At 40.5% G+C, this 71,630-nt stretch overlaps 2 protein-coding genes and 1 long non-coding RNA gene across 6 annotated transcripts; 2 read left to right on the forward strand and 1 right to left on the reverse strand.

The window, feature by feature from the left end:
• The first annotated feature begins 9,403 nt into the window (after nt 1–9,403).
• On the forward strand, nt 9,404–37,009 carry CCDC39 (coiled-coil domain 39 molecular ruler complex subunit). 4 transcript variants are annotated; one of them, XM_074590390.1, is made up of 21 exons: nt 9,404–9,627; nt 10,108–10,227; nt 11,422–11,568; nt 12,628–12,786; nt 13,720–13,812; nt 13,898–14,026; nt 15,766–15,957; nt 17,645–17,748; nt 18,086–18,218; nt 21,458–21,652; nt 22,369–22,533; nt 23,843–23,980; nt 24,446–24,654; nt 25,918–26,041; nt 27,247–27,406; nt 28,542–28,648; nt 29,961–30,101; nt 30,247–30,426; nt 30,686–30,774; nt 31,380–31,579; nt 35,706–37,009. In XM_074590390.1, the coding sequence occupies exons 1-20, from the start codon at nt 9,526–9,528 to the stop codon at nt 31,543–31,545; spliced, it is 2,853 nt and encodes a 950-aa protein (XP_074446491.1). In that variant the 5' UTR covers nt 9,404–9,525; the 3' UTR covers nt 31,546–31,579; nt 35,706–37,009. The 4 variants fall into 4 exon arrangements, with proteins under 4 accessions (XP_074446491.1, XP_074446492.1, XP_074446494.1 ...); XM_074590391.1 differs by lacking the exon at nt 35,706–37,009 and adding an exon at nt 32,030–32,164; XM_074590392.1 differs by lacking the exon at nt 13,720–13,812 and having other exon boundaries at nt 9,448–9,627.
• Nucleotides 32,500–41,840, reverse strand: TTC14 (tetratricopeptide repeat domain 14). The gene is made up of 12 exons (XM_074590394.1): nt 41,631–41,840; nt 41,436–41,557; nt 41,113–41,312; nt 40,650–40,734; nt 40,435–40,564; nt 39,676–39,828; nt 38,929–39,000; nt 37,557–37,676; nt 37,354–37,476; nt 36,539–36,656; nt 34,424–34,533; nt 32,500–33,946 (listed from the first exon to the last, which is right to left on the reverse strand). The coding sequence occupies exons 1-12, from the start codon at nt 41,792–41,794 to the stop codon at nt 32,989–32,991; spliced, it is 2,355 nt and encodes a 784-aa protein (XP_074446495.1). The 5' UTR covers nt 41,795–41,840; the 3' UTR covers nt 32,500–32,988.
• A 70-nt stretch (nt 41,841–41,910) lies between these two features.
• On the forward strand, nt 41,911–45,525 carry LOC141744463 (uncharacterized). The gene is made up of 3 exons (XR_012587459.1): nt 41,911–42,011; nt 42,918–43,095; nt 43,978–45,525. It is a non-coding gene; the product is annotated as an uncharacterized LOC141744463 (long non-coding RNA).
• Nucleotides 45,526–71,630: the final 26,105 nt, after the last annotated feature.

The raw sequence follows: 71,630 nt of genomic DNA on the forward strand, positions 1-71,630 counted from the left end.
GGGATTCTATTTATTTTCATCTATAGGCTCAGAACCTCATTCTGCAATGACTGATACTGCAATGAAATGCACTTCAAAGAGCCCAATTTATAGGTAATGTTTTGTATCTTTAGGTGTACCCTACTCGCTCCCCAGTGACATAAATAACTACATGAAATGCGAATAAGTGTTAAAATAGCTCCAAAATCTATGTGAAACTGTGTATGAGTTTGTAAAAGTTTGGAAGTTCCTTTGTAAATCAAAAATCAAACATCATTGTTTTGTTTTGTTTTGTTTTGTCTTAACCAAGGCCAAGAAAACAAAGAAACAAAGTAACAGAAAAATATCTCAACTTAACTGTAAGTGCAAGGTATCAAGGTCACTGACTATAAATATAAATAATGCTTCTGCACATAAATCTTAAACAGCTTACTGCAACTACTAATACAACTTTGCAGTATTTACAAGATTAATCTTTTTAAAGAAAATTACAGGATCGTAATATCAAACAAGATTATGCTGTGTCCTATAGAGTATTTTACTACACATGCAGCAGTAACACGACAGCAAATATGCACTTTAGAGACATCAAGTAACTATTGCACGAAGATGGTACCAAATCCTAAGCACAGCAACAAGTCTTAGCACCATCTGATCTCCCCGTACAAAATATGTTGTTAAACTCTTGATAGCCTCATTGTATGTCTAATGGGAAATGCATCATTTTTCATGCCCCCGTAGAAATATGCATTGAGTATTCCAGCTGTAATATACAGGGGTAAGATTTTCTAACTGTTGGCTGTTGAGGCAGTAGAAATTCCAGAAATACTACAATGCAGAAAGAACTGTTGGATCCTGCCCTCGTGACAGAATGGAGGTACTTTTGCTAGGTTATATGCATTTCTAGCACTCTTGCAATGGTATTTTCCGTGCTGAATTCATGCAGTCCACACTCTGCACCAGATAACGTTTATCACAGCTCTGTTGGTTCAGATCAGCTGTGTGCTTCATACTAGCTAAGGATCTTGTTCACTGTTTTAAAGGTTTATCCAGCATGAGAAGCACATCTCCCAGTGAAGGCAAGCACTATCACCATAAGAATCCAGCTGATAATTTAGACCAACAGACGCCCTTCTTCTGGAGCACCGAATAGTGATAAAAATATTAAGTAGAAGGTTCTGCTTGCTAAAAGTTCTAGGTAGTAAAGAAAAGCTCCCTTTCCCTTACAAAAGGCTAAAAATATTTGATTTATGCCAGTATTTTAACATGGCCATGTAATGAACTTGCACAACAGAACAAATACATGGAAGAGAAGCCCAGTTTGGGCTTGCAGTTACGTATCTGCATATACATTAGCATGGTTTTGTCAGAAGCATAAACTCCATCTCATTATGTCGCACCGTGTGTAACTGTACTTTCACTAACCTGTAAATAGATACCGTTTGCAGCAAAGGGACCACGCACGTGTTTATATGGCATACAACAAAAGACCTCGGTTCTCTGGAGGATGTTCCTGTCACTTTCTCCTCTGCAGCTCCCCAAGCAAAAGCTGTTGCCTTGACAACTCTGGGGCATTCTCTGGCTCCACATATGCCGGTAGGAAGAAGGCCAATTTCCTTCCACAAAAAACAGAACTGCTAAGAAATAAACAATCAACAACTGTTCCGATTCCCTCAGTGCTGCCAAAATGAGGAACAAAATGAAGAATCTTATTACAGACACAGGATTTTATAAGCCAGAATCAGAAGGATGCAGGCACTGAGGATTCATAGACACAAGTGGGGAACAGAAGAAACCGCAGTAACTCAAGACTTCAGCAAAACAGTGGGAACGGCCATGGCTAAGGTCAGGCTAAGGTTCTCCTCTTTGATCAGCTTCCTATAACTGTAAGGCCTTCCATGGCATTGCCCTTGCTTTACCATTATGCTGTTTATAAAGAAAGTGATAAAAAAATAAAAATAAAGTAATATAAAAAAAAAATATATATATATTAAAAGGATCCATTTGCAGTTTCCGCTACTTTAGCATATAACCTTTGATAACATTAAGTAGGACTAACTATCTGGAATTTTGTGCCCTGTTTGAGTGCAACTCTTCTTCAAGTAAGTTTATTTCTGAAGTAAAAAAGAGGACACGGAGAGATCGATGGTCAGGAAAGAGATCCCAGTAGTTGCACTTCACTAGAAAGAACAGCAGAGAGAGAGAGACGCTGTTTATATGTAACGTGGAGGAAACGGTAAGCGTACTGCCTTGAAGCTCTGGTCTTTTCTGTACCCTGTACCTGAGCTGGGGCCTACTCAGCCATGGAATATTCAGCTGTGTGGTCATTCTCCACCAAAAACCCCACTACGTCCATGAGGAAAAACACATTCATTGAAAGTCAAAGCTTGTACGTAGAAACACAGATATGCTGTCGTAATCTTTAAATTCTTCATTACCTTAACCACTATCACGGCTTTTGGCATTTCTCTCTTTTCGAACCTTCCCCTCCTTTAAGGGCTAGTCAAAGCACGAGCTATCTCGACTGCCAGTAGATATCTAATGATAACAGGTTACGTGTGTGCTTTACCAAAGTGAAATTATTTTAGAAAATGTCCATTAGTAATTAGAGCTGGATTTTCAGAGTCAATAGAAGCTCAAAGTACAGGAGAAGCTACTCACAATTTCACAATGCCAGTAAAATCTTGAATAAAATGCAATGTGCTCTGTATTCCAAAGAGACTGCAGGATATCAACAGACACATGTGCCAAAAGCACCTAACACCACTGAAGCTCTAGCATGCATTTTATTTGTTTACTGTATTTTATTCAAGGAAAGGATAGACAAAGGCTGTTGTAATAACACTTCTGCTGGCAGTTAAATTTCACATGCAGCCATGTACCGCCAGGCTTCACGATACACCAACCTGCTAGTCAAACCAACAGCAATTCTATTTTAAGTTAAATGGAAGGGGATTAGGGTAAGAAAACTCCCTCTATTGACCACTGACATTGTTTATTACATAAAAGGTAATTGCTTAGAGAAGATTCCATCTCCTTTTGCTGCAGAAAATGTCTTGGTTTGCTGTTAACCCTTCTCCCATTACAGTGAAGCCACATATGTACCACTGCTCACAGAAGCATAGAGAGCCTTCTGCGTGATTGAGGGCAAGAACTTTGTAATGCACTACCTTTATCTGCCATATTTTGGTCTACAGCAGTAAATTTTGTATGCTTCTACTGACTACTCCCTGGAAATATGGTAAAGATGTGGCCTTTTATACAATGATAAAAGTACACAGAAACGATATCCAGAGAAAATATGGTAACAGAAAAGAACAGGCTCAAACAACAATGAACAGCTCACAGTCAAATCCAAAAGCATTAGAAGATTTCAGGCTGTGTTGGTAGAGTACAAATCCATCTTGGATCAAATTATTCACCCATTTACTGTGGTCTCTCGCTTGGCCTGTCAATTAGTTCAACTCTGGAATGCTACTTAACGGCTACATTCACAATCCCTACATATTCTCTACACCACAAACGGACTTTAGAAAGGAAGAATTGGATACAGGCTACCCTATTTAAACAAAATAGCAATTAATTTCATATAGGTGTTAAAGTTGCGTCTGAAAACAAAATGCAGTTAGAAAATTCTCATCTCCTACTTTGTATTCTGGGCCCTGTGAGGCAAGTCGCTTAACCTCTTTGTGCCTCTGTTTCCTCATCTTTAAAATAAGGATCATGCTACTGCCTTTATGGGACGCACTGCCTATTTTTTGGGTCTGATAGGGTCTTGAATTTTCCTGTTATGTGTAACATACATGTGAAACTTGGTAATTCTGTGCATGTTTGTAAAACAATGCTCTCACGTTAGGCCATCTTAACATCGAAAAAAATGATCTGCCAAGCAAAAATCTATGTTAGCAAAACTCACTTAGGCAAAACAATATCCATGAACAGGGAAAAAACAAATCTGATCTTTAACACATTCTTGAGGCACTCACCTGAGCAGCTGAAGGTAGAAATTAATGTCACTGGATAGGCCTGATCTGCAGATTTTCCCATTCTGTTTAGGGAACAAAGAGAAGGAGAAAGCTATTTTTAGAATTACAACTTGAAATGCCCAAGTTAGAAAAATCTCAAAAAGCAAAAGTATATTTTACCCTCTTTTTCCCTACCAGTTCTGATTCATCATTGCATGACACAATTTTTACAACAACTTAGAGCAAAATATTGCAATTAGTTTAATCCTGTAGGGATGTAAGCTACTTTGTACATGCATAAATAAAACTGCTTTAAGCTAAAGAGTAGGTTCAGGTCTCTTCCCCAAAACTGTTTAAAGTAATTTTGGTTATAATTAGCAACCACTCAGAACGTAATTATTCTATGACTGGCAATTTCGTAGTAAAGACTCCCTTCCCATCAAATGGGTTTTAAACAGAAAAGTAATTTTGGCTAATAATTTCTATGATTTTTTTCTCCCTCTCCCCACGCATTTAAAAGCTCAAGTTAACACATGATGTCTTAAGAGAAAGGACCATGTTTGCTTTTAGGGTTTTAGAAACGTACTATAACCTTGACCTACATGAATAACTTCTGGAGACAAAAGTGCAGTTTGGTTTCTCAGAGTAAGTCCTTGGCTTTACTCCCAAATTCCTCAGAAGGCTGCTAATCATAGCATCAGACAAGAGGGGGATTTTTAACAAGTTTTGTGCTCGAGTCTGTAGGATTTGCTCATCTAAGCACAGTGCTGCTTTTTCTTTTGCATTTGCCTGCCTCCACTCCATGTAAGCAGGTCCTTAGTTACCTTTTAGCTGACTAGTGTCAACGATAATAACAATACATTTTTATTTTTAGAACACTCAAATCTAAAGGCAAGTTAGCTCTGCACACATATGCATGCACACACAAATGTAAGTAATATCTGAACATTTCCAAAGGGCAACAAGTCCTTTTGGAATAGTAATGAATAGAGAAATCATCTTGTGCCCTGCATGAGATAGGTGCATTTCAAGATTTTCCTGTATAGCTTCCATGAAAATTGGCCCCTAAGCAAGGGTGTGAGTCATTGATGAATACAGCTCTAAGGCTTCACGCTGTGCAGCAAGAGCTGTAAAAGGCATTAGAGGAACACAGGGGAGGAGGAGGAGAGAGAGAGGGGGTTAGGAGGTTATTAAATAAAACCTAGTAATGGTTTTACATGAACATTTTCTGAACAGTGTTTTGAAAACGTACATCCCAACCCACTGGGCACCATCCAGGCTGCTGGCTGCAGTGCCCTCTGTTGGCTGCTGCTCAAAGGGGCTGTGCAGACCCTTCGCCACTGACATAAAACAAGCTTTTGTCTATAGTCAAAGGGATGTGTCGTCGCAGCTACCCTAGCAGTCTCAAACTGAAAACTCAGGTTGTACAAGTAAAATAAATTACCCTGTGTATGGCTTATAGTAATTTTTCAAGTGAATATTAAAGAAAAAGGATGGGTTTTTTCTCCTCTGCACACATATCCACCACACGAAAGCCCATGCCCACAGCACTCTACCAGCAAAAGTCACAGCCCCCACCAGCACAACTATGCAAAAAGTACAGAACAGGCCAAAGAGAATCTATTGGTGATAAACTTAAACTTCCTTAAACTTCAGAGGTATTTGATTTTGGCTTATATTTGTCTTTTTTTTTTTTTTTTCATAAAATCAATGTTTTGACACTGGTGTCAATTTATATCATTCACTGGTTAGTAATGGACTATATGTAACTGATAACACATCAGACCTGGATTATGAGCAATTTTCATTTTTATGCAACTATATTTCTCCTATCTGAGTCAGGAGATCCAGGTTTCAATAAATATATCAGATTTTGAGAAACCTGCTCTAGCGGAAGGTGTCCCTGCCCATGGCAGGGGGTTGGACTAGATGATCTTTGAGGTCCCTTCCAACCCAAACCATTCTATGATTCTAAGTCAACACATAAGTCGTTATCATTCCAGATTCTCCAAACTTCAAACTTCCCGCATGTTCTGATCACACACTCACTTGCGCAGTCCCCTCAATCTCTCTTCCCGTTTTTGTGTCTTCCATTGTGTTTGCAGTCTTAGTGCACCCATCTGAAAGAAAAGATATAATGTGTCCCATTACAAAACACCCTGCGACTTCCAGAGGAAGAGGTTCACGTGTGAAATTTATTCTAAATAATGATTAAATAACGCGAACTAGCTACATTGGTTTAGTTATAAATAACCCAATAACCCTTTAAATGAGTCTTTTTTTCAGTAGATGACTCAGATGTATTGTTAGGAAAAAATATTTTCCTCTATTTTAGATAACAAAAGTATCACTTGCTAGAAAGCAAATCAGAATTGAAAGCTATATTTTCACACTGATAACCGTTTAAGGAGCTTGGACATAAACAAACAAACACAAAAAGAATTTTTTAATTTTTTCTATAAGTCTTTTAAAGGCCAGAAACAGCGGTTTTACTTTTATGTAATTTCAACAAATGGGCACAGTGGTCTACATAATTGAAAATTCAATCCAAAAGGAATGTTAACAGGGGAAAATAGTTTATCATGTTACAATTACTTTTGTTTCTCTAACAGCTTTAAAAATAACACACGTAATTTAGAAAAAAATCTTCTGTGTGTATATATATTTAAGAATAGGAATTATATTTTCCCCTTTTAACTGAGCAGTCGTTAACTGTGGTTAAAAAAAGAAAACAACAAAAACACCCCCCTGAAATACACAGACATGCAGCACCATCTGCTGGATTAGCACAGCTCTCAAACATCTATGCACCTAGAGAATATATTACCACAGGCAGAAGGGAAAAGCCACACAAACAAAAGCACATCATGGAGATTTGTTTAGTCAGGATCAGGGAAGAGAAATCAAGGGATGTGGAATTGCCATGAAAATTGTGAAATAACACTCTTTACTCATTACACTTTTTACTTTTTCGACACTATGTACAAATACTGCACTCACAAAAACATATCATCAGATCACTTACGATTACAAAAATTCAAAAGTTCAGTAGATGCTTTAAATAACTGCATCGAGGTTGATTTAATTTGGTTTCTTGCGTGTATGCATGATGCTACATGATTATAAATTCCCATTTTTTGACTGGATGTCTGTCTTAGTAAATAGGACTGACTGTTCACCTAATAACAAACTACTATTCAGTAATTTGCTTCCTTCTTGTAATGCACTGTATGGTCTCCTATGTTATTTAACACACAAGCTCTACTTGGGTAACACAGGATTATCAGGTGCTCATCTCTGCAACTCCACATTGCGTTGCAGATGTTAATTTTAAATCCCTGCAAGGTGAGCTGCATTTATTTTCACATACAGTGAGTAAAAGGAAGTTCTCAGTTTGGGTAGGGAAGGAAGGGGCCCCTAATACGTACATGGTGATGTGCCATTGTAGTCTCTGCTGTATTTCTAGTAGCTTGTAGTGTCTTTGGAATTCAACCTTTTCATTCAGTCAGGTCACCCAACTGCACTCATCAATACCTGGCTCTTGGCACGCCACCCTCCAGCGGGTCAAACAGCTCAGTACTTCGCAGGCAGCCCTTTCACCTGACACCTTCCAAACAGCTGGAGCTCCCGCCGCGTGATCACACCAACGCGTCACCTCTGCACCGATGCCTTTGTGCTCATCCCCATTCCTGACACAGTGCTGAGAGCTGCTGGTCCTCGGGATTCATTGTGAAACGCCAGCTGTCTACACGTGGCAATCTTCTAGAAGGTTCCTCCACATATACGAGAATCAAGAATATCTTAAGAAGCCTGATTTTTCTGCCTATAAAAATTTCCCTTCTTCTTAATGGCCATATATCTCAGCTATCTTATATGCTCCTGCAGATGACCATCTTTGCTTTTTCACACTGGTGATGTAGGTCAAATCATTCCACATGCCTCTGGCAGACACTAACCGTGCTCTGCACATCACTCAGCATCAGACGGACATCACCACTGAGCTGCAGACTATAAAAGCGTACGGCAAGGAGATCAAAACAGGACTTTGGCTGTCACAACTTCACATATCCCAGAGGGCAGGAAGGTGACGGGAGGCTGCTTGCTGCCAATTACTGTCTCAAGTTGTTACATTTTCCTTATGTTTACCAGGACTGCCAAGCTTGCTTCTTCAAAAATATTACTCAGCACATCTTAGAACCATTCATAGCCCGCAATGCCGTGGGAGACAACAAAGGCAAAAAAGAGCTTCCTTGTGACCTCTGTGTTTGTTTCACAGGTAACTTGAGGCACTCAAGCCCACACCATTCCTCTGTTTTTAAGAAACTAGGTTGCCTCCTCACATTTTTCTTCTTTGTTCTTCATTTGTCTTTCAATACTTTTAAGAATAACTAAAGATGTTTCTCAGGGGGATGATCAGTGAAGCGACCAACAATCCAAGATCAGCAATAATGCAAGTTGCCATTTTGGTGCATCCGCCTCAGACCTGACTTTTACTGTTCTTCAGCAATCTTTTCTTCTCTGAAAATATTATTCCATAACATATGCAGGCATCTAGCAAAATCAATGTTGCTACTATGCCAAAGGCCCGTGTTTTGTAACAAAGCTCACTGCAAACTCTTTGCCACCTCCCAGCCATTGTGAGTACCTCTTACTGTTTTGCTCAGGCACTTTTTAATCACGCTTTAATTATTTCCTTTAATGTCTTTTCACCTGTCATTCCTCTGAAGGCAATATACACCCAACCTTTCCAGGATGCCTTTTCCTGACAGTGTGAAGCTATATACTTCTTCATGCTGGAGTCTTCACAGATATTTCTTCCTCACATCCTCCTGTCTCCTTTTTGAGAGCAGACTTTGTGCTGATTCAGAAATTTGGCTGCTCAGAAGTTTCAGGCAGACAATAGGACAGTCAGTCATCAAGAGAGGGTTTCTGCAGCAAGACCGGCGTGCCTTTCTCCATCTATGAACGATAGAACTCAATGGCACAGGATGGTTTGCACCCTGGAAGTATAGATGGGTTCAAAAAGGAACGGCCAAGTTTATAAAGGATATGGTGTCAGTGTTTATGGCCACTTGAATGCCATCTCTGGCTCACGAAACCGACCTGTTTGTTGTTGGGAGACAACCCAGAGGCCTGTTCAGAAACAGGCACCGTGCAGTCTCCCAGGTGAGCTGCCCGGCCCGGCTGAGCCAGAGGCTGGTGCTGTGGCAGGGCGGCCATCGAGCCAGGCCTCTGCGGCCCCGTCAGCCGGAGGCCCGGGGGCTGACCCTTCCACTTCAAGCAGGGCCACAAGGGACCGCAGGCGAGGTCGTCCTCTGGTAACCTCACTAACAGCCCCGCTAATGAGCTGATGTGCTCGCTTCCACTAGACATTTCCAGCTCCAGCTCCAGCTCTTCCCGGTCACACCGGCCGGAGCCCGCGGGGCTGAGGCCGCCAACGGCCGGGGCGGGGCGGGCGGGAGGGAGGCGGCGGCCGCCTCAGCCGCTTCCCGTTTGGTCGGTGAACGCGGGCTCGCCGTTGCCAAGGGGCTCGGCGACGCCAGGCTCGGCCCGCCCCGCCCCGGCCGCCTTCGTCTTCGCCATGGACAGCCGCTCCGCCGCCTCCGTGCTGGCCGAGCTCCGCTGGGATGATGGCTACGCCGTCCCCGTGGCCAACGCAGAGAACAAGGCGCTGGAGGACGAAGTGAGCGCGGAGGAGGGAGGGGAATCGGCCGGCGGCCCCCAAGGGCTCCGCCGCAGGGCAGCCCCCGCCGGCCTGACCCCTCATCCCTGAGGGGCTCTGTCCAGCCTCTCCCCGCCGCCTCATGGCGCCGGCCGGCGCGGAGCCCGCCGCGCTGGGGCTCGGGCAGAGAGGAAGGGAGGGAGAACCCATGGGAGCTGCTGAGGGAAGCGGGGAGCGAGGTCCCCCCCTTAACGCCTGGGGACTGCGGGGCTCCCCGGCCCGTTGGCGGCGGCAGGCACCCCCTCCCCGGCAACATGGCGGGCGCTCGGGGGCTGCTCCTGCGCTTGGCGAGGCGCGGGGGTTTCTTCTGGAACCTCTCGTTTCGCGGCTTTGGAGGCACGTAGTGCACGCCTCTTACGTTTTTTTTGGTATTTTTAAGTAGTCGCAGGTAATCGGCACTCAACGAAAAGCAGTTACCTGACAATTCTAACTCTTCAACAGCTGCAGAAGATGCAAAAAGAAAAAGTCGACCTGCAAAATGAGTTGGCCGACTTTGAAGAGCGTATAGAAGCGATGACATCTCACCTGAAAAACGTAAGGCAGGAGTTCAGCTTCACTCAGGTAAATCGCTGCCCCGAGTCGATCCCCTGATCAGACAGACGTTTCTGCGGCTGGTCTCCTCACATATTTTGCTCGTTTTGTTAGAGATTTGTCAGGACTTTATTCCAGCACTTCCACAGGAAACACAAGTTAAACTGTGTATCTCAGTGATACCATGTGAGGGTTGTTGAAAAGACCATCCCTGATCAAATGAGCGTAGCTAGAAGAAAGCCAAGAAGGATGCATTTTAAAATTCGTTATTAATGGAGACTTTTGTAGATGATAAGAAAAACTTGGTCAAGGAAAATAAAATATCAGTGTAAGGGAAAAACACATTTATAATCTTTAAAAAGTCAAGAGTTAATTGTGAAATCCTAGTGAAGAGTTAATTCATGGACATGAAAAATGAAATTACATGGTTAAGGTGCAAGTCTTCACTTACACTCTGAGTTAATTGGCCAAAATGGGTGCTTTAGATTTCTAGAGAGTCCTGAGTCAAAGCTGCACATCTTTCAAGTAAAGTGCCCTATGTGAAAAAGTCTTAAGAAACTTCCCTACCTTCCCTGCAGAACCTTTTTTAAATTTTTTTTTAAACTTAAAATTTTTTTTTTAGTTTCCCCCTTAAGAAACTTTTTCATTAATTTTGTGCTAGAGTCAAGTTTTAATCTGCACATAAAAAAAGAGACAGTACATACTGGTCTCTATTTGAGAAACGTCTAGTAAGTAATAGATTTGTTATTGTACAAGGAAGAAACCCCCTGATAAATCACTTTTGTCAGACAGATTGGACAATATAAAGATACTGCTATAGGCCAGCCTGGTGTTCCGTCTCTGCACAAAACAATCAAATGATTTCTTTTGCCGTGTCTCCTGAGTCTGACGTAAAGCCACTGGTTATCAAGAGACTAAGGTTTTGATTTTGAAAGATTAAGATTCTGAATCTTGGGTGAAATATCTTTGAATTGAGCTTTCAGGGCTATAAGTGGTTGTTCTGTGGATGTCTGATACAATACAATGTGTGTGTGTGTATATATATAAGAATACATATATTTGAGATACTAAAATCCAAACAATAAAGTTGCTCTGAAAATTCCTATAATTCCATGAAAAAATCATACCATCTCTGATTTGGGATTTCGTTGCATACAAAAAAGGTTTTTTTGTTGATATATGCCTCTTGTTTATTGTAAAATGCTGACCTGTATTATTCTCTAGTCTCTTTACAAAGCCAGAGAGAATGAAATTGAAACTGAACAACACTTTAAAGCGCTTGCTGAGAGAGAACTTGGACATCTCAAAAGTGACATTAAACGACTGGAAGATGAGATTGTTTCCTTAAGAGAAAAGAAAAACAGTCAAGAAGTAAGGTTTAACATTTTTGTAAGAGAACACACATATTGCAATTAGACTTTATGACTTGTCCTCACTTGAATTTACAGAAATAATAGTATAAGTCAAGAATAGCTAATTATAATTAAATCTTATAAACTACAATAAATGATCTGGATGTAGTTTTCCCTGTGTAGGCAAGTAGAGTGACACTGAGGATCTCCTTGCATAGAGTGGTCAAGACTTAGCAAATATCAAGTAGATACTGAAAGATTACAGTTCTTAGTGTTCTTAACACCAGATACACAGCCACACATCCACATCGCCATCTTGTTAATTCTCATAGGTATTTTCTTTATGGTTTAGAAATCAAATTGTTGGTGGCAAATCTTCCAGACAAAATAAACTTGGGGCATGATTTTGAGATCAAAAATTTGCTTTACATTAAACAAAAAAAAGTAAGCTAATGCTATCTAATTACAGATGTTTTTCTGTTTAATGCAACTGCCTTTTTCTTTCTACAAATAATTTAAATTACATTTGTTTTGGTTTTTTTTTTCTCTCCTTCTTCTCATTAAGTCTGTTTGTAATCTCCAGTCCCTCAGAATGGGTGGCATGATGAAGATTATCCTTGCTATTCAGCTGGATACAGATTCTCTTATACTTGTGTCAGGAAATTTCTTCACAGTCATGTGGGACCATTTGTAAACTAATATGCAGGATAAGGATCTAAGAACTGGGCCTTAGTGTGCAAAGGAGACACTTCACCCTATGATGCCTCAGATCGGTTTATTATGTGGAATAAATATGCCACATATAGGTATATCTCGCCAGAGATTGACTTCTCTGTTTAAAATTACTTGCATCTTAAGTTTGTGGTAATTTAGCTGTCTTTTTTTCTTTTTTTAAGACCGTGTATTAGCATTCCTTAAGCATAATACACAATTAACAAAAAAGAAAACTAGCAATTCTGTTGACAACAAGACGTATGTAAACTTGTTACAGTAGTTTGAACTGGTTGTTTCAGTCACTATTCAAAGAACATACTAAACATTTAATATGAACCCTTTAATTTATCTCTAATTTTATTAGAATACTATAAGTAAAACCACTAAGAAGCTGGAAACCTTAAAACAACAGTTGAACTGTGATGAGGAAGTCCTGGAGAGCTGGATAAAGGAATCAAATCGGAAAGATAATGACGCTATGACAATCCAGAAGTATGCACAACAAGATGAAGGGAAACTAGCAGTAAGTAGAAATGACAGCAATTTTCAGAAACAAAACAGAGAACCGTTTTAGCATTTGAAGACTTCGTTATGTTATCAAGTCAGGTAAGATGGAGACAAGATTTTGTACAACAGCGCTTTTAAACTGGTTTCCGCTTAGCACAACAGTGCAATTCCATATGAGGTTCGTTTTAAAATCAGAGAGAACAGGTTTTACAAAAGGTGAAAGGCATAATTAAAGAGATTAATTTGTTTGTTCGTCTGGGTAAAATTTGAGTTTTTCTGAGAAAGTGCCCAAATGGATAAGAAAGTCTAGAAATCAGTGCCACTATGTTAAGACTGGGCAAATAGTGTAGATTTTCCCATTGGAACTGAATTTGTTAATACTACAGAGAACAAAGTACAGCTATTTCATCAAGACTGCCTAGAATAATGAACGATGGTATAATAAACACTCCAGTCACAAGTTCAGACTTTATAAGGGCTAGTTCTCAAGTATAATATTAATTTAGAGATAATCATCTCTGGGTAATATTCTTCTGAGCCTTTAAATACAGGGAGGAGAAAATTGATTTTTACTCATTAAATACTTAACCCAAAAACTTTAGCTTACACAGTCTCACCGGTATCGTTTACGTTAGCAAGTCACACAGCATAGTAGGAAGAGTAAAGTGAAATAGCTGATGCTGGGGACACCACATGCACATTTATCCATGGTGGAGGTTTACTTTGGCCTAGCTCCAGGCTGGTCCCAAGGGCTGGCAAAAGATTATGGCCTCTTGCATGACCAAAAATCTGAGAGGCTAGATTCTCAGGGGTTGGTTTTTTTGTTTTCTATAACACAATAAAATTGATTTCAGTAATTTTACCCCTACTTACAGCAGACCTTTAAGAATTTATAAGACATAATATATTTGTTTTCAAATACATTGTATTTTCGTATCCTTTAATTTAGGCATTAACCCTGCAAGTAGAGAAGTTGACCATGCAAGCAAATCAGAAACGCAGAGCTCTTGATAATGAGCTTACAGAAACCATAACAGCTCAGGTTTGTGCTTAAGGTTCTTGGAGATAGCTAGTTATATATGAAATTTTTAAAATCAGAAATCATGGGGGTGCTTTCTTTTAAACAGATAGAGCTTGACAAGACAGCTGAAGATTTTCGGAGAGTTCATCAGGAAAGGCAAGAAGTCCTCAGGCAGTGGGAGAATGCAATACAACAGATGCAGAAAAGAGATCAACAGATTGATCATTGCGCTTTGGTAAAACTGCTGTAACTGATCCATCTCAGTACATCAGCCTACTTTTGTATATATGATATTGACAGTAATTTTGCCAGTTGCATGTAGAATGATTGAGTCTTCTAGATGTTTAGTGTTCTCTTTGTGTTTACCTCTCCATTTTATTAAGGTATTTCAAAGATCAGGTATTACCGAAAGAGATTCAGAATTTATTTTGAAAGCAGTGTCTCTCAGTGTAGTGGTGCTCTGCTCAATACTATGCAAGGTTTAATTTTCAATCTCAGGTCGTTGGGAAATGCAAAGCATGCCAGTTTCAGTATTTTCTTGTCTGTCATCTAAGAATCTAAGAAGCAACAAGATGGGGCCTTGTTTCTTAGAGTGTAAGGACAGTCAACTGCAAGGGGGGGGATTCTGTGTCTGGGATGAAATATAAAAAAGAAATTTATTATTGAAGGGATTAGCATTGCTACCTCTGTGAACAAACGCATGACTAACATTTATGTCAGAATTCTGATAAATAATCACATTAAAGTTAAAAATATTGGTCCTTAGATACATTCTGCAGATGCAGAGAAGCAACAGCACTCTTCTAATCCAAAAAAGATCCTGTTACGCATTATGAGTTAGTATTAATTTCTAAAAGATACAGTCTTCATTTGTTTTGTTAGTGTCTTATGCACAGATGGTACAATAGTGAGAGGTATAAATAGAGTATATTTTATCCTGACTTTGTCAGGAGAGGGGTGAACTCCTCAGAAAGTTCTGCAGGGCAATAGAACAGATGCACCAGAAAAAGCCTGAAGGATCAGTGTAGAGAAAAACTTTATAAATGGGGATTCGAAAGTTGGGTTTTTTTTTTTTATGAAGGGGGGAAAAAGTGTAATTGCACGTACAAGAGGGCTCTACCTAAATCCTTGGCTCTGCTGAAAGAATATCAGCTTTGTTGTGTTGCCGATATAGGTATTACGTATAGCCTGAGCAGAAACATGCTTTAAACAGGCTTAAGATACAACCCTGAAAAAAAAAAAGTAATAATAGAAAATGACAAGCCAAAAGAAATACTACCAAACAGAAAATATAATGGTCTAATTTAGCTGAAATATTTTGGACTTCATAGATTCCTGCAAAGAACATAGATATTACAAAAACAGCAACAAAAACCCAGCTCTGGTCAACCTTCCATGTATTAATAGTTCATAGAATAGTCCTACTGAGGTAATCTGTTTTGTAAACAGGTTCTTTTTTTTTTTACATTAGAACTACAGTATAATTTTCCCTGTAGCTGATCTTTAACTTTCAAAATACACAATTTTCACTGAATGGCTATAAATCTGTCAGCTAAAGCAAGCATCTTTACCAATTACTGTAGGTAATTTTCCTCTTATATTTCCTCTGTTTCAGTTCTATCTGAAGTTTTGTTCACATAGCTCTTCTGTTTTTTCTTTCCTAGTCAATCAATCAAAAATGATTTTTGTTTCATATAAATTTATAGTGTCATAAGTTTATAGTGTCATTTCATTTAAGTTTATAAGTGTTTGTTTTTTGAAATTGTTGGAATATTTTGGAATTTTGCAATCCAGTTTTAGTATTTGGTGTTGTGATGTATTAGTGGAATTGAAGTAATGTAAGAATTATGTGATAACTGGGCTGTCTCATGCAAAGAGTAGTCTTAACAGCAAATATCTTCTGGTTTGTACCCTTTATTAATCTAACACATCTTAATTAATGCAAGCAAAGCTAAAATGTTTTTATCCTGATAGCTAATAGCAGAGATAAAACAGGAGATCAGAAAGAAAGAAATTGTGCTGAAAGAGAAGACTTCCTTTTTGGTAAATGAAACTGTTAATAATATGGAATATAAAAAGAAAATTTCTTCTGCTGAACGGGAAGCTACCAGCCTCCGGAACGAGTACCAAGCTCAGGATATTTACAGGGGTCAGCTGCAGGATGAGGTAAGGATGACCAAACAGTTCAGGAAAACAGACTAAAACTACAACTTTTGACTAGATGGTGGAAAAACAGGAATAACATTTACTTCTCTCTGGTTATGGACTAGACTCTTAATAATTCAACAAAACGTCTGCTCTCCTCAATCTGCTCGTGATTATTGGGATCCGAACCCTCAGCTTAATCCTTTCATTGATAGTGGTGAAGAGATTAGCTTGTATTCCCTGTTGTGTTGGTATAAAATGAATTTTCTCTTAAATGGTGTAACGCTATTGGATGCTTCGGAAGGAGATGTTTCTTGCCTTTAGCATATGTAGACATCAGTATTGTATAAAGATAAGAGAAATGTCTTCTGGATTCCAAACAATTCCTATCCTGCGCTCTCAGAAGTGAGCGGTGATGACCCTTGTAGTCAGGTTAACATTCTTGGAAAAATCCCCAGATGCTTTCACACGGCTTTCTAATCAAGAGGCAGTAGGCTAGGGCTGCCCAGTGATCAAACACCGCTTGATGTTGTCTGTACTTAACTCTGTTACTTATACTTCATCTGCACTTAAAGCTAGGAACGAGCTGTACTGCTTAATTACTTAAATGCTTGTAGAAGTATTTCTAAGAGATAATTGAAGTCTCATGGTTCTGTTGAGAAGGGATACACTTGTATTACCTGAGTAAGTTTTCTCTTAACAAGAAAATGGTAACTCAATGCTACTCAGAAAACTTGATGATTTAAAAAAAACCACCTGCGTGTGCTGTTGCCTCAGATTTGCATAGCTTTTCTGTAGCAGTTGGTTCATAAACTGATATTCTAATTAAACTGTAGGTAGCTCAAACAAGGCGTAGGCTGTTAGATTACCCTATAATTCATGCAAACTTGAGGGTTCACGGAATTGCTAGGTTTTAATCTCTAAGACGTGAGATTCTTGCTTGACATTTTTCACAATTAATTCTACATAATGTGATAATGAGAAAAGTCTCCCATTATTAGGTGTTAGAACATCTGCAGCATACAAGTGAGAAACAAGGAAAAAACCATACTTCACAGTTCAACTGACAACTTGTGACCTCCCAGTTTCTCATTCTGGTACCAAGGGAGACCTGCTATATATACACTTGATCAGGTTTCTTCGATTGGGGAAGTGAAGACAATTACACTCACACTGTTAAGTGATACTGTGAAAACTAATGAGGAACCAATTGTAAAATATTCCTATCCTGTTTAATGAGTATATGCTGTCATGCATTTTTTACCAAATTAAATGTCCATGTATTTTTGTCACAGTGTTCCCTTAATCAAAATAATTTTAGGTACCCAATAAAGTTTGAATTAGAAAGATTCAGTAGATACATAAGGGTATCCATGTTCACAAAGAACCTCAGCAAAGTCAGCTGTGCTCTGTAAAACTGTTGTTGGACTTTTAGGGGTGCTGTTAGACAAGAACTACAGCCCGCAGCACCTTCCTAATTCATTCTGTAGTCTGAAGTATTTTGCCCCAGTATTCACATTATGCAAATTAATCTATTGAGTTATTAGCTGTGCCAATTCACAGCACCTCAGAATTCGTAGCACTTTTCATCTGGAAAACACTGCTAAAAAGAAACAGAATACTTTCCCATAAGTAGGTACCTTACAATTTTAAACATCATAACACATACCGAAGAAGATCTTGATTGCTCTATTTTGTAATTCATTAGCTGGATGCTTTGAAATCCACCGTGGACAGAACTGCTTCTGATCTAGAGTCTTTGAGAACACAAGTAACCAATCTGAAGAAAGAAATTCAGAAAAAACAAGCCAGGTAAGATACAGACCTTTTAAAATATCATTTGTAAGTATTAGTAATGTGATAAAATCCTTGAGCTAGCAAAGAACTTTAAATGATGTTGATGATTAAAGCCTCCAACTTTCTGGTTACTTCATGTCCTGGATAGTTCCTGGCACTGGGCTATTAAGGAAATACCCTCGTAATCCTCATTCTTAAAGGGCATGAAAAAATCAGTTAGGGCCTTGGTTATCGTAGGCTGAAGTTTAGCCTGCTTTATTAGGCAACTGCTGAGTAAGGTATGCTGCTTGGTTTTGTCAGTGTTGTATATGCAACATACATTTAACTTTTTAAATCATATAATTTTGTTTAGATTAAGCTTTCTCAATGAAAAGAATGCAAGTCTTTCCAATAAACTGAAGCTTGTGACGGAGGAGACACTCAGTTCAGAAGACAAAGCACTGAGGATGGAAGAAATACTAAAGGAAGAAGAAAAAGTTGTCAAGGTAAAATGTTTTTCGTGGTTTCTGCAAGCGAGGATTCATTTGAATTTGCAAGCTCTATCTAGAACAAACATTTATGGATTAAAATGGAATGTAAGAATTAATATGACATGTAGCTACTTAATCAAACAATGAAGTAACAAGCGTGTAGATACATCAGTATCTGTGTTAGCAAAACTCTGGAGGAAAATAAGTGATCCTAGTAATTCAGACGATGGACTCCCCGTACACTAACATATGATACAGGAACTGTCATTGTACAGATCTAAACCCAGAATTCTGACTGCATCCATGTACTGAAGAGGGCATTTACCTCTGACATCAGCTAAAAGCTACTTACAAACTTCTTGGATTGACTGAAGTAGAAGTTTTTTACTGGAATGTGGCTAATTTTGTTATAAAGATATAGTAATGTTTTGCTTCTGCTTTGTAACACTACTGAAAAATTTCAAAATCTTGTATTTTGCTTAGCTCTATTGGGAGTTCACGTCTCCAAACATTCTGTTTTACGGGCTGCTGAAGAACAGGGGTCCTTGAACTTCCATCGTTTTCCTGTTGTTAAGGAGTGAGAGTTGTCAGGATGACTTTTTAGTAACGTTACCACTGAAAACTTCTTGGGTTTAGTAAACCACCCCCAAAACTTATAAACCTGCAAAGAGTTATGATTTTGGCAAACTGGGATTAAAAAACATTTTGAAATCTTTTAATCAGATTTGGCTGGCCTAGTCTCCTCTTCATTATTTTAGTTCTACTACATGAAACTCCGATACGCCTAACTTGGACTATTAAATAATTACTGGCTCACTTTAGATTTAATTTTCATGATGAATAAAGATTTTTATCTGGGAAGTGGCGTGTACGAGCTGTAATATGGTAACTGGTTTTTTAATATGTCTAATAATACTTCTTTTTTTTAATTCAAACCCCACTTCTTATGTTGCAAATTAAGTATAGGAGTAAAAATATCCTAATTCATTATCATCTGATGCACTGCAGAGGGCTTTTGAATAAATGTAATGTTGTAATGCAATCGTGAACTTTCCTGTATTTCAGAAAATGTTTCTACTGTTTTGTCATTTTGCTAGTAATTCTCGTAAAGTATTTTACTACTTAGCTTCTGACTGAACTTGCTACAAATATTTTTTTTTTACATTTTGCTGGACACTTGAGTATTGGATCTGCTGAAGCTCTCTTTACTGTAAGATGAGCAGGTTCCATGAAGGCGACAGCAGCTGTTCCTACACAAGTGACGCCAAAGCTGTATCTGTGCATACCACTGTATACTCTTCCTATTTTGTCTTTCCTGTAGCATGTATGTGAAATAATCCCATGCAGTAGACCGAGTGTTATTTTTTCAGTCCTCAAGCATTAACTGTACGTTTTAAATATACACAGAAACTAGGGAGGGGATATCTCTCCTATATGAAGAGTTTTCTTAAATTACTGGCCTTACTTAACTGTTCTGGTTTTTCAGATAATTTGAGAACAAGTTGGAATGATACAACATTTCATTAAAATGAAAACCTTATTTGCTTCCCCTTAAGATTGTCACCAGGGTGGCTAAACCACTAGGAGGGTTTCTCTGCTCGCATCTGTGGCGGATAACCTAAGATGACATTGAGCTTGGCAGCTCCACAGCTTCAGGGGAATATCATAACTAGGATGAACTGTTCTTGAACAATATCTGCGATGTATTAGTCAAAAGCACGCTTTCCATCACCATTAGACACACATGGCTATTTGCCGCATCAATTAATTTGCTGTGAAGAGATATTTACAGGAACAATGTGGATGAAATGTCACCATTTTGTGCTTTAGTTCTGTGATACTTCTCCCTCTTCATTCGGCGGCAAAACACTGTTGCATAGTGAAGCTTATTGAGTACCTTATCTCTAGTAACAACCTCACTTCAAGGGAGAGAAATAATCTCTATTAAAATGAATTTAGATATGCAAGAAAGACTACAGAATGAAGGTCAAATTGTGATCCAATTTTAGTAGATGAATTCATCATTGTCATTAGCTTCAGAAATACAGCTCAGAATTAGGCACATGCATAAAAACCAGTTTACTTCTGACATTAAATTCCGTTATTCAGCCATGATCCAAAGCCCATTGACATCAGTGTAAAATGTTACAGGCCATAACGATTTCATATTAAACTTACACCTGCTTTTTACTTCCTGAGTTTGGGATTTGGAATTGCAATTGGAGGAAGTTCAACTACAAAAAAAAATGTGTTTGGTAGAATGTGATTATGAACTCTTAGAGGAGGAGTTAAGTTACCTTTCGCCGTTATTAAAGCAGCAAGATGGTTCACAAGCAAATTTCACAATGCATAGATATAAAAATCAAGAATAAGCACATTTTTAATCAATGTAGAAAAGTGAATTGTAAGGAGTTTTGCTATATTAATTTAAACATGTGTCTTCAAACTCTGTACCAGCCTTGTGCTGAACGTAAATGAGTCTTTCGGAACAGGATTGTGATGCCACATCACTCGTTTTAGAGAGGTCCCTTACAGGAGACTAACGTGCTGAACAGCCTGAGCTTCGGGAGGTCTTCGGTTATTTGGGTGGGGGGGTGGAAGGAGGGAGAGAAAGAATAAGGTTGCCTTCCTGGTTAGGGTTATAAAAAGAAAGTAATCTCAATTTTGTTTGTTTTCAATACTCTTTCAGTGTGTTTCAGCATTGTCTTACTACAACAGACCCTACTAAAACTTCACTTGCTGCACTGATGTGGGCGCTAGTGGCAACTTACCTCTGAGAATAAGCAAGTGATTTTAAAATGTGTAATTAATTTTTCAAACAAAATGATTCCAACTTATAAACATGCATATTTACATACATGTGCATACACACAGTTACAAGTTTTAATAAACCATTGAAAAGCTTTGTATTATATTGATCCAAATATTCACATATACTAGAAGCAACAGGAGGGTTTTTTGAAAGGATGTTGGGAATTTAGTTTTTTGAAAGGCTGAAGAGAGTAGTGTTCCCACAGTAGAAAAAAGGTCATGTAATAGTAAGGTAGGATCCCAGTTAAAAAAAATTTAAAGATTACTTTCTCTTGAAGTCAAAGACTTTGAAGAGCTATGAAATTCCATGTTCGTATTAATGGATACAGTATTGAAATTGTAAAATCTTCCTATATATAATTAATAAAGGCAAATAATTCCTCAGAAAAGAATTCTTATGTGATTAATTATTTCTTACTACTTAATGATTAATTTGTCACCAGGAAAAAGAAACAGAAATACACCAGCTAAAAGAATTACTTTTCAAGAAGACTCAAGAGCTAAAGGTGCAGAGGGATAAGGAGAAGTGTATTCTAGTGGAAATTGAGGGAAGTCAAAGATCACTTAAAAATCTTAAGAGTCGACTGCACAGACTTGATGTAGATGCATTGAAACAACAAGAATTCATATATAACCAGGTAAAATGTTAATGTACTGTCGTAGTATAATTGTCTCTTGGGTCTAATGAGAGTAAATTGCTTGGGTTCTGTAATCTTTGTCAACTTCTTACCATTTTGGGAATGCCGTGCAGTATAATTTGAGGTCTGCATTTATTTCTGTCTCTAGATGTATGGATAAAATTGAAATAACTGAAACTTGCTATAGTATTACCTATATTACTCATTTATGTATTTCATTATTTTTTGGATTTGCTGTTTTTCCCCCTAATTTCTTAAATCAGTTCTTTACTTTGATCCCTCTGAACCAGACACCTCAGGGTAAATTTTTAAAGCAATACAAGAGGTACATGCCAAAATCCTGTTATTTACTAATTGGATTTTGTGCATATTTCCTATGCACCACTTTGAAAATTTGCTCTTTTATATCAGCATCTGCTGGGAACAGCAAGATGGCAGCTCCACTGTAAGCCTCCCTACAGCAGACTCTGCTGAGTATGCTTTGTCACTCTTCTAGAAGATTACTCCTGAACCATCACTGCACATCAGTCATCTAAGAATATTTGGTTAATGAGGTCTATAAGCCATAAATTATTACAAAACAAAAGCTTAAATGGGTGACTGTCCTAAAGCCAACATTTAGATCCAAGTTTATTTAGATCCAATGTTTTAGCTTTATAGGAAGGCTATAATTGCTTATCTCAGACTATTAATTATCTTAAAAATTATTTTAACAGGATTTTTATATTCAGCAAGTACAGAGACGGCTGTCACGATTAGAAGGAGAGGTTAATGCAGATGAAAAACAAGTTCTGGAAGCAAAAATTACTGAACTTAAGAAAACCTTAGAAGAAAAGAAAAATGCATATGATGTTTTACATACACAGCACAAGAAACTTCAGGTAACTTCCTTAAAACATCAGGTTGATTGTGTAACATCTAGAAACCTCAGTGAATTGAGTAGATGGGGTCTTATTAATTAATAACTTGGCATTAGATTAAGAGAGATCTGGACTTTGTGTTACCCGCGTGGAATACTTCGTATGTTCCCTGTACCTTACAGAAAAATAGGTCATTCCTGCACAGCTGAGGCACCTTAGCAGGACGACAAGCATCGAAATGTTGGAAAGGCGAGCTGAGCTTTCATTTCAAGATGTGACTGACGGCTTGCAAATGTCGGAATTTATCGTTAGGACCGTGTAGAAATAGAACATTATTCTGCGATGTTACTACTTCCTTTTACATTTTTCATAAAATTTTAAGTACAGTTGGCATTTAAAATTGTAGAAAATTACATTTCTGAAATGAAGAGACAGTATTTGAGTTAGTTGACCCCATCCTGATACATAATTCAGAAATACTATTTTTCTGTGTTTATTCCCATGTGAGAATTTTGCATATATGAGCTTGTTCTCTGGTTTCCCGTTATCCAGTGACCATCAGTACTTCTTCATAAAACGCACTAACCTTTCTTGCAGATATGAACCAGTCAGTTATTCTGTAGCCAATTTATAATTTCTGTTCATAAGAAATGTATTTGTTTATTAATCTGCTATATTTTAGCAAGCTATGAAACCTCTTTTCAAAGACAAAAGCCAGGTTTTTAATAAGACATTACTGCTGGCTTCTCAAAATGACAGTTAAAACAAAAATTGATCCATTTAGCAAGGGCAAGAAACTGCTTATAGGAGAGCCCTTTAACTGGAGATCCATGCAGTGACAAGGTTTAATGTCGGGTAACTGGTGCCCACACTTCAGTTTTAAGGAGATGCAAAATTTGAGCAGTGAGCGCAGTCAAACATTGCAACACACCTCCAGGCATTTATTCATACTCTGGAGTATTGTCAAAGACAGATGGTTTTATGAAGATGAACTGTGAATATCAAAGTCATGGTCAGACATGCCAGGAGATTTTTTTTATCTAGCTGAAATACGTCATTATATTAGAACTGTCTTCTTGGCTAAAAGATCTATATTGTATAAATAACAATTACTACACTCCAAATAAAACAATGACATTAATACTGCAACAGCACTCTGCATGAGGATTGCAATGCTCTAGGCGCTGTTTGCAGAGCCGCCTATGGACATAAGATGATGATGGTTCCTGGTTCCAGGACTTAAAAATATCTTGTTTGAAATTAACTGGTAGCTTTTGGTGCAAACTGTGTTCACTGAAATAACTTAAACATAACTTAACTTTGGAAACAGAGCGATGTCCATTTCATCAAGAGAGCAATGGATAAGACAGGAGAAGAAACAAGCGGTATGATGATCAAGATAGATGAACTAAATCTTTTCAATGAGAGATCAGATCAGGAGTTAAAAAAGGCTAAAGCCATTAAGCAGGTACAGTACTATTTTGCAACTTCACTAGCACAAGACACGTTTGTTTGTTTGTTTGTTGAAACACGTAAACTCCTGAGTTGATCTGAAGGCTGTTGTCTGCCTCCCACAGTGCTACATCATTATATCCATAAGAACCCCCTTTGTAGTTTCTTGACATACAGCTTCCTTCCCAAACTTTGAAGTCACTTTCATCACTATGGTCTTACTGGGCAGAGCGTTACGTCTCCTGTGTATGCCACATAAAGTTTCTTTGGGTTATCAATTTAATGTGTAAACTGAGAATTTGAGAGAATTCTCACTGCAAAATGAGAAACAGAACACTTTTAAATGCAGAGCAAAATGAGTCTTACATTGTCGTATATATAAAAGATAAAATAACGGAGACTTTATAAAAAATTATTAACTGTTATAGATACCTTAATTAAAAATGCTTTCTTATTTGGAGACCTTTTTGGCATTTATTAGGAGATGATGGTTGAAGATAATCTCTTGAAACTAGAATTGAACCGTCTTCGAGATACTCTGTGTAATAAGACAGAGAAAGTTCTAACACTGGAAAAGCAAAAACTGGAGTTAAAGAAAGCCATAGCAGAAAGAACTGAGGAAATTAAGATTCATAAAGCAATGCTGGATTCCCAGATAAGACTTGTGGATCAGGAACGGCAGCGCGTAAGGTAACTACTCTTACATAAATTAAACTGGGAACTTTTACTGAGTATATTTTACATGAGACTCGGTGAAAAAAGAGAAGCATTTTACCCAGTTTCACCAATTAGAGAAAATTGAGGGTGAAGTAAGCGTTGCTCAAAGTTAAATACTGAGGCAGTTGAGGTTAGCAAGAGATTCCGCTTCTAAAATCCAGCCTTACAGCTTTGACAACTTGGTGAACAAGAGATTTCCGTTTATTCTGTTAGTGATGATCCTCTCCCTCGTCTTGGGAGGAAACCTCAGCTGCAGACATCTTTTTAAACGTAAAAGTCGTGCATTTTTCAAGGAATAATAGGGAAATGTGAAATTGGTGTGTCTGGAGATGTGACAAAATACTTAAAACAGAAAGGTTGCTTTTCAAGAGGGTTTACTCCCAACTGCTTGATAAAACTGTGATTTCTTTGACTCATACAGTAAGTCTGTTTGGTTTGGTTTGGGTTTTTCGCATTTTTAATAAATGAGCTCTCCATTGTGTGTCCTATATAACAAAATTAAATCTTTGAATTACACATCTACCCTCTTATAAAGCAACCATATCTGAAATAACTTTTCCTTTCTGTAATAATTGGCGCAAAGTATCTGGGACAGTTTCAGCTCCGAAATCCCAGGATCTGTATCCAGCCAAAACTGAATGCCGCAGCAGCTGAACTGCTGAAATCTGGCAAGCTCAGTTCACTCCTCTGCTAACCACACCCCCCGCAATAGGAAATGAGAGTGAATTAGTGTGACTGAAGCTTAACTGCTCACCGAGAGTGCAGGCTGTGGGGCTTTTTTCCTTTGATAATTGCACAGCTAATTGATACTTCCATGTAATTTGATTTGGGGTTGTTGCCTACTGTTGCTCGCGCTCAGCCAGTAGTGGCAATATTAAGATAATATCAGCAGGGGGCAGCTTGTGCAGCTGGAGGATTTAAATGCCAAACCTTTAAAAATTTTTGGGAGGACTGTGGCCTCCCAAGATGCAATGATCTGGAATATGAAAAGAAATTCGCCGCAGTTTAGAACTGCAAGAGAAGTGGAGGTAACCAGAAGAATGGGTGACTGTGGCTGGGAGAACGCAGAAAGCAACAAAACCCAGTAGCAGCAGAACTGCTGGCCTGCCTGCCTCCTAGTACACCCACAGGCTGCTGAAGGAACACCAGTAATTTAAAGTGCTACTGCAAGAACTGCCCATGAAACACTACCAACAAACCCTTTCTCAACCCTTTTTTTCCCCCCAAATATATCAGTGCCGAATTTCAAGATCGCCTAAATAAAATTGATAAACTGAGATGCAGATACGAAATTCTTAATATCGTCATGATGCCACCTGAAGGAGAAGAGGAGAAAACTCTTACCTACTATGTAATTAAGGTATTTTATTAACATAATTCATTATAATGCAAAGTATTTAAGTTACAGATTTCCCTGGGCTCTATTCAAGTAACTAAGACAACCTCCTTGCCTACTGCTTACTTTCAGTCTAAATCTGACACTGTTGTTATTTAAACGCTACAGCAATTTCACATCACATCAGGGGAGCCTTATTTTTGAGCAGTTTGAAAATTTTCACTTCAGACCTCATTAATTTATAAAGACACAAGAAGTCATGTGGTAATCTGCTATAAACTGGAAACAAGATTCTCACAGTCTCACATGATCTTAAATTCTTCTACCCTTCAGAGTTATTTTTAGGTATTTATTTCACCATATGGTGTTTAAACCTTGTAGAATGTCAGCTTTTTATTGGGAAAAAGAAAATAAAAATCAAACTTTATCCATAATGCAATACCCTGATTCTGGTACAAAAATCTATTATTTTTGATCTCCACAAATTCTCTGATTTTTCTCTTAAAGCAAAATGCTTGTAGCTGCGATCTTGGCTCTGAAGTCCATCTTCTTCCTCATTCTTAAGTGTTAATTGTCTTAATGATGGTGTTTCTGCTGCTGTGAGATCTAGCACAGCAAGAGACCCTCAGTAAAAGCCTTGTGGTCACTGTGGGTGTATACGTACACGTACCCTCTACAGCTACGGGGTCTCGGCTTTTCTGAGGGACCGCAGAAAATACTTCTCCTCACCAGCTGGCTCTGCTTCTTAAATCTCACTGATCAGATGAATGGAGACTTGCAAGTGAGTAATTCCCAGACAAACTGGTGGTTTCTAACACTCGCTCAGTAGTTTTATGTAACGTATAATCTCAACTCTTACTCGGATTGTGTGGATAAAGGAAAGAGACGTGAAGCAGTTCGCGTCAGCAGTGCAAAGTGTGGAAGCTGCTTTGGGCAGTGTGGATGCTGCTCCTCAGGACGGGGTGAGTTTAGATGGAGAGGCAGACACCTATAGTGAAATGCACATGGATGAAATGCCTCAAAGAACTTCCAGTACCGTAAATAACGACTTCCAGTTGCCTGAGTTACCTCGTAACTCAGATCTCAGTTCAAGCCTGACAACACAGATAAGCCCCCTTATCTACCGGGGACTTTAACCCGTAAATATTGCAGGTATTGTTTTTCTATATAATTGTCCTAATGTTTTCAGCGTGCGTGCAGTCACCTAAAACATCACTTTTATTTTTCAGGCTGCACAGGAAAAGGAAGCACTTCAACGTGAAGGCGATGATTTAGATGCAAAGATCTGCAAAGCTGAAAAAGAAATTGTAGCTCTGGAAAACACTTTGTGTGTACTTAATAACTGCAACAGCAATTATCGAAACTCTTTCAAGGAAGTCACTGAGACGAGTATGTAAAATAGAAATTGCTATTTGCTGTATATATAACTCGGGTATATAGTGGGGAAATTCCATGGCACAACAGAATGAATCACAGAGACTAAACTGACAGTAGCAAAAGGGAGTGTAATTCACACGCTACGTTGAATAGTTCAGCAGAATAAGCACAGCAGAAAGTGCAGTAAGGCGTAATTAACTAATATTTATGTCCTTACATCTGCTTTATGTGAAAATCTCTAAGCCTATATAAATTTTGTGAATAGGAGCATTCAGAAGAGGCAAAGCAGAAAGACAGTTACTGGGGTGGGGGGGAAGTCATTCCTGGGAGAAAGCAAGGAGCGCCCTCTGAAGTACGTAGGTCAGTGGGTGAAACTTTGCACAGTACAAAAAGTGCCACTTCCTCTGTAGTGCTGCATCACCCACAGCCACTAATTCCAGTTACAGAAGCAGAAGCAGCTGTGCCACTGCTGGCCATCTGGTGGTAGCCTGAGCCAGCTTGGGCACAAACTGCACCCAGAGCAGCTCCACAGGCAGCTTAGGTACGGGTACTCCAGCGATGGAGACCCAGCCCTTGGCTACACCATCATCATCTCCGATTTTCAAAGAGAAAGGGGGGCAAAAAAGTAGTAACCTGTCATCTGGGAAAATGATGAGGAAGAGTAAAACTTAAACTGCACTATTTTAGTGTAGGGTCAGAAGTTTTTAAAATGTGGACTACGTAACTGAGTTTTTGGATATTGGAAAGTCCTCAGAATTCTGAAAAATATCTTCATCTGTTGTTTCCCTTGCCACTTAAACTTCATAAGCTTGCTCTCCTTCAGCGGAATTTTCTTTGTTTAGTGTATAAAAAGCATCACCAGGAGAAATTACACAAACTTAATTCTAGAAAAACATTTGATTATTTAACTTTCGTGCCCTCTGCTGGCTCTGAAAACAGTAGCTCTTAAATCATTCTCTCATGAACCCGGTTACTTTTTCACAGTGATGTGGAATTAGTAGTGGAGCATTTAAAAAATCCTTAAACCTTGAGGTCTCTGCAATACTCCCAACACTAATATATAAAGTGCAACTTATTCTAAAGTGAAAATTGCATTGCATACGCTGCTTGTCCAGCATTAATGCTGCCTCATTCTTTGGGATCACAGGTGAGGAACATGAGGAAAAATTGAAACTAGAGGAGGAGAAAAGGGCTGCTGATGAAAAATATAGATACAAACGAAGACAGATCAAGGAACTTCAGGAAAATCTCCAGGTAAAACACAAGAAGAGTTCAGGAAAAAAAAAAAGTTCAAAAGCTAAATCCATGTAAGCCATCCTATTGAAAGAACAGGAAATTTTGGGACAAACTTTAGCCCATTCTTTTGTATCCCATGCTTTGTATGAATGGCTATGAGTTTTTAGAAGGCTCTACCTCTCCTTTCAAAAATAGAGTGCTTATTTGAATTTTCCTGACTTACAATAAAACTTCAGGCTTTTTAGTTACACACAGCTACAATTTCCAAATCCCAGACACACACCGACAGATGCTCTCTTCTGGCATCCAAGAAAGCAGCTCTGGTTTTGTGTAGTATACACCACTCTACTGTAGCATCCTGTCCAGTACTGCAGAGATTAAAATCCACACATCTGGTGTGCTCTGGCATCTACATCCCAGGATTTTTCTAGGAGAACAAACTCTGTTTTATTAGCATTCAGGATGCTTTGGTTTAAACAGCATTCCTATAGCGCAGGAAAGCCAGCTGACTCCTAACGGAGCAGGCTGAGCACTGAACCCAGGTAAAGGACAGCTTGTGATCAGGGCTCCACGTCAAGGACTTACTCCTGGTTCCTCTTGTATCAAAAAAGCCCGCTTGGCCCTTAAGGAAGAACAACACTAAACTCTGTGACATTTTAGTTAAAATTTTCTTAGGCAGAAGAAATCCAAGGCGTTTTGTTATATCCCACATGATTATTCTAAGCCCTGAGTCACTGGCTACGGGTCAACAAACATTCCTATTGCCTATTCTACCACCGTAGGACATACAGCTTACTTAAGAAATAATACCTCCGGAATTAGAGAGACACACCTACCTTCTTCAGGGAGTAAGACCTAGGATATAATGAGGTGTTAAGGCATACCCTTTCCTGCCTTTTTGTTTAGGTAAGTTTTTAAAAAACAGAGCCTCCCTTACAGAGCTAACTTTATTCATTCCAGTCAAAGGTAGCCATGTCTTCCCACGGGAAACAATGTTATTTTTCTTCGGACAGCTGGCACTGGTAAGTTGGTACTGTGGGCAGTGCATTGTTTGTAGACACTGCTCAGAGGCATATCTGAAAATACGTACTTATAACTTCATGAGTAGTCCCTTTAAAGGAGTTTTTCAAAGATACGTAAACTACCTGGTGGTCTCTTTATCCAGCTGTTTATCCACTAAACAGTCTGACAGGCAGAAAGTTGGTCGTTGCTTGAGCTACATTAGGAACAAGGAGTATCCAGAACAGACCCTCCCACAGAGTAATACAGAAAGTGAAAGGATATCGGAACTGCTTGATACACTAAAACTGCACTTCAAATGAATTTGCAGAGCATGGAAAAAAATTTTGATACATTACTGAAGCAGGAGGCCCTCTTCCAAGAGCAGAAGAAGGAAAAACAAGCTCTTATTTTGCAGCTGAACAAAGACATAGAGGAACAGAAGCCAAAACTCGAAAGGGTTGTAAAACAGGTCTGTATATTCACTAATGACAACTTCTAACTTTACGGTGATACACAGTGGTAAGGTTATAACCACAGAATTTAAACTTAGCAGGTTTCTGAAAAAGTGTTGCATTTTCGTAATAGCAAAGCTTTAAAAATATTTGTGTTAAAAGTGTTCCAGACTTTCCAGAGAAATTCAGTCTCTGAAGAAAACAAAAACAGAAACACAGGAAGAAAGAGACATTGATCTTCGTGAACTGAAAAGCTTCAGCAAAACCATCGACAAATTGTTAGCTGATGTTCTAGAAGCAAATCCTGATTTAACTACACCCTTTCAAATGTACTTTCACCAGGTGAGCTTTCCAGTTAACTGCCCTCAAAATCTTGACTGACAGCTGCAGTCAGCTGATGAGCTGATGAAAACCGATCAGCGTTTTTCAAGGGCAGTTCCTAAAGTCAACAATAAACTATACTTAAGGTAAAACAGGAAAGAAGCGTTCATCTGCTTTCAACAGCTCTTCAAATACAAAGGATTATAAACTCTCCTGATATACTCAGTCCTATTATATACAACCATTAGATCAACTTCCTTTTTCTTTCCAATTTTTCTAGTCCAATTTAGAGCTTCCTACAATTGCTTCTGCTGGTGGCAGTCAGAGTTCTCGCTCGCCATCCACACGGAGCTCACTAGCTTCTACCAGGTAAGTGCTAGCAGTGGGGTTGGGGGTTGGTGTGGTTTGTTTGCTTTTTAAAGCAAAATTAGTCCCTAAATGACCTGATTCCTCACTCCTGAAGGTCTTCTCAATCTTGTCTCTACTGCCTGAACAACACTATAAAAACTTTCTCCTTGTCCTGTCCCACCTTGTTACTAGATTTTTCTAGCACACAATTAAATTTACTTCAGCGTCCATCACGGTTTAAAACTAATTACATTTACTTTTGCCAACTGTGCTGTAATTAAAGTGGTTTCCCATTATAAAAGCACAAGTTTGCACTCCAGCCACATTTTGCACATGGTAGTGAGAGCTCCCTCTCCTAATTAAGTCGGGCAGACACGTATGCTTTTACTTTTCCCCCTGTTCAACACATATTCAGCTATTAGCGCCGGTAACATACTGAATCAGCTGTGATCTAACAGTGTTCTCACACGTTTCTTAAGCGGTTACTGGTCATGTCTAGAGAGATCCAGGTTCTTACCTGCAATGACCGCTGCTGCTCGGTGCCTTCTTTACCAAGTCCCCATTAGAAGCTGGTTTTTTAAAAACAGGGATTTCTATAGACTGATGAGTAAACTTTTGTCTTTCAGGTCCTCCGGAAGCCCAAGTTCAGGCTCCAGTCAGACGCCATCACTCAAAATCATAGATCTGAGCTTGCCCTTCGGCACTCCTGCAGAAGCAGCTGCTGTCCATTCACAGCCGTCCAGCAGAGCGAGCACCTCCGATGCTTGTAAACGCAAAAAAAACCTTAAGTAACCTTTTGAAGGCCACAATAACGGCTTCACGCTCGGTAAGGCTTCTTAATTGATCAAGGTCCACTGGCAATCTTAGCATTAATTTCTATCAAAAAACATATGTTTTAACTTTCTTCTAAAGTATACAATAAATTATCTAGGAGAGTGTTAAGTATATGTTTTATGTAATAAATTAACCTTTGAATTACTCTCATTTTGCTGTTGGAGAATGAGATTCGCAAAACCCTTCAGAAGCCTTTTCTTATAATGAAGAGTCACGTTAAAGCCATCGATTTTAGTAAACTGGCACCTCACTGCTGTCAGAACAGTTTTAGATTACGTTGCAACAAGGCAGGCAAGAAAACGTATGCTTCGTTTCAAGATCTGCCTTGACTGTTAATCAGACAGTCATCTCGGATCGTATCTTAATTGCAGTATGACAGTATATGATTAAAGTTAGTAAAACTGTACTTTTTCGATTCAAAATTACAGTACCTTTTTTGCAGCTGACCTGTATCTACAGAATTACTTGGAAAACTTGCAGCTGCAGTACGATTGGTGTGGCGCAGCCTGCCAGCTAAGAGCTCCTGAGCGTGTTTTGCCAACCACCTCTGGAGAACTCACTGTAAAGAGAGCAGAACTCTCCCCACAGCAGCGCAAGCGCTGCCTTCCAGCGACTTCTGAAGCAAATACCTGACAACAACCACCACCCCAGAACCCAAAAGGTCCACACCTGGACAATAAACACTGTTTTAAATCTTTCTCCTCTTCTACTTCAGTTAGGTTTGTTGTTTTTTGGGTTTTTTTTTTTTTTTTTTTTTTTTTTTTTTTTACATAAAGAACATTTTCGATACATTTTAAGAACATAATACATTTGCCTTCTCACAAACACTGGAGGGCTCCATTCACTTAAGCAGCACATATAACCACTGCACCAGTATGAAACATCCCAGAGACAAAAAATCAAGACACAAAATTAAGAAAAATTAAGAAAATTTAATGAGCAAGTGGGCTATATACAGTGATGGCACAGGACTTTCATTCAGTTATCCCCTTTCTATAGCTGGAAGTTTAATTTGATACAAAAATAACAGCAGTCAATAGTACCCCAGGGGATGAAAAAACCAAACAGAACCCATCTGTTGTTAAAGTGCGTATTTGATGCGAGTTCCACAACTAACTGCAGTCCGGGGGTATCAAAGGATTTCAACCCATCAGACAGATAATATCATACAGGAACATCCCAAGTTAAGAGCACAGGAAACTTAGATTTTAAATAACTGATATTTTACGTAAGATAGCCTCGCATCGCTCCCCACCATACAATCTTTACCTTAAGAACTCTTCGACATTCTGCAAGCAGGGCAAGTTCTGCCTTTCTGTCACTCTTCGTATGCATTTCCTCAAGAGATACTCAGATAGTTCATTTAGCTGCACTCATCAGAACAGAGTTTTCTTAGGTACTTTACTGTTTCTTCTGCTTACTTCCTTTTTCCCTCTCAAACTCAGCTATTTGATTAAATATGTTAACTAAGTTCTGAGGCAGGTTTCTTTTAATGCCGCTTTCTGTTTGTGCTGTACCATTTAAAGACACTTCCTCATCCGGTTCCTTTGTTTTATCAGTCTCCTCACAACTTCTTTTCCTACTCTTATACTCACTTTCGGTTTTATGCTGACTTGACACATGCCTATCACTATCGTAACTTTTATCACCTTCCCGTAAGCAAGTGCTCGAATACGATCTGTACCTTCCCACTGACTTGCCACAATACTCAGACCTTGCTGGAGACACGTAATACCTGTCTTGACCCAAGCCGTATTTTTTAAACTGCTCTTTTCTCCCCTCTACATCCCTTTCTAATTTCCTAAAATAATGCATCCTGGGTTTATCATCTGACTTATGATATGAACCTGAAGAACCCCTCCAACTGCAGAAAAATCTATCAGTTTTACCATATTTTTCAGTTTTGCTACTGCTTGGCAGAGTTCTGGAACTACTGTGAGAATCTCTTGAATCTTCAGACCTACCTCCAAAAGTGTCTTCATCATCACCTGAAGTCCTTGAAAAAGAACAGTGTCTGTCTTTCTCTTTTACCTCTGTTTTTGGACACTCTAAGCTGTCCTGCCTTTCCAGCAGTTTCTCCACTTCAAAACTTTGGTTAAGAAAGGAAGCAGAGGTATCAGCCGGAGGCGAATACCACTCCTCTTTCCTAACCTGATCTTTATAATGGGAAGAAGCTCTAGATGAGCTTTTTTTGGACCTGCGGGCAGACTCAGATCTATTCCGACGCTTTTTCCTACGTTTCTTGTGATCAGAGGAAGAGGAGGAAGAAGAAATTGATACATCTGATGAAGAATCACTTGATGATGAGGAGGAGGAGGAGGAGGAAGAGGAAGTTGATACTTTCCTTTTCTTCTTCAACCTAAAAAATGTAATTAACCTGTGAGATAATTTTCAGTATGAGGCAAAAATTATACGTAGAAAGCAAATCTGTAGTCCCCAGAGCTTGGCTGAGATTGGACTGTAAGGCATGAACGGAAACTGAGCCTGACCTGGCAAGCCAATTTCAAATGTCATTTCTTTATCAAAAAATTACAATTAAATCCACCGAACAGTTTTTTATAAATGGCATCTTTCCCAGTTTAATTTGGCATTATGCTTTGCAAATACTTCACGTTGCAAAGTATTTTTTAGACAACTTTTCTTCCACATATAGCTCCGTTAAGGGATATATGCCTTGAAGGACACTACCCACAAAACATTCTGGCGGAAAAGCAGGTTCCGTCGGTGCGAGCTCTCCCTAGCTTACTCTTGGGCAGTCAGTTTGGAAATGGGATTGTTCATAGTCGTATCCGCACTTATTGCCATGTAATCAGTATACTGAATATAACAAAGTTACCTTTTTTCTTCTTTTAAAAGCTTACGCAATTTTTCTGCACTTGTTTCTACTTTCTTTTCTTTCTGTCTCTCTTCTTTGGCAGCTTGTTTCTCCCTCATTTCCAAAGATTTCTTTTTTTGAACCCAAGCATCATAAAAAAATTACATTAAAAGTAAGTGTTAAGACAGGTATTTTTCCCCATGTCCCCAACCCCGTTCAAATATATAACAACACCAGGGATGTTTTACCAGGATTCCCAGATCAAGAATTAATATTGTTGAGGAGTTTGGCATTGGCCATTATAATAATCAGGTTTATATTAAGGACCATATTGCAGGTTTTATTCCATTAAGAAATATATTGCCCAGCCATTGCAGTGGTACCCGTGATCCAGCACACCATGAAGCACAGAGCCCAGAAGGTATTGACAGAATGTGCAAGAAAAACACAATATTAGCAACCATGGAGGGGGGAAAAAAAAAAAAAAAAAAAAGAAAAGTTTGAAAGGTTTGAGGGAAAGTATCATTATTGTAGTTTACATGTAGTAAAACATGGCAGAACCCATTTTAAAGTTATTCAAGTTGGCCATGTTTGAATACAAACCGTTTTGTAACAATTTCACAGACCAGTTTGATGCATAGTTTACGTAAGGAATCATGTTCCAAGGGTTTGTGGGTGATGAGCAGCACCAGATGTCAGATACAGCAACAACGGTCCAATTCGGAAGAAAATGCATTGGAGAAAAACACATAATCAGTATTACAGGAAAACACACGTCAGTGTTGTTCTAGCCATTCTAGCACAACAGCGACAGGATCAGACTTATGTATTAAAACACATGTAAATGCGGAAAAGCATCTCATCAGATGAACAATCCTTAAACTACTTAAGTCTATGAGAGATCAGACGTCTGCCATCTCCAGCCCTAAAGGGTAGCTCTATTCATATTCAGAGTGAGCAGAAAGTCTTGAGTAACATTTTCAAAACTTAGCAACTGTATTAACGGATACAATAAAGGAAACCCTTAATTCTGGTTAAGGCCACACAAACCATCAAACAACAGCTAGCATCACAGTTTTCATCTGCTGCATCAGTGACCCATTATACCAAGAAAATGCTAAAGGAGAGTAAAATTTGTCTGCCACTTGCTGAGAGTATTCTTTATCATTTTAACTGAGACTGGTGCCTTTTTCTACAGCAGTCAAAAGTGACTAGTGCTCAAACACCATACAGCTGTCTATGATGTAGTTCAGCTTTATGAAAAAGATTGTCATATCTCCTTTTCCCCCTTCTTTCAACACAGCCTGTCAGCATTATGGCTCCACCAACTGCAGAAGTGTCCATTAAGGCCATCTACCCCCGGCTCTGTACTCCCTTACACGAAGAAGCACAGAACAAAACAAGCCTGTTCCCCAGTGCTCTATTTTACTCTTTGATCCTCTCTGGAAGACAAAACAAGCAAAGGAGGTAAATAAAAGAAAAAAAGACAACTCAGGTTAGCACAGAGACCCACCAGGGCTCACCTGCGAAGCATGCTGCATGCAAGAGAAGAGAGGGGGAAAAAAGCAGAAGAAAGCTAAGGTACTCCAAACTGCCTGCCCACCCTCCACCTCCTGCTCTTTTCCTTTAAACCACCTCTTAATCTCCCCTCTCACGGGACCTTCCTGCGAGTCAGCTTTGGCTGGTGTTACTCTATTGTTTCCTGATTCCTCCAAATGACAAGGATCTGGCCGGTAGGATGGTGTGCAGCGTTTACTTGGCTTGCCTAAGTGTTTTACACTTTGTGTGTTTGTATGCACAGAATGTTTTAATTTAACATTACTAATCGTGCTGGTGTGACGGAATATTCTTATCCTTGCTTTAGCTGACAGGGTTAACAGGCTTTGCTCTTCCCCTGTCTCCCATATTTAGCGTTTCTTTACTATAGTGGTCAAAATACTGGAGTCATCAAGAGGTGCCTTTCTTCTGGTAGGTACAGCCATAATGCTCACTCTAAAATATTCATTGCAGAGAAGGGAAGCAGAGAATAAGACAAACCATCAACTTAAACTCTCCCTCTTCAAAAGGTTTAATATGATTTTTCGTGTTCATTTATTGTCATTGGGGGCGCCATACGAAGAGAAAGTAAAGAATCACCTGCATGTGCTTACGGAGCTTCGTTAAGGCCTCTTCTGCTTCCTGAAAAGTCTCATCCAAACTTAAGGCTTTTTTGTAGTAATTCTCAGCATTTAGTAGTTTGTCCTCCTCTTCCAACCTATTCAAGTGATAATTCATATACAATTAAGCCACAGATTTTAACAGTTTTTTCTTGTTTTTAGAACTGCCTTTCTTCTGAGCACTCTGACGCTACCACTGCATCTGTCCAAGACTCTGTCACCTTAGCCCACCCCAGTACAGAAGTAAAACGGTATTTCTGACACCTTACTTCCTGATCATCAGCAGTAATACTATTCTTCGAAATTTCAATTTCAGTTTCAAAAATACCATCTCTCTCTTCTTAACACAGGGCTTAAAAGAAATCTGTTCCCTCAATATTCAAAAGCAAACGGTGGTTAACTAACTTCAGTAAGAGTAACAGAACATCATTTTGTTGCAAATACTTTCTTCAAAAAAAAAACAAAAAAACAACCAACAAACCTATCGAAATACTTCCAGACATTTCACAAGACTTTATGCAGGCCTGGTAACCTACCAGTGAAAGGATACTGAGGACTAAACCTCAAATATTTTGCCAGGATTTTAACTGGGACAGAGGAGAAAGTGTAAACCAACAGCACAAGCAGGTCTATTTCAAACAAAGACTTCTTTAAAAAAAAACAAAACCAAAAAAACCCAAACCACACATAGCCGGGAAGGAAAGATGCCACTCTGTGTCCTAATTAGAATAGTATTTAAAAGATATTATGAGAGAAATTGTTAACATCAAACAAAACCACAACCCCAGCACTTACTGCCCGCCTCTTTCCACCAGCGTCTGACAGAGGTATTTTCTTGCATTTCTATGGGTAGGACAGTTTTCTAAAGCAATCTCAAAATCCCCTATGGCTTTGTTCAGGCTTCCTTTTGTCGCATACCTGGAACAGAAAAGTTGCACAGGTTTTAGTGATGTTTGTCTTTCAGAAAGTAGAAAAACCAACAAAAGAAGCAGACTTACAAAGCTCCACGTGCTACCAAAGCTTCAACATTTTGTGGATCAATTTCCAAAGCCTTGTTATACTCGTTCATGGCTTCCACATGGCGCCCAACCTTGAAATAATCAACCCCAGCCTTCACACTGCAGGAAAATATTTAGAAAATATGATGTACAGTTAGCCTATGCAGATTCTATACTGTCAATTACTCATAAATTATGGTTCCAAACAAGCGACAGGTAATAAAATTTGACCTTGTTATCATGTACTTAACGCTGGCATTTCAAATTAATGCGATATTGACATAATTCCGCAACAATATATTGTCTTTAATCCAAACCCTTAAGGCACTGAAGAGCATGTCTGTAAACGGTGCTGCTACATTACACTGTTTTCCAATTACAGAATGAACACTTTAGCACTTTCTGCACTTACGCGTGACCTATGACTGTTAAACTGAGACAGGCTCAATCACAAGCAAAGCGAAAAATCACCATTAGACCAACGACATGAGATGGGTACCTGGTACACACTGAAACCTGTTCATCTCAAGCTGGAATATTTTGAGGTTTTTTATTTCATATTAACTGAACCGTTGCTCTATATTTGCCAAGAGGTTATCTTATTGGAAGAGAACTCATAAAAGTTGAAATTCAGAACTTTTCACGACAGATTTTTTTTAAGAATTAAAATTTATATTTAACATTATTAGCAACTTTTTCTGCAATTAATCAAGTTGCAAAATACTACTGTTTTAAGAAAACCACTGCTTTGTTAGCACAGATACCAGTAATTCTAAGGCTTCACTCAATTTGATTTTTTTTGAGCTGGTAGATTCAAGAGAAGTTTTTCCACAAAAAAAAATTGACATTTTTAGGAGAAAAGTCTCTCCTACTTCTGCCTCCTCCACCCTGTAGGATGCCCAAAGACACTGCACATCATGAAAGCAGTAGCACCTCCAGAGCTGCTGTTCCAAATGCAGCCAGGGAAATCCACTGAACTTTTCAAAGACAGTTGGGGCACTTGTTGAATCTATGGTTTGAGGCTTAAATGGCATGATGAGCAGTATTAGCTCATTCAACACCCAATTATAAAATGGAGAATTGCGTACTTGGTATTGTCACAAATCTTGTGCTCATCTCATCAACAGGCCAGCGTGTTGTAAATATTCCAAGAAGTTCTCCCTTAAACCTGACACGTATTTTGGAACTGAATCTCAAGACTTTATCACGTACCCACTTGGCAGTTAGGGTTACTTTCAAGAGGATCTTCCTGGTTACATCACTACGCGTGCACTGGAAAAACTGGTTCAAGGCGTATTTTGTTTTAAGAAACATAACCTGTAGCCTAATCTGACCTAACAATAAGCCCTGACAAGAATAAAATATTGCATACCATGTCAAGGCCCAAGATGCTGATTGCTTTTTCCTCAACGCAGGAGCAAAATCTTCTTCATTAAAATTTTTCCTTTAAGGAAACAACAAACAAAAATATCACGTTGGCCATCCAAGTCTACAAAGTTAAACTCAGAACATGTAATGCAGTTGAAATAAGCTGAAATGATACAATGCCTTAACTGCTCTCCCTACCTCAGGAACCTTCTTTCATGTTTCTGAAACCAGTTCATCCCAATCCATTCTAGAAGTGCTGAATGGAACTAGTACTGCTGCAGTACGTTTAACAGAAACATACCATATTCACACCGGCTTTGAGACCTATTATAATAGGGCTCACAATATCAACCATTGTGTATGTTTGAGCCCATTTTACTAAAGAGATCAGATCTATTACTAAAGTAAACATTGTGAATAAATATCTGACGGAACACATTAAAACTTAAACATCCTGCACTTCAACTCAAAGGTGCTGAAAAGACCGAAGCAATAAATTCCTAAACTATTTGGTAGCAAACATTTTGCATTATAATGAGTCTTGCTTATTCAGAGCAACAGAATTTCAAATGTAAATATCTTACTCTAGGGGAGTTTGCTTTTAAATGTTTAACGACACATAAGCTGCAGTCATGCAAATCAAAATGAAAAAGGTTTAAGTGGTCTAGGACTTCCACTCACAACTCTATTTCAGTGGATTAGAATAATCTCCACAAAGCTATAGGACAGTAACAATGTAAAAATCACTTACATTTGAAGACTTCTCATCAAAGACGGTGGATTTGATTCACTTAGTCCTAGTTTTTCTGCTAAGTATTCAACTAACGATGGATTAGCGAATCCTGGGGAACGATGCAAAACCTCTTCAAATGTCTCCGCTGTATTAGCAACTTCCATGCTTCGCCTAAAAAAAAAGCACCAGTATACACAGACACCACCCCACAGACAATTTTATCGTGCTTACGTTCAGAACAAAAACGCCTATATTGATACTTTTACTGCTCACAAGCCGTTCTCTTTTACAAGCATGTGTTTTTCCACTATTTAGCAACCCTCGCATCCTTTAGCCTCAGCAAGCTTTTGAAACCTATTTTGGCACCCATCTAGATATCTCCAGGACATACAAAACCATTACAAGAATTGCAGAGGTAGCTGCGTCCTTCTGTCATCCTAAGGCTAATTTTAAAATTTTAAGAGTTTCATATTCCAGTCTCCCAAGGTTTTCGTTGATGTTGGTTTTGTTTGGTTGGTTTTTTGTTAGCACAGTCCCACAGTGACAGATAGCTCACTCTGCTTTTTGCTTTCCTTATATTTTGGGAAAGATGCTAAAAAACCAAGCACACCTGACGTATTCAGAAACAAGCAAGTTAAAGAGATGAACAGCAAAGAGTATATAATTATCCAATTACATTAGAAACACCATCAATAAGTTCAAAGAACAGTCTGTCAAAGATTCTCTTCAGACACACTGAATACACCTAGCGAGTACAGCTAAATAGCATAATCTTACTTATAATGTAACGGGAAGTCATCAGAAGTAATTACGCCTAGTTTTGTACTGGAAAGATTGGGTGGAAGAGCTGAGCTGTAAAGTGACACCGTGAGCTTCTCATGGTAACGATCAACGTCCTTGACTGCAGCTATAGAAACAATAAAAGTTAAGATAAAATTAAAGAAACGTCTCAAGACTGAAAGGGATTCCTGACAACTTTTGCAGCTACTTACCTCGAATAAGGTCTCCATTTTGGTAATAAGATAAAGGATCTCCATGGTTGCTTTGAGGAGGCACATCTCTCAAAGGACAAAGAGCCTGCAACAGAAGTAGGGATATCATAAACAAAATCAAAAGTTTTCCCACCCACCCCTTGCCAAAGATTATGCCATAATATTAGTTTAATCTTAATGCCCACCAGAGCCTGACAGTCAAAAGCATGGCTTGGGTCAAATAAAAATTTAGAGATCCAGAAGTAATGAACTTTTCAGCCCAAAAGCAATAAATATTGAGTAGGGATCATAAAAAAAGCATTTGCTGACTCAGAAAAACACCATAAGCTGCCCACAAGCTCAGCTACCACCCACCACTCCAAAGTTCAATTTCACCTTTACACAGACCCTTCCAACATGCAACTAATACATTAAAAAGTTACTGCTTATCAAGAGTAAAATATTGATCAAAGCTATATCTTACAGTGATTTCTAAATCTGAAATCTCCCGTACGATACCACTTCCCAGGCAAATCAACACCATGAAAAAGCCAAATTCGCGAATAGAAGTAATCCTGCCAATGACGATATCACCGCGTTCAATGTCTCGGAAAAAAAATTCTCTCCTGTCTTCCCTGGGAACGTCCATGAACCGCTCCAGGGGAGGCATAACAGCATAATACTCTGCAACACAGGAGAAAGTCACAGTTACAACGTGACCAAGCTACAGCCCGAACACACAAAATGCTTTACGGGGAGAAAACACGTAAGTCTGATCTTTTCGTGCCTCCCCGTGAGCCGCCTCACCTTCATTCTCTTCGATGGTGTCAGAGGGAGGCCCGTTGGGCTTCCACGAGTGGGCAAAGAGGAGATCAGCCTTTTTGGCAATAAAGCGCTTTATCTCGGTGTCAAGGCTCGTCTCCTCTCTCCTAGGGGAAGGAGAACCCGGTGAGAAACACCCCGCGGCCCCCTCGCGGCCCGCTCGCTCCCCGCCACTCTCACCAGTCGGCCGGCGGGCGCGGGGCCCCGCGGGGCGGCTCCAAGGCAGCCCCCGGCGGCGGCAGCAGCCCGCGGAAGTCGGGATTGTCGTGCTGCTCGGCGCGGAGCAGCTCAAGCAGCTCAGGGCCGTGGTAGCTCAACGCCTGGCGCAGCAGCTCCCGATCCATCCCGCCGCCACGGCCAACCGGAACCGGAACCGCCCCCCGGCCGGCGGCCTGCACCGCGCGGAAGGGGCGGCACCAAGGGCGGGGCGGGGCCGGGGACGCAGTGCCCCCTGGGGAGCGGGAGGACCGTGGGGCTGGCTCCGGGGGGCGGCGGAGGGGCGCGTCTCCGGCCCCTCCCCCCCCCACCCCTTAGAGAATAATCAAAGATAAGAACGAAAAGGTAAAAATTCCGCGGCTGCCGGAGAGCTGCGGAGCTTCTCGCCGGCCGGTCCCGCGGCGGCCGCGTCGGGAGAGGGCGCTGCTCGCGGCGGGACCGAGACAGGGACAGAAAGAGCCGGGGCCGCGCTGCCTCAGCGGCTGCGGCACCCGCGCGCTCACCGCCAGAGGCGTCTGTCCGGGCGTTGGCTGAAGCGTGCTCGTGTCAGAGCTTCTCCAGGTCTGGGGAAACGAGTCACTCCAGCGGTTCTCTGTTAGTTCTCCCTCGGTTCTTAAATGTTGATGCTAATACAGGGAAGAAGAGAACGGGTGAAGGGGGCTGAGGGGCGGCACGGACAGGTGGGGCGGCAGCGGGGCCAGGGGCCACCCTGCTCCCAGGGACAGGCGCCTCCATGGCCCCTCGGACAGGGCTTTCCATGTCCCCTCCGTGACCCCTCGGACAGGCCCCTCCATGGCCCCGGGACAGGCCTCCCCCGCAGGGACTCACACAGCGGGAGCGAAGCAGCGTGCGGGTGGGAGACGTCCTGGCTTTGTTTGTCAGAACAGCTGTACTGAAACAGGGAAAAAAAGGGCAATTATCTCGGGAAAAGATAATGTACCGAGATGACAGTTGAGCCATTAAAATCGGCCTAATGCAGGATTTGGTGGTTCAGTTTACCAGCGTTAACTTTAGACGCTAAAAAGACACTTAGCTCAGGAGGCTCTTCATGCTAATCACCTCTTCTAGCTAATGGAGAAAGGTGCTTAAAACCAGCTGGAATTAATCCAAATCTATTAGAAAGATCCCAGTTCTTCAATCCCCGAGAATAATTTGTCCCTGGCATCACATTTAATAATTAATTTTAAAAGGGCGGGATGGGGGGGAGAAGAAAACCCACTGCAAACGGCATAATGTCACTTCTACCCTCAGTACAATGTTGAAGAAAAAATAGCAATCTGGCTGTCAGCAGATCGGTGACACAAACTCCTCTAGGAAGCAGCATGACTGAGAGGGCAAGGATCATATCAAAGACGCTGGTCTCAGAAGCTCAGTTCAAAGCCATCAGGGATATCACTGGGACAGCAGACTTGGGGAAGACACTAGAAGGGCAAGTTTATATTTTATTTTCATTTCATGTCCCCCTGTTTTAATTTAACAAAAGATAAAGAAGACATAACGCTTATTGAGTACTGAACAGCTGTCAGGATTTTGATTTAAAGTCTTCCCGATCTATTTAAGGCTAGGTGTCTATTTAGATTTCTGGTTACCGAGGTGGAAAAAAACCATGAAGGCTAGATGGAAATTTCTAGACATTAAGACTGATAAGAGACAGATTGACATGGAAAGGGTGGTGCACCTGCAAAGACCGGTGCAGAAAGGGAGCCTTTCCCGGATGAGTCACACTGCAAGTGCCGTGTCCTGAACTGTGTTGCACAATTGCAAATAATGGCAGTTTTATTTGAGGGAATGGTGTTTTGAGGAAGAGTTAATTTGTGTTGCTTAGCAAATACAAAGAGCTAGCAATAAAAAAAGTTTCTGGAGGCACAAACTGCTTGTGTAAGCATTTTGCTAGTCTAATATGCAGATACACACACGCAATGTACAAGAAGTAAGGCGTTATGAATAAATACTTTAAATGTGTTGTGGCTCCTGGACTTAACAAACCAGTAAAAAATCCTGGCGAAAGCTGAGCCACTTATAATTATGTACTGTTCTTACAGACATTTTCTTCTATGAATAGAAATCAATTGCATTTTAGGGAATTCAGTAACTTATATCATAGTAACATAGAGAATGTAGATTAGTTGCCCCTGAACACGAGAGTTAACTTCATATTTATAGTGACCCTTTCCTTAACTGAGCCCAACAAATTCTGACGTTATCTTAATCAAACAAACTATAATACTCAAAATAATTCCATCTTCAGAAATAGCTTTGCCGGAGCAGGATAAGTGAGCATGAACGTGTCATTTTCTTTCCTGTTTTTCAGGTTATAGTAAAGAACACAGAAGCAAAGCAAGGCTATGGCACGTAGTGCATTGTTCCACCATACTCCGGGCACACACAAGCCTTTGCCGTCCTTTTCTTTCATGGGATACTGCCTGGATATCCACTGTGCTCTTAAAAATATCTCTCCATGTTTTCAGTGGTGGAATTTTTTGTTTTTCTTTTCAGTTTTGGCCTCTTTTAATTCAGTTACCCAATAGGAAAAATTTATGATAAAAGGATATAGCAGCCATCACGGTTCTGGCAGGGATAATGCTAGATGGACCAGTATGGAATAGACCCAGGGGTGTATATACAGCTTGAGAGACCCCAGGCTTGAGGAGGGGGCATCCTCCATATGCTACGATGTCATTAATCCTCTGTTCCGTTGACTTAGGAACTGCCTGGATGAATAGTGCTTCATCCCATATGCTAAATAAAGAGGGTGGGCAGGAAGCGTCCTGATTCTACAGAAGAAAGTGATACAAGTCAACACTTTGCCCTGCTTGAAGAGGAGCATTCCAGATACTCTGAAACCAGACGAGCCTGAATGAGATTGCTGTAAATTTTCTGACAGTTTGGGTCAATGCATGATAAAAGACAGCTCCCCAAATCCATCGTGCAAACTGTAACTCCCACAATACAAAGCTTATGAATTGTCACCAAGCTGGCTTTGAACCCAGGGTCAATCTCGCAGCGACAGGGCCCCCGAGCAACCCAAAAACTGATAGGGATGGTAGGATTTCAAAGTGCATATGTGAAATACTAAGCATATTTTCATCAAACTCCAGTAAGCGCAGTTTGAATGCAACAAGGTCAAGCTGGTTTTCAAATGTTCCCAAGCATCCAGCGTCAGTGGTAAAGCTTACAAGAAAATCGCATGGAAGAAAGGATTTTGTGTTGAGTCACATTTTACCAGTGACAAAAAGATTAAATCCTCCAAGATCATGTTTGTCAAAGTAATATTTTCTGCAAAGTTTGGGCAAATTCGAGATAAATTTTAGCCTATTGCAAATGGGAGTGAAATGTTCAATTAAATATGTTCTTTGGGCAAAGAAAGATGAAACTAATAGTACTATGAGAATTAACATGAAGAGCTATGTTTCCAGCTGCGTTGTCAGAATTTTGGCAAATTCTGCAAAAAGCAGTCCTGCTGCCTAGACTTCGTTAGTTTATGAAGCAGCAAAGGGATTGTTAAAAGATGACATGATGTCCAAGACATTATTTTAGCTCAAGAGTGACGAAGGGAAGTTAAGCACAAAATAATTGCTAGCCAGTTAGTAGCTCTACTTTGAGGAAGACATTATCGCTGCAGGCATAACGACCAAACGCGATGGAGGAGATACGAAAGAAACATCATGCCCATTCAGGCATTGCTCTTTTTAACAGTTTCATTGTTAAGTCCAGCTTTGGCGTGGTCTGTGAGACTGCGTTTCAGTGACGTGGACTCACCTGGAGATACGTGACGGACCTTTGCACTTCTCAGATTTCTGGAAATGTGTAGACAAAGACTAGTCGGTCGCATGCAATAAATACGCAAAGATGGACTGTGGAAACTGCCCGGGCTCTGAATCAACAATTAGACCCTGTTGGAATACAACAGAAATAACAGTTAAGAAATGTCAACTGAGAACCCCCTCTGACTTGTGGCGATTTCTGTCAAACCGCAGGCAGTGGCACTGCTGAGCCTTTGTGTGCTGTAAGGATCAGCTTGTGCACTTAGTGCAGCGTTTTGTGCCTGCAGAGTAGTGACAAGTGTTTGAAGGTTTCAGGTGAGACGGAAAATGTTACTGAAGGAAACACTGGCATTGACATTTTTTTACCTACATATGAAAAACCAGGCTGTTGTGAATGAAGGTTTGCTGATTTGACAGGAACACCAGTCAGGCAACTTAGCGGTAATCGTGACACAGACAATATGTGTACACCCACCTGTACAGCTTGCAGCGTATCTAGAAATACTGCCTACAGAGCAAATTCCTATCATACGAGGCACTCAGCAAAAGGCATACCAAGCAGACAGGTTTTTGTGGGTTTTTTAATGAATTTTCCAGCTTCTCACACTCCACAGACTGACAGTATCTACTGCCTTATAGCAAGGGAGAGTCAGCCTGGTTTCTGAGTTTGAGAGTCAAACAGCCAGCAATGGCAGCTTTCCAGTCAGCACAGTAGATTATTACTTGCAAACCAACATTATACTTCCAGTCTATAGCAAAATACAGTAGGAATATTTGATCTCGAGTCTGCAAGCACTACAAGGAGATGCTTAACTTTAAGCATGCAGCTACTCTCAATTATGAAGTCTCTCATCTGTAGTAGGCCAGTAGTCATGTTTTCACTGTAAAGTTCTTTCTCCAGCAATTCTCATCTTTCTAAATTTTCATGTCACGTGTATGAACTTTCCAAAGATGTTCAAAGAAGTCTTTAAAGTATTTTGAAGATCTAAACCAGTTGGAGTTCTCCTATTCTTAGTAATACCACTGTCTTCTTTTTGTATCTCATGGTCAGTTGCTCTAATATTCCATGTGTGCCGCATGTGTAATAAATACGGGCTAAAGAGCAATTAACAAATAGCGGAAGTTGTTTTCTTAGTTGCTCGCAATTAACCAGGCATGTAACCATTGTCACAAACTAATTAGCAGCCTCTTCACTTCTTTAAAATTTGTCACTATTTAACCTACACCAAAATTTAAAAGTTGAAACTTTTCATTAACTCATGAAGAGTTAAATATTTGGCAACTTGACAATAAAGATTAATTATATTCATGTTTGCTCCCATGTAATGCACGAGCATACCTGTATTTAAAACAAAATATATCAAAACATGAGTTTTGCCCTAACTAGGTGAAACTCCCATTAAAGCTGCTACGATGATTTGATGTGATATGATTTACAATTCATTTTTATCTCAGTAAGAATTGTCTGGAAATGCAGTGTTTAACAAATACTTTTACCAATAGAAAGAGAAGTTAATTTCAGTATTATCTGGATGGTATAAGTCCAGTCACCAACAGCTGTAAGTAGCGACCCTCACATGTAGACATTCATTAGTCTCCCAAGTTTTTCCAATCCACAATGAAAAGCAGAGGCCAAAAGGAATAGTGAAATGCCAAACTGATGTATGTATATGACATTTGTTTGTTTAAACATTTGCTGAATTCCTTGCATGTGAAATCCAGAAAGCTGGACTGATTTGCAAGTAAATTAACAAGGCATGAAAAAAAAATCCAACATCTGCTCTGAACTTCATAATTATCCTTAGGTTTATAATGAATTATTAGAGGTTTCCAATTTGTATCATAAAACTTTTAAAGTTTGTAAGTAAAATTGATTGCCTGGAGCTCCAGTCTGCCTTTTGGCTCAGTGAACAAGTCACAAAGGCTGAGGCAGAAACAACTGCCACTGTTTGTAATGGGAAGTTTAGTGCCCCTGATGGATTTTGGATGACGACTTTGAGGGCTCCCATTGACTTCACCAGGTTTCAGGTCAAGCGTGAAAGTCAGAAATCGGCCATTAAACTTTCTGTGCTTGCACCGCCCTCTACAATTAAGAAAGCGCTAATCGCAACGTATCAGTGCAATCAAGTGTCAAAGTCCAGACCCTCTTGTCTGGACTGGGCCGGGGCTGTTGACATTAAGTCATACACATCTGTTGATTGTCTCTAGATTCTTGTCTTATTAAGGCAGTTGAACTCAAATAGCTAATCACAGGGAACAGAAATGCTGAAACAAAGGAAAATCTAAAGCAGAAACAAGAAAAGAGGAAGTAGCCTGAAATGTGAAAAAACAATACTTCTGTGAAAGAAAGAAGCGTATGCGTGCGGCTAACAATCACAGGCTTGGAGCAGAAGTAAGGGGCCCGTGTCAAAAGCACAGCAAGAGCCAGAATTTCTCACTTAAAAATAACAAAACCCAACCAACCTCTAATATTGTGTCCCAAGTCAAATGCAGAGACAAAGTGAAATGAAAATTACGCATTCCATTCATCTCTCTTTTGTAGCATGTTCTATGACACTGATACCAAATCCTCTGTTTTTAAAGGTATTGGCGGCTGAAGTCACACAATGCTGCCTAAGGTTTCAAAAAACATAAAAGTAGGTTAGGTATGTAAATACCTTTGCAAATACTGTCCTAAAAAAGGATGTGAATTAGTACCACAAATAAAGTTCTTACATATGCAAATGAATTGTTTGCTGTCACAAGTAATTACAGATGTAACTCTGTGCTGAGTTGATTGTGAGTGCAAAATAAACATACAAATTCAAAACGCTGGTGTTTAAAACTCCCCTCTTGTAATTGTGATGATCTGATCCTGCTAAAACTGGCAGATATATACATGAGGGACTGTGTGTACGTGTGTAGGAGAACAGCAAGTGGGAGAAAGAAATCCAGATTTTTCCATCTGTACAAAATGTCAACATACTGTCTATAAAAAGCTGTCAACAAAATGCTTATAAACACAATTCGGTCTGGTCAAGTTCTAATCTGTATCTTCACCAGCAGTGAAAGTTAACCAAAGCTCCAAGATAACATTTCCTTAAGTTGAGAAGTTGGAAGGACATGAGGTAGCACTTCCAAAAATGCTCTAAGGCTTGGTTAATGCTAGATAGCATACGTACAATCGCAAGTTCAACCAGCAGGTTAATAGTCCAGGAGGAGGTTGGTCCTGAAAAGTAACACTAAGCGCAGCTGTGGCTGAACTGTCTTGTCGGCTCCCACCGCCAGAATGTGCCTCGCAGAAATGTAAGTGACAGCTGGGGAAATACATTATTGTCAGGTCCTTAAATGCAGTGTTCCAATATTTTTTATCTTTCACTTCTCTAACTTGGTTTTTAATCTCATAATGCAAATGTAGCGCTTTGCTTCTCTGAAACGGGAAGAGCCTGCCTTGTGTTAGGAGTGATCACAAAGTACATCTGAAAAATACAAGGAACGGTTTTTCTTCAAAATCAGTGAATTCAAATAACGTGCGGCATCCGAAGAGCGTTTTGGGTCCTGCAATCCAGAAGAGAGAGGTTTGGAAATTTCAAAACGTGAGAAGTGTTTCCGCCTGGACTGCAAGGGTCGTTTTGGCATGGAGTGCCAGGATAAAAGGAAAGGTTTTCCCTAACCAGAGCCAACAGCGCCTTCTCGGAAGGGGTGGGCAGCAGAGAAACGCTTCATGGTATCAGGCAGTCGGAAACTATCTAGAGTCTTGCACAAATCGTTTGTTGCTAAGTGCTGTCAAAAAAAGCCCCCAACAACAAATAAAGGGAGGATATAGGACAAGGAAATTACAGGGAAAAAGTAGATTACGATACATATTGGGGGCAAATGGAGCTACCAAAAATATAACAAGGGCTGTAAAGAGAAGCCTAAGATACTGTAATTGCAGACTCTGAGCTACAGTAGGTTCCTGTTGGTACCTAAAATGGGCCATAATCCTCTGTATTCTACTTCAGAAATTGCGTCTCGCGCAGCTGGGAGATGAAACACTCATTTGGTCTCTTTAAGAGCTATGGGAGAAGCCAGGAAGAGCAGGAGAAAGCAGCAGCTTGGCCAGTGCGATACACAAATCTTTTTTTCACAGGGAAAACATATTATTGCCTTCATGCTTTAAAATAATGATCACAGAGAAGAAAAATATATTGTAACGTAAGATAAGGGTATAAGAGCTGTTTAGCTTCACTCATACCAGAATGGAAATGCAGACGCTTTTTTGTAATTTAGCTGGAAAAAAGAAAAGCCATTACTAGCAAAAATCTGTAGATTCCTTAGGTAGAAAAATACAGAGCATAAATAGTTTACATTTTCAGTGGGGAGCATCCTTTGGTGCATCAAGCTGTCATGCAGCTTAGCAGCATGACACATCCTAGTGATTAAATGCCAGTTCCCTGGCAAAACCCAAAAAACCAAAAGAAATTAATTTTTCAGTGGAGAAAGCCGCCGTTCTCTTCTCTTGTAGGGTGGCTCTCACAGCTGAAAGGCACAGCAGCAGGATGGTAGAAATTAGTGTCTCTCATCAGGTGAACTGTAGTTTGAAGATACCACCTCACAGGGTGTCTCTGTCTGCCTTCAGTCGCACTTTTCTGTAAGATTCACCCAGATTCTAGTTTTCACCCCTACGTTGGCCCTATAATGGTAGACTCACGCCACGCAGGATACGTGGATAAACCTCCTGCAACACATAAGAGGAAGGCAAAATACAGCCTTACGTACAAATGCGACTTCTGTTGTTGACTCTGCAACACGCTGGACCTTGGAAAGCAACTATAATGGAAGGCCACATGTTTTATTTTTGTACTCCCAAAACGAGCAGGGTTAACTCAGTTACCCAGGTAGATGCAACCAGTGAAGTGACAAACTGTCAGAGAGCAGCGAGGGCCACCTGGGTGTGGAAGGGAAGGTGAGCTGGGTGGGGAGCAGTGACCCCACCACGGAGCCAGCATGTCGACCAGCACGTCAGCATCGGGGCCAGGGCTGGGGACAGTGACCGGGGCCAGACACAGCCCAGCGATCGCCCAGCGAGCCCTCGGTGAGGAGGCAGCCCCAAGCCAGGAGGCCCAGCTGGTGGGTTTGGGTCCAGGTCCCAGTTTGGAGGTCAGAGCGTGGTGCAGACACAGCTGCACCGTGGCTGCAAAGTTACACGGGGAAAGCAACAGTAAACCCTCAGTTTAAAAGCAACTCCCAAGGCAAAAGAGGGGCAGGGCCTCACCTCCAGTTTTCTTCGCAGTAGTTCTTGTCAGCAAAGGGGCTGATCTTGGGCTCAGCCCACCAAACCCCTTTCTTCTGAGCCAACTAAACTCCAGATGGGCACGTACTCCAGGCCCTGGCACAAACTCGGGCTTTGCGCTTGGGCCAGTGCACCAGCAGCTGTAGCATACGGTCCAGGTCCATTTCACCACGCAGGTGCCTCGTATGTGACTCATCAGACAGTCTGAGAAGCAGAATTAGCTGTATTTCTTGAGAAGTTCACACTTCATTATGCCTCAGCTTGTTCGCTATTACCGGTCCCATCAATATGGTGCCATCTGAAAAGTCAGCTAAGGTTCACTTCAAATGGTACAAAACCTTATTATTTTTGGGGGACTTAGTAGTGTTTATCCACCTTTGTTTTCTTTACACTGTTTGCAGTTCTGAAGGAGTCACATTCAGCAGCTGACCATGAAAAATATTCTCCTTAGATCAAAGCGACTGGGAGTTCAGCGCAGGAGCCGCAGTCACATGGGGGCTGATGAGACGCACGCTCTGACACTTGACAGGACAGCGATTATCCCGTAGTTTAATAATAACATGTTAATCATCTTAGAGTCATTATTCACTCCCAGGCACACGCTGTACTCCCATATTGACACTAAAACAAAACAAACAAAAAACCACACCAGAGGACATTTCTACAGGGAAAAACACACTTGAAAACTAAAAGGATCCTGTCAGTGAAAATGGTCTCTTCATCTGTCCTAGAAAACAAAACCAACACGAAGGTGGTGTACTTCTGTGCTACTTCACGCTAGTCACTCCAAATTATGTGGGATATAATTGCATAGACTTTTATTAAATCTAATGTGAATGTAAAGGTATAACTTAGTCTTGGCATCATACGAACACACCACGGTAGCATCAGCATAAACTTCCCCCGCACCAGTTTCTTGCTGGGATGCAAAGGTTGCTGTGGGAAATCTCTCTTCGATTCATCTTTAGGTGACACACCTAAACTGCCGCTTCCAACAGAGCTGTCAGTGCCAGGTGCAGCAGTAGCTTTTGGTAACTTTTATCTGGGTCATCTGTGATTTGAGGTTGCAACTACTTCCACGCATGCTACCAAACAGGCCAGAGGCTTTTCATTTTGTCTGAACCTGCCTGAACTAGAGGTGGGCTATGAGTACTGTGGGAGGTTGCAGTGGACAGTAAGTGCTGGATCTGGGCGTTCTCAGGCTGTGAATATTCCTTAAAAGCGTGTCTGAGTTTGATGGACCCATCTAGCCCATGGGGAGACCACTCCTTCCCATGGAAGCAACTGAGCCTGTTTGGGGAAGATGGTCCCACTGGCACAATATGGCAAAAGAAGAAAAAGCAAATCACAGTCAGGAGCTCTGCCTGCCGCCCAAGCAAAGACAGTGAGTCCCATGAAGAAAATTCCTAAGGACCAGAACAGAAAGTCATCAAGTTGTCAAAAAGTAAATCTGGAAGGAAAGACACAATCTGCGAACTCGCAAACAGCACAGACATACGTTATTTTTTAAATTTGTGTTCACTTCAGAGTTGGCTATAGATGAACAAGTTAATTGTTGTAGCTTATATTTTAACACAACCTGACTTACGAGTTTAAAAGTCTTTTGGAGGTACTCACTCAATGTAGATCTGTACAGACTCATCCTGGAGGTTGGACTGGTCCCAGGTCCTGTCACGGATCCGAACTGCATTAGTTTGGAGTTCCCTGCACCCAGCCAAGCATAACAGCCAGCCCAGCCCCCGCTGCTGCTTCACAAGGCACATATGAAATGCACTGACGTTAACGGGTGTTTGAGAGACGATCATGTCCTGATGCTAACAGAAATAAATTATGCACTGAAATATATTTAGTCAAGACTTCGTCCAAGTTGTCAAGCAATGAGGTTTAAGTAGTTCCTGGGAGAATTTTACACTGTATAGTTCATTTCTGTATCAGTGTTTTTATCTTAGTATCCAGCCTAAATTTTCATTTCTTCCTTCTGCCTCAGAACATCCTAAGTAAATCCTCTTCCTTCTTGCTGCTTATCCCATGTTTAGATTGTTGGCAAACTTTTTGACTCTCAACCACTTAACCTTTCTTTCACTGACCTATAAATATTGATCCATTCCAGTCTTCCCTCTTTTGTCTGTTCAGAAATCCCAGGAGTTATTTCTGCAGTAGACCGAATGACCTTCGATTTGTTTGCTGTAATGAGCTACCTAGAAATGCACGTATTCTGTCAGAGTGGTAGGGAGGAACAATTACCTCCTATTCATGTTGCACGAGCACAGGCACTCCAACAATTTCTGTCCTTGCTTTCCAGATTTGTCCCTCACAGTAAGTATGTACAACTTCAACTACTTTTCTTGAGATAGATTAGCCGGCATTTTTCTGTGTAGAATCCAATGTTTGTTGCCATTTCATCATGTTTTTAAGACCTCCAAGACATAGATTATTTGTTTCCCAGTTGCTTTCTATCCTTTCTTTCATAACGCATCCAGACCACATCCAAAGCACAGGTAGGAGACTTCATTAACATGTGAGTTACTTCCTTGTCTAGGTTATTAGTGACTGTATTTTCCCAGGAGCTACCAGTGATCTCTGCTGTACAATTAGTCACCTTATTCTAACCCAGCATTTGCCTATTTATCAAACTGGATCTTGATGTCACTCTTGACTCACCATTAGCTTTAGGAAATAAACAACTGTTTGGCTTACATTAAAAGGTATCCTATCAATTGAATCATATTGCAGGAATGGAGACAACTACAATTTTGGCATATATATGCACAGATATAGGTATGATAATGAGTATGATTCACTGCAGAGATTATAATTTTATATTTCATACTCAAAATTATTTTGATCAGTTTCTAGTAATATAGTAGATACTGCAGCAACCACTGCCTGCAGCAATAGCTCTCGCAAGCTTGCAGGGTTAGACGTCACTATAATACACTATGCAGCCGTGGTATAAACTGCCCTGGATGGTGAACGGAAACCGTCAAGAACTTTCTGCAAATTCTTAATAACAAAATTTGTCTCAGTAGTCGTAGAATTCCTTCTGTTTAATATCTATGTACAAAAGAAGCCCGAAAGTCTGTTTGAGGGAGTTATTCTTAGATCAGTTGTTTGTTAAGAAGAAATTTTCCTTCTGCATTCCAGCCAGAGCAAATGAGATGCCACTGAGCTCTTGGAAGCAGAGCCTGTAACCACCTGCATCTTTCTGGCCTTAGTCTAAGTCTTTTTTTTGAATTTAGGCAAGTAAGACATCATGTAGCAAAATCCCACTGTTCAGGGCTTACAGCACCTGCTAAAAACATCTGGTTATTGCTATTTAGCTAGAGCTCAGTCTTTTCTTTTCTGCCTCATGTGTTTCCTTGAGCTTGTCCTCAGAAAAGGTCACAGAATAGAAGAAAGTCCTCCCTTTTTGTGACCCTTCTCTAATCCTATTGATTTACCCTGTGTTCAACCCAGTTAATTTCAATTTACCCTTTTATGATTTGTTTTCCTCAAAGTTAATAAACCTATGCTAACCTTTTTAGTTCCAGCTCTTATTTGTTTGTGCCAAACCACAGGGGAGAAAAATGAACAGTGATCTGTGCTGTGCCTCTAAGCAACGCAGCACAGAAATCCCAGCGCACGGCACGGCAAGCCCTGACGGCTTACACAGAGCTGGAGGCAGCTGCCAGCTGGTCCATGCAGCTGCTCCCAGGACGTGACCACACCGGGTGATACCTGCGGTTGGTTCGTGTCACCCAGTCCCCTTGGGAACACCTGCCTTTTTTGGCTTGATGGGGGATTTATGGCTTGATGGGGGATTCAACTTAAGTTAAGTTAAGAGCTTTGTTTGATGCTTAAGCTTAAGTTTGATGGGCTGTGACACATAATTCGGGACCTACACATGAATATACAGTTTGATCTACGACATACCTTTCAACTTTATTGTGCCTTTTACCCCAAAGTCCTGCAGGCAGCTTTCTGTGGCAGTGGGCACACCATTAGGAGAAGCCATCGCTCGTGCTGCCCAGCACGAGGACGTTCAGACAGTTCACACAGCACCGAGGTCTTGACCGCAACGTGGCTGCTTTGGTGTCGTGCCAAATCTGAGGTGACACCACCAGCTTCACAGGCAGACTCGTTAGTTCAGGAACATTGCCTTAAAGAAGTTAGACTGCTCTCAATTTCGTGGTGTGGTGTAGATGTGCCCTTCATGACGCCTGAGCGTGGGAAGTCCTCTCCCGGCTGGCACCCTCTTCTGCTATTGTACCTCTTTCGGACAGGTGTAACGAGAACCTACGGATTTCATCACATACAAGAGGAAAGAAATCAGGAGAGATCAGGTTCTATGAGACTGTAACCTGCAAGCCTCTGGGCCAAGCATACGTTTAAGTGGTGCGTTGAGCAGGGGTGTATTGTTAAGGAATGGCCTCTGCATCGTCTTGCGAGCATCCCTGGATGTGCTGCACAGTGTTCTGGGGCCTCCTCAAAACATGCTGAAATCTCCATGAATTCTGAAAGCTACGTCACCCTCCGCAAGTTTTCTGATAATATTGATACAGGAAGGTCAGAATTTCGCCATAGCAAACACCGCTGAAGTCACAGCACTTCGGGCAGCAGTGAATTTAGCCCAAATGCATTAGTCCACAATTACATTTTTCAAAACATTTACAGGAAACTGTACCCACGTGTAAAGACATACAGTGTGCTGTTCCTTTCGGTATAACCTGAATGTTCTCTCTAAATTCCGGTTCCAGTGGATATCTGCATCATCTATAACTTTTTCAGCCAGCAGTTATTTCAGCTTATCTCTGAATTTGAGGCCTGTGGTTTAGAGCAAAAGAAGCATTTGAGAAAAGATAATCTCAAAAGTACCGTATTAGGTGGCAAAGTAGAGCGGGAATTTATCACGCTGTGGCCTCCGCATTACCCAGATTTCAGCTAAAGCAAACATTTTTTCAAGAAAAACAAACATGTAACTATAGATCCTGTACCAGTATTAGTTTAATTAGGTTTGTAGCAAAGAGAAAGCACAATATAAGATTGCTGACTGACTCAAAAATAGTTGCAACTAAAAATAATAAGAAACAGGTTAGAGCAGGGCATAGTGCCGGGATGTGGCCAGGCCGCAGATCAAAGAGCTGCACTCCTGACAGCCTCTGCAGCTTCCCTTCGCCTGCTGTTTCCCGGAACAGCGAATTCGGGAGCCATTTGCGAGTCACTGGCCAGTTCATCTTCACAAGCCCTTAATGTCACACCTGAACTTTCAAATGTCATAATGGAAACAGCTACCATTAAAAAAAAAAATCCAACTCAGAACTTTCCTGTTTCTCAACAAATAGTTACATTGTACTTTTTGGCAAGGTTTTTGGAATGTGCATTTCAGGTGATTGACAGGCCATTGTCTGACGTGTTTGGGTGGAAAAAATCTATATAAAAGCCCTTAAAACGTTCTCTTACAGTTATTCTTCCACTGAATAAATAATTTTATCATGATCAGGCATCAAATGCAAAGTGCCGTTTCCTGAGTGCTTGCTGAGGGCTTTTACATTTTCTTTTATTGAGAAAATTAGAACAGCAGTTGTAATTTCCCACAGTTCCCTAGGGAACTAATGCATTTTGCTGCAGCGAGAAGCACAAGGACCTAAAGCTCTACAGACATGTATTTTTTAAACAATTTTACTCATTGATTTTGTGCCGTAAGGAGTCCTGAGTTCAGAACAGCCTTTTGTGTGCCACAACAATGAAGATACCAGCCAGTGGCATTTATAAATCTACTATTAATTGCACATGTATGGGCTCTAATGCATACTGCTTTGAATCACGTATCTAACAAGGGCCAAACTAAATCACGCCAAAGATGAGGAGGATGAGAAATCCTCATACAGGGATAAAGGGCCAACCCCTCCCCTGGCTGCCGGCTCTCCGAGGCTCTGCTGATTGATCAGCGAAGCCAAAGGCGGGGAAGGGTGACCTGCAACACTCCTGCTGCTGCTCTCGTGCCATCTGGTGTCACCAGGGCACTATTTATCTCCAGAACAGCCTTGTTAATGCCGGCTCCCCAGCTGGGAAAAGCAAGCAAAGATGCAAACAAGAAGAGCTCACCTCTCTCCTGCTCGCGAGCAAACTCTTAAGAGGAGCCAGGCTCCTCAGATCTAATTATAGTCAAAAATTCCCTCTGCACTGAGTGTGAAGAGGGATGGAGTAAATCTTACCCCACTCAGAGCTAGAATTGGACTGAGATTACTGCCTGCTGGAGGCACAGAATATAAATTTCCTCTAGGTACTTTAATCTCTGGTTTTTTGGATAGTCTGCATCTTTAAAAATTTAAAAATGTTATCAAGGCTCTGAAATAATTAAGAAGAGGCTTCTAAGAATACCATTAGATGCTTCTCAGGGCAGCACACAGTCTGATCTGTTGCACAGAGCAGTAATTTACAGTAAAGGGAGGTGAGAGCTCTCAACTTTTCAGGAAAACTTATTATACAATAAATGCCAAAAGAAATGTATACATTCATATGGAAAAGAATTATATATGAAAAAAATTATTCTTGTATATCCACAAACTGCCCTGTTTCATTTAAGTCTCTTCTTATCACTTTGAATTAAAACCAAACTGTTCTGATTGCACAAAACAAATTCTTATAAAAAGAGCACTGTTCTCATACAGCACTTGCAATCAGTAGCTCTCAAAGTAAGATACAGATGTATTATTATCCTCAATTTCTAGATGGGGAAATTGAGGTACATGGAGGTGAAGTCACTCGCCTAAAATCCTCAAGTGGGTCAGAAATCTCAGTGAAAAGAGCAGATTTCAAAGCCATTCCAACAGCTCGATGTGCCAAAGAATTCCAAAGAGAAACTACTGCTATTCAGGTCCATTCATAACCTGAAAATGAAATTCAGTATCATGAAACACTCAAAACGACCACCTGGTATTGCCACTGGAAGGTATGCGCCTTAACTAGGTAGAGGAACCTAATGTGCTAGGTATGTTGTATAAAATTAGTAAAGGTTACTGTTTGGCTTGAAGAGATAAAATTATAGTCCTTTTTGTTATCAAAAATTCTAACATCTTAAGAGTTTCACAATTTTGGCTCCCTTACTATTAATTACATATCTATTTCTTAGTTTTCAAGTAGCAGCTGCCTCAGAGATCAAAGCCGATCAAAACCAGAGGGGGTGCAGGGAAGGAGCTGTGTTCTCTTGAGTACATTCCTGTGGTTTTGATCAAAGTATGCGGAGAATCACATTAAGCAGAGACTAAATTTAGTGGGATGCAGCTGTATTCAGCTGACAAATAGAAAAGTAATCTCCTCTAGTTTATTGGATACCTAAGTCTGTGTTTATCCTCTTTCTGTCTCTCATCCCCATTTTTTCCTACAAAGTTTTCATTATATACGTACAAACTGAATGGGTTCAGGGGTGTTCAAGAGCAGAATCTAGCCCATAAATCAATTTGGGTCAGGACTGCTTTCACTGTACCTTCTCCATTATGTTCGCAATTGCCGAACTCTGTAACCACCAAAGGCCGGCTCTAACAGCACAATGATGAGTCGCAGCAAAGGTCGGTAGCAAATATTGGAGAGCAAATGCAGAGGCTTTGCTTTTGTGAGCAGAAGTGTTACCTCTGTGCATAAATCCACACTTTGAGGGCAGAGTGTAGTGCTCAGATGTGTCTTGTGTTGCTTAGGAAAGGGTCCAGAAGACTGTTGTGTATGTTTGGGATGGAAAAAAACAGCCTTTATATGACTACTCAGATTCACCTAAGCAGAAAACCAACTGCCAAGCAGATAAAATAGCCTCTTTAAGGCTGTATTATTTTCCATTGCTAAATGTTCGCAAATAGATCCATCGACAGAAAAAAGGAAATCTACAGGTTTCTTCCAAGCTGTGCACACAGGATGATTATGTGAGAAAGTAGCATTCATATAATTTAAACCAGATTTTCTACCCATCTCATGAAACCAATGCAAAAGATTTCGCATATCCTATTATTTTAGGGAGAAGAGTAGCTCGTTGCCAACTAGAGGAAAATGTTTTTAACAATGTAACATAAACTGAAAAAAATAAGCCACTCAAATTGAACTAAAAGAAAGTAAGTTTTTCTGTACTAGTTTAATCATATTAAATTCATATTTTAAATTATACCAGTGCAATTCTTTAGTTCAATAAGACTGTAAGTAAGTATGTTCATTAAAAACATGGAAAAATGAATGGAATGCCAATTAAATGAAACGTGGTCAAGGGCAAAGTCTATGCATCCATCAGGCTTCATAAAATAACCTGATCGATTCCTAAAGTTAAAGAAAACAAACACATGGTCAAGGTCCCTGACATTTTTGTAAAAACTAAAAATCTGCAGACTTAATTATTAGAGAAACAGAGAAAAGCCCGATCTTCTGGTTTTACACCAAAGCAATAATTCTTGAAGAAAATATTTGTTTTCTTTTGAAAAAAAAAACAAAAACAAAAAACCCCAAACCAAAACTCCATTAAAATTTCAGTTTGGGAATGAAAATAGAAATTTCAACACTTCCTGTGAAGAATGATTTTTTTTCCGTTTTAGAAAAAATGGGGGGAAATTCCGTTCAACTTCTTTTCAAGTGAGGAGCAGCTGTCTGGCCCATCTCCGGGAGCCTCTCCAGGCCAGCAGCTCTTCAGGAGCTGCTCAGCGTCAGGCCGTCTCAGTTTGCTCCCAAGAACACAGAAGCCTTTTGAGCACAAGGGAAAAGGTGGGGAATGGTGTGGGATGTGCCCAGCACCACAGCACTTGGCACAGGATGTGCCCCGGCTGCTTAGGGCTGCCCTGGGCAGCACTGGGATGTGGTGGTGGTGTGGAGATGGGGGCCAGAGTCCTGCCACGGTGCTGCCAACACCTGCCCTGGTTTTTAGCAGTGGATTGCAAAGGGGAGGTGTGGATAATTCTGTATGCTGGCGTGCAGAGCAGTTATTTGTTCTCTGCCTAAAACTCAGGGAAAAAAACAGCTAGGCAAAGGGTGAGCTCTGGCCTGGGCAACGCAGGACGTGGGATCCAGGGTGCCCGAGACCCAGCAGGTTTCCCTCCCTCCCTGATTTCTGGGGAGGGTGCTGCCATAGTTCACCGTCCAGCCAAACGCTCACATTTTGACATTATCATCATTTTCCAAAGGAAATACATTCCGGCAGGAAATTTTCAATGAGCTCTTATTATGTGCTCACATTGAAATGCCAGCACAGCCAAACCGCATTTTTCTATTTCATTTTATCTGTGCACCTAAATTCTCCCTCTTCCATTTGGGATCTCCTCTTCTTCCTCTCCTGAACTTGGCTGTGACAGTCATTATACAACACTGCAGTGCTCTTTTGCCCTCTCGAAGGCTTTTGTTAAGTGGTAGATTATTACTCATTTATAGTTAGATAGCTACTCGCTTATAAAGGGCCTAATTCTGCTTCTGCAGTCCTCTTAATTGTGAGCAACTGCATAGAAAATACATAAGTGGTGAACAAATGGGGAGAACGATAAGGTCAAGCCCAAACTGATGAGGTTCTCTAGAATAAAAAGGAGTTATATAATTAGAAGATTATATTTTCTCATTAACAAAAAAGTTTTTTCAGTTTCTTTACGAGGCCTTGAATCTGCTGTTCAAGTCAGTGTGCCTAACTTTGGTGTTTCTCCAAAACTTCCAACAAACAGTTTAGCTTGCAACTTACTTGCTGGCAGATGGAGAGCGCTGGGATTAATGTCAGTGGGCACGGGCTGAACACATTTCTCAGGCTGAAGAGCTCTCTGAAGACGAGTACTTCTCTCTTAATGCCTACTGGCCAAATTCGGCTTGCAGATTCCTCAGTGTAAATCAAAAGCAACGTTATCACAATCATGGGTATTAGAAAGGTAAAATCCTAATAAACGAGAGGAAAACAAAGCCTTAGGGGGTTTTAAGAAAGTGTATTAGTTTAGGCAATTTTGAACAACTATTCTCAAGAAAGCACTTGGGGAGAGTTAAGTTTAATTAGGCTACAGCTTGTCCTAGCCGCGGGTGGTTTTGTTTCTGCCACAAACCTCTTTTCTTCTCCTCTCACGTGTAGCAGTGAGCAGCACTGATAAACCCTGAAACTGCTCCTGTTGGCCAACGAAGGAAGGGAGAGGTGGCCGGGCCTTTCTACAGAAGAGGTGCCAGCGGAATCAGCCTTGTCGCTTTTCAATTAACTGGAGCTAAAACTTAGCGCAGGGGCCGGGCTGGGTGGGAAGAGGTACTTACACGTATGACCTGATCTGAAGAATACACTTTGTCTGCCTTAAGCAGCATCGGCAGCGCGAGAAGAGCTGGGGTCGGGACTACTCCTTTCGTCCAACCATTATTTCAGCCTGGGCATCCCCCGGAGTGTTCTGTGCTCTGCCAGGATAAGGCTATATTCCTCACATTTCCCTGCTGGGACCTTTATGAAAATGCCGTCTTTTCCTGCTGGCACCGTCACAGCTATTACCTCTTTGGAGTCAACACAGCTATAGGAAGAAAACCTCAGTGAGTGTACAAGGCTTAGGAAAAAGCTTCAGGTTGCTGGGAGATTTTTTCAATTACTTTTTATTTATTTGGGTTAAATTTTAATCAGACAGACAACTGTGAGTCTAACAGCAGTCAGAGTTAATTATATTCTGTGTTTTCTATATTCACGTACAATTTTTTTTTTTTTTTTTACTATGGTATCCTTGACATGTTGCACTTGTGACAACAGTGTGGTGGAATGACTCAATTTCATACATAATTTATTGAAATTTTTTAAACTGTACACTCCTTGAGTCATTTTCATGTATAATTGAGCTTAACTTGCATTTGGCTTATTCTGAATTAGGAAATCTTGCATTGGATCAGGTCAGATTTATACACACTTGGCATCTCAATAAGCCAATTCTAGGTCCTCACTAATTTTTAAAACATCCTTGAATCTTATTAAAATGAAGCTGAATTGCTGTGATTTTAAAATCTAAACTTGGGGTGTGAATATATGAAGATAGATTTTTATTTTTTTTTTTACTTTCTGAGTATTTTTTTTCTTTCTCTTGAATTATGAATTTCTCCCAAAAATCTTTCTGATTATATTGTCTGGTTTTAAAGTATTTATGCTAATTTTAAAGAAACATCAGAAAACCAGTAAACTTCTAGTAAAACAAACAAACAAACAAAATATATTTTAGGCCTAACTGTAACCTTAATACTATTAGGCACTCTGAAGTGCTTGCTGAGGAAATCTGTTTAGATGCTTCGAGATTCCACGATGGATAACACTGCACGCACACGATGGCACCTTCTTTATAGCCTTGCAAGGGCAGCTGCTCTCACACAAAATGGGACAAAGAGCAGAAAAATGGGCGCGTGGAGGGTGCTAATTTGGGACGATGTGAATTTGCCTTCCCAGTCTTCCTTATCACACAAACTCTCACAGTAGTCACTAAAGTATCCAAAAATAGGAGCTTGCAGCCCTAACTATAGCCTGGTAAAACAAGTAGGAACTTGTAACTTCTCTCCTATTGGAAAGACTTGCAGTTCAGAAAGCAGATCATTTATAACAGCACATTTCATCCACTTTCGATAACTTGGCAGAATATCTCAAAGCACAGCGCAGCTCAGCAATGCAGTCTATCATATTAATTGTAATTCATCTTAGGTTTTATCACCTCAAATCCTTTTGGCCTAATTTTGATTCACATTGACATGTTAACAGGAAGCAGGGACAATGGGGAAAGAGGGAGGAGGAGAGAAGAAACTCGACAAGATGTTAATATTCATGTCAGTAAACAATTCTGAAAGTCAGGCTAGTCTATGGCATGACCTTGTACTGCCAAAGTGTAAATACAAGGAAAAATAAACATTAATAACAAAGGCAGCACTTGGGAACGTCACCACGTTGATACAAGCGACAGCATTTCTATGGGACATCGTTTGCTTTCTTTTTTACATTATAATTGGATCTTAAACACTTCCTCAGTTCTGCAACGTGGAATTTCAGTACCAACCCAGCAGAAACTTCTCTTAGGAAAAATTCTGGAAAGTCCTATCTGTCCTGAAAGTTAAATAAAGCACAGTTATTTAAACCCTTTAAAGCAGTCGTCTTCTGCTAAGCAATCGTGGCACCTTCTTGTTCAACAAGGCTGCTCTCTGATACGGCTGCTCGCTTAAATGCTAACAGTAAACTTTTGCTCTCCCATTGCTCCTGGAATCGATGCATTTAAGAGGATGAAAATTTCTTTCTATTACTACTTTGCATAGCGACAGAAGTACTACATTTTCATTACCTCCCTTTGTAGGGTCTCCCTGAAGGCACTGGCGTTGCATAGATCTAGATATCTCAAGAGTCCAGTCTTCAGAAATGTTGATCTTGGCAATAACGTATTTGTCTTTTTATTCCTGACCTGTCACTTCATAAAAGATACTTTAAAATATAAAGTGAGTGTATTTGATACAGCAAATCAGTAGGCTAAGTGAGCAAAGCACCAACAATGTTTATGTAGAGCGGAATTATACTTCACAGGTTTTTTGTTCTGCATCGCTGTAACCATAAAAAAACATTATCTGTAACTAATAGTGTTAAAACGTTTATATTCTGGGATTGCAGATTTCTCTGCAGTATGACTTAATTTTTTTTCAGATTAGAAGTTCAAAATTCCTGAAAAAGTAGATATCAAACAATGACAGTGAATTTGCAGAATCTGCAAGAGTTCAGGATGCTGAGAAAAGAGCATTTTTGAAATCTGGCCATTGATGTCACACGACATCTGAGATTTTGAAAATTAGGCCCTGAATTTTTTGTTTCAGCTTTATAAAGCATTTATGTGCCTAAAGATGAAGAGAAACAGCTAGGGAGATTTACAGAAGCACCTAAACATTGGTTGTTAGTCATTGAAAATTAAGCATATAAGCTAGTCAGATGCTTCTGTAAATCATACTAGATGTCCAGCTGCATCTTTAAAAATAGAAAACATTTATAAATCAATTCCTTTGAACCTACAACCTCTCATAAACCATATCCGCTATCTGGCATCTCAGGAGCCAGGGATGGATTGCTCTCAGCCCGGATCCTTATTTTAAACATGTCCTTTACCTGCATGATGGACCAATGAAACACAGATGGATGGACAAATCACAACTGAAGCATCGGTTGCGATGTCAGTGGTTACTAAATTTCTATGCCTTTTTGATTGATTTCCCCCTCAGGACAGATTGTACGCTGTTTACCATCACATTCCAAAAAACACATAAAAATATGTTTCTCCTAAGGGATAGCACATGAGCTACAATAACCTTTCATATGTCACTGAAATATGGTGAAGTATTTTGAGATGTTTTTATATTCATGTAAAGCCAGGTAAAAACGACAGTGATTTGCGATTAATTTCCCCATAATATAGAAAGGACTTTTTCCCGTTTAACTTTCAGCTTACTCATGTGTTGTCTAATGTAGACTTGCTAGGAATATACAGGGAGATGGCACATGTTTTGCTTGGAACAGATGCAAACTTGGATCTAAAATGAGAGGTGTGTTTTGTAAGTTGTTACTGATGACATATGGGCGTGACAAATTCGGGACAGATTGTCATTTAACACCACCAAGAACCTTCCCCTGCGAATGAGGCTGGATGTGACCCGAACCGATTACATCACTGCCTGCACTCATGTCGTCGTGTCCAGGAGGAATTGTTTCAACTCCCTTGGCATTGGGACAAATTCACAAGATCACACACGTCATTTAAAAGACCGACTTTGATGACCTCTATACTGCTGCAAGTGCCCTTGCTCTCCTGAGGCTATGTATTTCTTTATGCTCCATTGTACCTGCATGTGTACAGCACGCAGAGACGGCGATGAGGAAGAGGAGCGCACAAGATCCTCCATCCACTGTGATTCTGAGGCTTACATGAGCAATTCTAACATGGAACACCCTGATTCCCCAGTACTTCATTTCCAGCTTTACGTGGTATAAAGCAAGGCACAGCCGCTCTGCCTTGCCACTGCTAAATGAGGAAAGGAAACCTCACGCGGGCAATGGTATGATCATTCTTGTTGGCAGCTTAGAAATGCTGATTAGAAGAAAGGCATTAGGCTTTAGCTGCAAATCTGAAACTCTTGGCTTGACAGACAGTCACCTATAGGTGACTACGGATCAATGATGGGAGAGATGGCTGCTTTCCATGGAGCTGCTTTCTGGCTTGTAATCAGCTCCTTATTACCTTACCAGCCTAAGCAAATTTCCAGAGAGAGCTGTACTGACCTTTACTCCAGAGAGACATGAGGAAGAGCTATCAAAAGAAAGGGGAAAAGAAGAGATCGGTAATAAGTCACTTACTATTCTGCTGGGCAGACAAAGAAGCTTTGCGAGAGATGAGCAAGGAGCTGGGGGAGTGGTCCAGCTGCCGGGGGAGGAGATGGAGCAATCATCGGAGTGTCTGAGCGTGCACGGGATACCTGGCTTCATGCAACTGCACATTTTGTTTGCATGTGAGACTAGTCCTAAGTGATGTTCTCAATTTCCATATTAATTCAAGGACTGCAGCCAAAGGTAAAAACCCAAAGTCTCCAGGGAAGGGAAAAAAATCGCTTTGACTTCTGAAGGAAATCAATATCAGACAGTGCATTGATTAAAGTGTGGAAACCCATGGATCAGTTCCAGGTTCTGTGTGAAGAGATCCCTTAGGAATACTTAGAATAGATCTTCATTATATTCAGCTTAGAAACACTTCAAGCAGGAGACAAAGTAAAGCTGGACAATTCTGCAAGTAGCTTGTCTTTTGGCTGAGAAACCAAACTATATTTTAGTGTAATTTAAAAAAGTCTGCTAAACCTGTGAACTCTGCCAGCAAAAACACCACTCTGCCTACACAATCTCCTACCTGGGAAAATAATGAGCAAAAGAACAAACCTCAAAAGTGAAAAATTCCCCTTTCCCAATGAAAGATTACAAGGCACTTGGATACCGCGTGATAGGAGAAATTACATAAAATGAGATCCAAGAAGACCACCTTCAATTACATTCCAACTTACAAAGCTGGATTCTAGAAGACCACTCTGTGGCCTTATGAATTAATGTGAAATTAAAAGCAAAGTCACGGGTGAGTTACAGGAATATGAACTTTAAGGAGACAGAAGACACTGTATTGGTTTAACCACTCTTACTCAGTAAAAGGACATTCTCTTCTGGTCCCAGCGGTGCCAGTGTGACGTGCTGCCACCCTCAATCTAATCCTCGCTGCAAACCATCAAATCTCCCGCGGTGCAAATGATGCTGCCTCAGATCTGCTGCCAGAGCTGCTCACATGGCTTTTCCTTAACCTGTATCAGTCTAAATGAGGCACGTTAGTTGAGACAGTACATTTTTTTCAGTAATCCATCTAATTTTGAATAAAATGGGTTAGGGAGCACATGCACAGGCAGTCCTGCTGGCAGGTTTGAGGGGCTGTTACCTTCAGCACAGGAACGGTAAGTAGGTGCTGGAGACTGTTGAACCTTCGACAGCTCGACAGAACTGTTTGCAAAGTGAACCTCAAATCTCACCCTTCTTCAGTTACCTCTTGCGTCTTTTGTCTTTCAGTTTCATTGAAATCTTAATGCCCTGGGCAGTCAGGAAAGTTAAGCCTAATCGTGGAGAAAAAAAAACAGAAAAGGGCAAAAAAATTAAAGACCGTAATAAAATCTTGCTTTGTCCAGTGCCACACTCAACACTTGCGGCTGCTCCCATTTAATTAAAAATCAACACCAAAATACCCCTTTTACAAAGATGGTGCTGGTTTCAGAAATCAGTAAACAAACTATATTTTCAAGAACTTCCAAAATCTTTAAAGAGCCAGTAAAATCCAAATCATCATCCTGACACATGGTTTCATAATTAAACACTTTTTAAAACCTAAAAGCACACATACACATTCTCAAAGTCAAAAAGCATAGAGATCCATGCCACACTCCATTTACACAAAAGCCTGGTTAAAAAAGGAGCAAGTCACCATCTGCTGAACCATCTGCTTCATCTAAGTCCTGTTCTTCATTTACGGTCACTGGGATAGGAGCTTCGACAGAAAAAAATGTTCAACATCATCAGGATCCCCAAATAAATATTTAATACCTTCTAATACCACCCTCAGCTTAGTCACAATAGGGGTTTCAGGACAGAATTTTGGCTCAGGACACAGCTTTCATTTAGCCGGCTGTATACTTGAGCGTTGAGGACGTTTTTAAACAGCACTTCAAGCGCTAGCGAGTCGATCTGAGGGGTTCTGCTGCGTCTGCTTTAATGCTTGCTGTGGGATGAGTAGTCCATAACCCTGGCAGAGAGCCGTTAGGTGAAAATTGTATTGTTTGAGCCTGTGGGGTTGTGGCCATTTGCAAAAATGCTGAGTTTTGCCTGTTGAACCTGCTGCGCTTTCAGTTTAAAAAGGAAAAGAAGTGAGACGTGTAAGCAATATATTTCTTTCCATATAACCCAGCAACTACATAATTTTTTGCTACATAATAACTGTTTTAATCTAAGCCAATGTTTAGCCTACCGAAACATTTGCGTGCTCAGAAAGAAATTCCTTTCCTGCTCTTCTCCTAAAACAAGCTGCCTGTGGAAGAACTGTCTCTCTGAATGCGACGTGAGCACAGAAGGGTAGAAGTTTCCTTTGACAGTTCAATATTTCTTCATCGGTTCACTCCTGTCTGTGTCTTAGAAGCCTGCCCAGGCAGGCAGCAAAGCCGGCCTTACACTTTTCCGCACTGAGAGCTCCTGCCTGTGTAGGGGATAGCTGGATGCCTGCGCTATTGACTGTCAAACAGCAGAAGGTGGAGCAGACGGCTATGCCGGCACCTTTCTCTGTAAACAGTTTGGTAAACTTTTACCAAAACTGTGCATTCCCTAATTCTCAGATGCAGATGTTACTACAGTGGTCAGAATTTAGCGGAGCTGGGAATAGGCATTATAAAGGGCTTGTGACCGTGGTGGGAAAGAGATGTATTTTTTGTTAGTGCCTCTGAAGCAGTTCCCGCTCCTACCTCCCTGTTTCACCCTCCGTTGAACTTTAGTACAGTGAAGTAGCAAAATGGATCGAACGAGCGTTGCTTATCTGCCCCGATGCAAAGCAGATGAGTTAAAAATCCCAGTCCGAACCCCTCTGCTCTGACGCCCCGTGTCACCTGAGCTGTCAGGGGGCACCCAGGCACAGCAAGGCGGCTTCCTGATGCTCCTCGTTAGGATGTTCCGCACGGCCTTTCGGTTCCTGTCCAAATCATGTTTTCTTCACTTTCCAATTTTTCCAGTTGGTTTAACTAAATCATCTTGCCTTCAAACACTGAAAAAGAGAAAACAAGTATTGAAAAAACTAAATTAAAAAACGGCCCTTTTCTCCCCTAACTCTTACTCTTCCTTTTGACCCTTCCTTTTCTGAATCCATTTCAGTGGATTCTCCCAACAGGGATTAACTGCAACAGCCCATCAGCCCAGTTCCCATTTGCCTATGTAAATTAGTGGATTTGTTGTGGGATTGAAAATGACACTTGAACAAAAGGGAGCCTCGGGTGCTTTCACCAGGTTCCTATAGCAACTCTGCACTCCAGCAGGTACGGCTTAAGGTAAAGTGGCCATAAATTTTTTGCACTCTGATTTTTGTCTTCAGCTTGAGGTTGGCTTGGCTTCGTGGCACAAAGCCATCTCATAGAGGTTGCTCTGGTGCATCATGGGCTGGCACAGCCCCAAAGGGATATTCTTGCAGAAAAGGAGATGCTGTGGCTGACAGGTATTTTCCTGATCGTGTTTCAAGGACAGGAGCTGGAAGGCCAGTAACGTATGTTACTCTCCCACCTCAAGGGCCCACTTACTAAGAAGAAATTCCCAGACACGCTGGTATTTTGGTAAGTTTAGTCCCTGGAGTGTCAGAATGGAGCTAGAAAGGGTCATTATCTAACTCAGTGGGCTTTATGTTCCACAGTTTTGTAAGCTGCTCCCTAGAGCTGTGCAATGCAAAGGTAATGTGGTTGGAAGCCTTTTCCAGTCATGTTTCATAAATATAAATGATAATACAATGTGTAAAGCATAAACAAACAGGTTTGAAGTTCACACTAGTAGTCTATTCTTCAGTACAAAAGGAAACCATTTGCATAACTCCATTGGCCATCGTTTAAAGTATTGTACAAATTTATCATAAACTCCCAATCTTGAGGAATGATGAACTATGATAGCGATTATTGCTGAGCAATTCTCAAGGTACCTATTTACTAGAAAGACAATCAAGACCTAAAATGAGCAAAATGTTGTACTTAGAGGGGGAGCCCAGAGAAGCACGCTCATTTAAAGCAGGAAGGGTGAATGCTAATTGTAGCTAATAGCCAAAGCAGCCTCCCTTTCCGCAGCATAATGACTTAGTGCTGCCATTAGAATTCCCGCAAAGCAAGACTGAGAACACTGGCATGGAGCTGTGCACTGGGGCAGGGAAAACACAGCTCTGCTTTGACTGTAGGAACCTGCGGAGGTGATGGTAAGTGGATAATTGAGAGGATTAGCACAAAAACTCACTGCCCACAGATACAGTTCAGAGCCGTCGTTTATTCCCCTCTCGAAGGAGAGGGAAGGCATCCGGGACGATATACCTGAGCTGGGGAAGGTACATCCAGAAAGAGATTATGGGGCTTACTCTGGCTGTCCTTTCCTAAGGGTGAAATTCTGCAGCAGCAAAAATGTGGTAACTTACTGTTCACTCCTGTAGTGACTGGCACATTTGGGACCCTTTTTTGTTGAAAAATGGAAATGGGAAATTTACCCTTCCGTACTAAAACAACACGCATATATTTTTTGCTGCACAGTGTATAGGCTTGCCTGAGTCAGCACCGTTTTAGTGAAAATGGCGAGCGATAGGACAAGGGGTAGCGATAGGATGAAGGGTAATGGTTTTGAACTGAAAGAGGGGAGATTTAGATGAGATGTTAGGAAGAAATTCTTTGCTGTGAGGGCGGTGAGCCCCTGGCCCAGGTTGCCCAGAGAAGCTGTGGCTGCCCCATCCCTGGAGGGGTTCAAGGCCAGGTTGGACGGGGCTTGGAGCAACCTGGGCTGGTGGGAGGTGTCCCTGCCCAGGGCAGGGGGTGGCACTGGGTGGGCTTTAAGGTCCTTTCCAACCAAACTTATTCTATGAAAAAGAGGTAGGACTCTGTCACAATAAGGAATATTCAGGCCATAAAAATAGATGACACTCCTCTCTGGTTCTTTAAATCCCCGAAGGAATAAGCAAACATGATCCATACCTCCTGGTCACTTGATAACCATCTCTCAGCCTTCTGGTGAAAGCCTATTCCACTGCCCAGCCAAGAGGGCTGCACATATCCTAGTTTCTGCACTTCATTTATATGGAGTATAATAAGGATATTTGGAGACAGTAGTTTAGGGGAGCAACTCTTCTGAAAGCTATGCATTTGGCAACATTTTCAGAAAAGCATGAGACTCTCTAACTCTGTTTTATCCTCCTCCCTTGTGCATTTTTCCAAAGACACAGCAATATGCAGCCCCCTGGGTGCTGAACCTTTTCAGTTGTTCATCATTGTTTGCCTGATATATCACTAAGTAACCTCATATTCAAAAGCCACCAAAATAAATTAATTCCATTCTACTCTACAATTAGATATTTAAGAATGTTAATTTTGCACACCAAAGATTTGTTCCTGCTGGTTTTCCAGATGACAGCTTGTTTCTGCTAGTCACAAACCCAAAGTTTCACTGAAGAGTCACAGCTGAAGGATGGGGACCTGACTGCTCTTCCAGTTCTTGCTTGTCCACCAGATTTGCTTCCAGAATCTAGGCCATTCGTTTTGCATTGGCAATAAAGAAGTCCCAAAGGCATCAGAAGTGGCACTGTCTGGCTTGTAGCATTGCCACTACCTACAATAATGATGAAGAAATCTGAGTCAGGCTCACTGGCAACACCTAAACACTGCAGTGTAGCTACATTTGGCTGGGGTTGAAGGGATGAAAAAACACATTTAGATGAAGTTCAAATTCCTTCTGCAAAGCAAGAGAAGATTAACCCTGTATCTCTAAAGCTTCATCACTCTGTTAGGAAAGTTATAAGTAATGTCTTATCTTTTAACCAATCCCATTTCAGAGCTTTTTTTTTTTTTTCATGAGGAGTTTTAATTTTGAAAAGCAAGGTCCCTTGTGAAGATTAAAATAAAGATTTTAACTAAGTCATTAGGAAATAATTTCTGCTTCCTTTTCACACTTACTCAACTGCTACATTCATTAATTTTTGAAAATTCTGGTTGTAGAGATCGTAACTCTTGGTGGAATTAAAGGCTAATGAACTTGGTAGCTTGCTGCACTCCATCCTAAATCATGCCAGGCTACATGGCCAGCCTCACTTCCCATCACGAGCAAAAGTGATACTGCATCCTCTATGATGAAACTATTTAACAAATTTCAAATTCCTATGCCACCAATCCTGCAAATTTGTCATCATTTGAAGCAGGAGGATGCTTAAGTAAAAGCCTGTTTCTTTTACTTTTCAGTTATAACCTAGCAGAGGGCTTGAACTGGGTGACTCAGTAAGTTCTTACCATCTCTAACTGCTGTGATTCTATTTAGCAAGTACCTTACAACAGACCTGTAAACGCAGCCTGTAGAAAGACGTCAAACTTGCGGTGGAAAATGGAGTAAACCCCTCATTTTTAAAATTTGAAAACTAAGATTTATTGTGTTGATTTTGCCTGATTTTCTTAAGAAAAAAGGACTGAATAAGATAGCATGTAAGGAATGGATTTTAGGTTTTGTGCTGTCCGTGGAAAACACGTGAATAGCCCTGACGCCTGTTTTCTGCCCTGAAAAATCGAGACCAGCTCAGGATTAGAGGTAGAGATGACAAAAGTGTTTTAATAATTTTTTTTGTTGAAAAATACCTGTTTATCAAAACAGAGATCATATCAATAGAGACCTGCTGGAAGCTGCTGGGCTTCAAAAAAAAATTTTCTGGATGGTTTCTT

The sequence above is a fragment of the Larus michahellis genome, chromosome 6 (assembly GCF_964199755.1).
Source record: "Larus michahellis chromosome 6, bLarMic1.1, whole genome shotgun sequence".
Classification (NCBI taxonomy): Eukaryota; Metazoa; Chordata; class Aves; order Charadriiformes; family Laridae; genus Larus; species Larus michahellis.

What these genes read in the sequence shown, in the direction of transcription:
- CCDC39 (XM_074590390.1), top strand. Translation starts at nt 9,526, where the DNA reads ATGGACAGCCGCTCCGCCGCCTCCGTGCTGGCCGAGCTCCGCTGGGAT. An exon ending in AAAAGAAAAACAGTCAAGAA is followed by an intron (nt 11,569 to 12,627) that starts GTAAGGTTTAAC and finishes TAATTTTATTAG; the next exon opens with AATACTATAAGTAAAACCAC. An exon ending in AGATTGATCATTGCGCTTTG is followed by an intron (nt 14,027 to 15,765) that starts GTAAAACTGCTG and finishes TTATCCTGATAG; the next exon opens with CTAATAGCAGAGATAAAACA.
- TTC14 (XM_074590394.1), bottom strand. Translation starts at nt 41,794, where the DNA reads ATGGATCGGGAGCTGCTGCGCCAGGCGTTGAGCTACCACGGCCCTGAG. An exon ending in GCATCTTGGGCCTTGACATG is followed by an intron (nt 37,677 to 38,928) that starts GTATGCAATATT and finishes ATTTTCCTGCAG; the next exon opens with TGTGAAGGCTGGGGTTGATT. An exon ending in CTGGTGGAAAGAGGCGGGCA is followed by an intron (nt 36,657 to 37,353) that starts GTAAGTGCTGGG and finishes TCACTTGAATAG; the next exon opens with GTTGGAAGAGGAGGACAAAC.